The sequence below is a fragment of the Pyrgilauda ruficollis genome, unplaced genomic scaffold, assembly GCF_017590135.1.
Source record: "Pyrgilauda ruficollis isolate IOZ18807 unplaced genomic scaffold, ASM1759013v1 scaffold56, whole genome shotgun sequence".
Taxonomy (NCBI): Eukaryota; Metazoa; Chordata; class Aves; order Passeriformes; family Passeridae; genus Pyrgilauda; species Pyrgilauda ruficollis.
In genome coordinates, this window is record NW_024527266.1 from 1,928,501 (window position 1) to 1,997,422 (window position 68,922).

Below are 68,922 nucleotides of genomic sequence, written 5' to 3' on the forward strand. Positions count from 1 at the left end.
TGACCTATGAGCTGCCTTACCCTGAAATGCCACTCAACCTAAATGATGCTGGGCAGGGAAGGTAAAGCTGGCTTCTGTAAAAAACAAATACATGGAGCATGGTGAATGCTCCAGCAGCAGTGCTATCGTGCTATCAGGTGAGAAAACAAGGGCTGCCCAAACACACTGGAAAACATGAGATTAAATCTTTCATGTGTCAGTTATCCTCTTTGAGTTGACGTAGAAGGACAATCTATCTTTCTTCTCTGAACCCATCCTGAGCTGAGAAACAGAAGGAAAAAGACATCTTCCTTGAATAGAAGGAAGCATTCTTCCATTACAATGTGCACTTGCAGGCCAAGAAAGCCAACCTTATCTTGGGCCACATCAAGAGCTGTGTGGCAGCAGAGCAAGGGAATTCTGCTCCTTGTTCTGCTCTGGTGAGATCCCATCTGGAGTGCTGCATCCAGCTCTGGGGCACCCAGTGTGAGAAGGAACATGTACCTGTTGGAGCAAGTCCAGAGAAGTCCACAGGTGATCAGAGGGATGGAGCACTGTTCCTGTGAAGACAGGCTGAGAGAGTTTGGATTGTCCAGCCTGGAGAAGAAAAGGCTCTGAGAAGACCTTATCACACTTGTAAGTACTTAGAGTGAGCTACAAGACAGCTGAAGAGGGAGGGTCGTGTAGTGGTAGGACAAGGGCTAATGTCTTTAAATTGCAAGGGTACAAATAGATTAGACACTAGGAATAAATTACTGTGAGGGCAGTGAGGCAGTGGAACAGGCTGTCCAGAGAAACAGTGGATGCTTCATCCCTGGAGGTGCTTAAGGCCAGGTTGGATGGGGCTTTAAACAACCTGGCCTAGTGGAAGGTGTCCCTGCCCATGGCAGGGAGGTTGGAATGAATTGAGCTTTAAGGTCCCTTCTAACACAAACCACTACAATTCTATGATCTTCTTTTAAGCACTATGATCTGACAAGGACTAGAACAATTGAATAAACACAGAGCCATAAAATGAGCTTTTTAGAGCCTGCTTTTCAGAGCAGGATGGCACTTGAAGGCAAACCTCATGGAGTTCTGCAGACCTGACAGTGCAGCTATTCGAATGCAACGTGTGATGTTTATAATCTGCAGAGTGGCTGAGTAGTGTGGTATGTGTTGCATTTGAATGCATTACATTGCACTGCTAACTGACTCTTCTTTCTGATGTGTGGTCAGAAAACTATTTGTAAATGTTTACTATCAAAAATGCTGTCACGAGCTATTCTATATGTTAAGTAAGTTGGGCTGAAGTGAGCACAAATGATCCCTATGATCAAAGCTTTTAAAGTTCAAATCTTTAATTAACTAGGAAGCTCTTGCTTTCACGTCAGTAATAAACTGTTATGCCAGACCCTCAAGGAGAAGCAATCAGGCTAGAAATCATAGGCAATGTTTCTTTTTGTGTTGGTACATCCTGTACAGTGAGAAGATTTCAACTTGACACGTGTGTGGCTTCGCACTTCAGCACTCACTACTTCAGTGTCACTCCTCACCCTCTGTCTAGTTCCCTGTTCCAACAACCAACCTGGCATCCTGCTTCATATGGCACCATGTCTTAGACCTGTCACCTTTTTCCACACATTGTGACATTTCCCTTCCTTCCCACAATGCTCTTGCACATGCCAGTGTTGTCTTCTTGGCTGTCTGAATTTGGAGAGACTGTAACAGGTGCTGACGTATGCCAAACTTCAGAAAATTTGTCTGTGCTCTTTCAACCCCATTAGGAAGTTTTCAATGATGTGCAAGATGGCAGATCCTCAAAGCTATTAATCCTCTGACACCTACTGTGGTATTTAAGCAGCTAAAAACCAATAAGGACCAGAAGCATTATCCTTTTGCACTCTTATAAATCTTTTTGTATGCTTACTCATGATGTGGGCTTCCAGACTGTCCTAGACTCTCACCTTTTATAAATCAATTCCCTGCTGGTTTGCAGAACTAAAGACCTGAGTCAATGAATCAACAGCTTGTTTTTCTTAACATAAAATTTCAGTTAGAATGAGGACTCTACACAGACCCCTGCCTGAGTATTTTGTAAAGCTTTGAAACATTAAATCAAAAGCCATTCTAAATTCAGCACTTCCCTTGGCTCCTCTTTTCCCTTTGAGTGGAGCAGGGACATATAATACAGCATAGTCCTGCAGCAGGAAGGGTTTGTGGCTAGCAGCTGGATAAGCCTTCACTAGCCACAAATTAAGAGGTCCAGAGCCTGAAGCAGAGAGAACTATTTTGACTTTTGAACGTAGTCCAGCTTTGTTTTATCAACAACTATTTGTACAAAGCTCACAAATGAATCAGCACAGACATTAACAAAGTAGTTCAACCACTGGTTTGATCGTGAGGCACTGACAGGCAAAGCAGGAGGTCCCAGCCTGGGTGCTCTGTGTATGCCAGGTGAGTTGCCATGCTGGAGGGAGTCCATGCAAAGGCTGTTTGTGAGGGGACTCTGCCAGTCCTCTCCCAAGCTGGTCCTGCACAGCAGCACAAACCCTAGAAATTTCCACAGCTGTGGGAGGTGAGGATGTGCTGACAACGTGCAGCTGCTCAGGGAAAGCACAGTGGAGGCCTCCAGATTATGGAAGACATGGAAAGAGCTGGGCTGAGAAACATAGGCTATCATTGGAGTCCTTGCAGTTCTGAAGTGACAGCCACATAAGGGGAAACACACTTGTTAATCCTGGAAACACTGGCGATGCCACTGGGAATGCCACTGAGACAGTGAGATCACTGTGGTGACAAATGTGATAGGGGCTTCTTTTTTGCTCATGGCAATGTCCTGAGATGTGAGATTCTTCTGGACCAGCACTCTCTGGAGACAGAAGCTGACATTGTGCAAACTCCTCATGCCCCTCTCCACCAAAGTCCTTATCAGATGTACCAGACCTGGCTGTTTCTGTGTGATATTTCTCCTTTTGTGGCTTGGCCCATGCAACTCAGTTCTCAGCTACTTCAACCCCTGTTTTATTCAAACCTGGTAGTATCTGCACAGCAGTGACAGTACTTCTAATTTTGCTCCCATATATTTTAATTCTGAGCACAGATTGCCACAAATTATTGCCAGTCCTATCCTCCCTTTCCTTTTGCCTGTGAAACCAGGTTATGCTGCAACAGAAAAGCATTCCACCTCAGTTTGAAGATCAACTTCTTGCCATAAAGGGAGTAACTGTGGTCGCAAGGCAGCTCCCAAGGCCCCGGTTCAGCAGTTTGTCTCTGATCAGCAAAACATTTAAGCACATGTTTATCTGCAGGCTGATGATTATATCCCTTAGACTTGCCAGAGCCATGCTTTTCTGTCTCTGGTTTATGCATCCCTAGAGACTCATGAACTACTTCTAAGGGGGCCTGAAAGGTACTTAGGAAGAGCAAGCTTCTCACCAAGAGGCTTGTTTGCTACAGAGAAGGCCCAGAGTCCTGCTGAGGGAATGAAGAGCCCAAGGACCTCTGCTTGAGAGCAGGACAGGTCTGCCTTTAACAAAGGGTCAGGCTTTAACAAAGGGCTGAAATCCCACCATCTCTAGTATGTCTTCATGGCATCTGCAAAGCAATGTCAGCTTGCTCTGGAGCCAGTCTGACGGGATGCCATCAGCTCCAGCCCCAACATGGAGCGGTGGTGGTGAGCACAGGGCTAAGTCCGAGCTGAGACACTGAGATGATGTTAACAAAACCTCCAGTCTGGGGCTTGTGTCAGCTGGTTTGGAGCAAAATCAGGGCATACATGTGTCTGCCTGAAAAATATCTTCTAGATACTTCCTTAGATTGAAAGCTGGAGGAAGCTTGGTGTTTCTTATCCTCTCCACCATCTGGACAGAAATGAGACGAACTGCCCAGTTTTTTCTGACACAAGGCTGTGTCAGATTCTTTTCTCACAAGGCTGATCATGAATAGGCCCCTGATTTCAGCCCTGGGGACATTGTGCCCATTCCTGCTCTTGCTTCATCCCCCCATGCAGCCACAGCAAAATAAAGAAGCCTGCAAGTGGTGAATAACCTGGGCCCATCCAATCTTACAAAGTAAATGTCCCATGTCTGCCCTTTATCGATCCATCTGCAAATGTGCATATGAAAGTAGGGAATTCGTGCTGAGATTTACTAAAAATATATCTAACTCACCTTGTGTTTCAACCGGCCATTCAAATTACTTTCAGAAATCTATTATGTGCATTATCATTTTTATTTTCAGCACAAAGAGGATTTTTTTTTCCCAGCCAGCCAAGTTACTGTCTGCTTTTATACAATAAATTGCTATAAATTAAGTTAGCAGCAGTATAAACAGAAGTAATAGATCCCTGTCTCTGTAATGGCAGCTGACAGTATTATGGAAATGTAGAATGTCTATTTCTGAGTTTATTCTAATGCTGATGAGTTTGCACTGATGTTCGTCTCTCTCATTTCTCATTTTATCACCTCTAATGCAGTGATTTCCCCCCTGCAAGCTTCTCTTTCCTGAGGCTTGATTTAGTCAAGTAAATCCTAAAGGCTAATTTAAAAATGAGCTGCAGAAAAATGCTTAGAGTTGGCATAGTAGGTACCACTTAGACTTTTGTTTGAATAACAAAACTTTGCTTCAAAATAATAAAAGTTGCTGCAATTGAATGCATTCAGTCCAATAAAAATACAATCCATTTTCCCCTTGAAATATTCTCATAATAAAACAGAGCAAGTATTTTTGTTTTAAATCCATTTCAAAATTTCAACCCCTGCTGAAGGACAGCATGGAGCAAGTGAAGTAGGAGGAAGAATGAGAAAGTGAAAATTTGTAGCCCAAAATGTGTATTTGGGAGAGTAACACATAAAATGGTCTGCTTTTCTTTTCTACTTACCTTTCCACAACTCAGGCTGTGTAAAGAAGGCCTCAAAAATGTATGGATTAGCACCAGTTTGGAGGATTCCTTCCACCACCAAATTGTAATAGGAACTTGTGGAAATAAGGATTAAGCTTTTAACCTTGTGAGAGTTTCCAGATGCACCAACCCCCAGTAACAATTAAAAAAAAAAAAATCAGTACTTTCATAAATTACAGAGGAAGTGACCTTGGAAGAATCTCTATCCAGAATTATGTTTGATGACCCTCAGTTTTGAAACCCCCATCTGCCTTTTCGCAGAGCACAGCAGGACGTTTTTTTTATTTTGTGAGAATTTGGTGAAGGTGATCCTAAAATCTGTAACAAGAGCCAAGAGCCATGTCCTTCCCAGTACATTTGAACAAAGTTGCCTTGGTTCATATCCAGACCTAAAACTCCATTGAAGAGAGCTTTTTTTATGAGGAATAAAAGTGTGAGTTGGTTTTTGGTTGGGGGAGGGGAGTGGGGGAGGATCTGTTAGAAAACAAAGCAAGCCAGAAGAATCACAATAACCTTTCCTTCTTGCCCCTGCCCTAGAGTTCAGCTTGTCATTGAAGCAGACAGGGAAGGAGCTACTGAACCCACAAAGACCAGATTGTGATCACCAGAGGAAACTTTCTCCTGGTTTTGACACGGACATCTGAAGGGATCCTGGAGACTGCTTAAGTTTGGTGAGATTTCTTTGGAAAGCAAGCAAAACAACACTGACACGACCAGCCAGCCTGTGCACCCATTCATCACACTGCTATGGAGCCTCAGGGTCTAATGGTTGTAGCTGGGGAGCTGACTGGAATTATTACTTTTCCCAGGAAATTCCTGAATTGGGAAACCTGAGGATTGTTCAAGACCAAAATTATTCTGATTTTTAAGTCTCCAGTGTATTTCTCTCCTCTTTGCTTTTAGCATTTTGTTGAGCAAAGCCAACTGCAACAACAATGAACAGTGCCATTAACAAATTCCTGTTATCCAGTTTCATACCTGAGCTATGGAGCGAACCTCTGCTGGTTCCAGGGATATTCTCTGCTCACAGCCAAAGCTAAGTTACTTACCCTGCACTACCTTGGAAGCATATAACATATCATAACAACACAGCCATTAGCATGTGTATATACCAGTGTCTGCTAGCCACAAATTGGGGCCATTTCAGAGGAAAAACAAGGAATCTATAGGAAAAATAGGGAATCACCGATTAAAACCCAGCCTTTGTGAAGGCACCAAATGGAGAAGACAAATCTCTTGCTGAGGAAGAGGCAAGTATTTTCTCGGTAGGTATAGCTGCCCTTGCATAGCCTGCAAAGCTGGGAACGGGCTGCAAGAGCACCCCAGAGCACAAGCTGAGACCAGGAGTTCAGGGCAACAGGAGCCCAGAAATGGCGCTGCTGCCATCTAGTGATTTTTATAACCATTTCGCTTAAGGGAAGACGCTGTGAATCTTGGCAGGCAGCACTAGCTTAGCAGTGCAGAATAATACAGACATAAACTGTGAACTTACCTGCGGTAAAGAGAGGAACACGGTGAAAAATACAGTGCTGGATGTCTTCAGCACATAATGAACATAAGTTTGTGCAGATCCACGTTCAGCCCAAAAGATAGTGCTGAGACATGACTGCTAGCAATGACCAGAGCAGGAACACTTAAAAAATGATGCATTTGACATTTATGTGATCATTTGTCTCCCATAAACATTTCTTGACAGGTTCTCAGAATTCAAATTCGCCTTCTGTTCCGGAATATGGCAGGGCTCTGCTTTCCAGAATGGAAGAGTTTAAATAAAAAGTGTATTTTCAACTACAGTAATTACACTAGAATTAACACAGAAATTTCCAACCTTATTTAAAATTGTGCTCCTGTACTCCAAGAAACCTGAAAGCAAGGATTTCCACTGTCTTCTTTTGCCATAACACAAAGCTTCATATTACCAGTCATTTCCCTCCCCACTAAGCTCTCCTTCCTCCTTGTTTCACAAAAAATCCTCAGTGATTAGTGGTCTGATCTTCTTCTGCACTCTACCTTACATGGTGTACATTTTCCATCCCTTCTCCATCTTTTCACTGATGTTTCAACTTTTATTTATATGGGAGTTTTTTCATGCATAGTCTCATCCCAGTGATCTGACTAAAACACACTCTTCTCCTCCTTTGGAGTAGATCTAAATTGAACTGAAAACTCCTGCTGAAGACATAGCACCAATTTGCATAACAGCACTGCAATATCCCACACACCAGACTTGGTGCATTTTGCTTCTCTTTAGCCACTAATTTTGTCCAAGCACAGAACTATTCATTTGTTGAATGTGCTGAAAATATGCAAACGCACTTAACAGAAATGGGAGAATGTCTGTTACTTTTCTCCTTGTTAGATCTTAGACACTGTCCTCATCCTCCCACCTATCAGAGCTTGTAATTTACCAGTGCTGTTTCCAGGACAAATGTGTCTAAAGAGTCCTAAATTTTAGCTCAGTAATAGGACTGCTAAATCTAAATATAGAATGATCCAAATAAATATATAGAGGTTTTGGCCCAGCCTCACTTATTTTACTAGAACACTGCTGTGGGGGTGTTTTGAGCTGTACTAATTTGCAATTTTCTTCATAATAAGCATCTTTTCTTCAGGTTCTTTCAACTGGAAACTAATGCATTTCAAGGAGGAAAATGTGAAGAAAACAGCAACAACTGAAATAGACTCAGTGGGGAAGGTTTTCAGATTTGGTTTTTATTTGGTCATTTATTCTTTCAGAAAAAGCAAGCAGCTCCACTAAATCAAAAAGAAAGCTCCTTGCTTATGAAATCTAGCAGACAATAGAAGGCTCTCGAGTGATGCGGTAAGTGCTTCTATTACCTGAGACATTTAACCAGGAATTGAATCCAGGACTGTAAAACATCCCATTCTTTCTGTGCTCCAAGTGCAGCACCAATACTCAATAGCCTTCCCTGGCTGGTACTGTTAAGAAAATAAATGAGTTATGACTGGGATATACACTGATATAATCTCTCTACTTCTCTCTATGTAAGTACACTGTTACATCCTGCACAGGAACAAACAGGTTTTATGTTGCTTTTTTTTTTACATTCCCCCATTGTGAAATCATGACTGAAATCCACCAAACTCTTCCCTAGGTCTCTCACCAAAACAAATGAGGGGCACACAGACCCATGTGCCTTATTTAGGACCAGTACCTCTTGGGTACAATTTATCTCCCTTGTGTACAAGTGATCATTACACAGCCCAGGCACATGATAAGGATTTGAGAATCATTGGGAGGCTGGTCAAAACTGCTTCTCAGACTGCCACAGCTTCAGCATCCCCAGACAATACTGAAGATCCTCAACTTCCATCTGGAGAGCAGTTGATGAAAGAAAAGAAGAAATTTCAAAATGTTGCACGCTGCAGTGAGCGACGAGCTGAAGGAGCTTCCACTCTGATTCATCTTGAAGCACCTTAACTTCTTCTGAAAGTTTCTGATGTGCATTACAAAGAAAATGTTCTCATTTCAAGTTTATCCCACGTTTGTACTTACACATCAGTCCAATACTGTCTTCACACAAAAATTTTAAGCCCAACTTTATGACTCTTCTGTCTGCTTGGTGCAAAGCACAGCTAAAATTAATTTTATAGAGGCCTTTCATTCCTCCATCTTTCCCAGCACGAGCTCAGCCACAGCCTAGACTGCAGAATTGCCCATTAGATAGTTGTCTATAGATACCAGGTTGCAAAGCCACAGGTCATTATTTTTACGTTCTCCTATAACACAGAAAAGTGAGCTTCACTTTATTTCAGATGTGGCACAGTGAGAGGTGAGGCTTCTTTAAGCGGTTCTCCTGTAACACAGAAAAGTGAGCTTCACTTAATTTTATTTCAGATGTGGCACAGTGAGAGGTGAGGCTTCTTTAAGCTAGCTTGCAAACAACAGTGCAATCACAAAAAACTGTGATTCACTGTATACAGGATTCACTGAATACAGGATACAGTGAGTCACTGTATCCCTGACCAGCTATATTTACCTCCATACCAAGGGCTAACTGCTTTTACATATTTGGGGAAAGAGGGGTTGATGTCTCCATACAGTACAGTTTTTCTTTCCTTTGAGTGACATATTCTATTTGCAAAATGAGAATGAGTGCAGGTACGACAGCTTTCTATAAATACTTCTGAGCAAAAACAGCCACAAAAAAACAATAATTATATTAGGTAAAATAAGATGTTGGCACAAGAACAAATGAATGCAAGCTAACCATGTATACATTTAAGCTGGTAATTAGGAGATGGTTCCTAACCATCAGACAAAAGAGACTCGGTCTCCCAGTGAGCATTGAGGGGGAATGAGACTTGATTACTTTAAGGATAAAGATTGATCAGTTTACAATAAGGGATTGAATGACAGTGGGCCTACAGTAACAGGGAACAGCACTTGATGACCCAGATCATGTTGTCTTATCCTGTGACCCTGAAAGCATTGAAAATTACCTGTTATGTAAAACACATAAAATGTCCTGCAACACCCCCAACTTCTCCCAACACATACCACTCTGCAATTCATAGCTTTTTATTATTCCTCAGCTCTCATCACATCAGTACGTTTCCTGGCCTTTACTGTGACTCCAGGCCTTGTGAGTCTGGCACTCTTTCCACATGTTGTCTCTTGCCCATATTTTTGCAGCAGCTCCATAGAACATGGCACACTACAATCACAAGTTTGGCATTACCTCGGCTGGCATCTCAAGAATTTTGCAGGCAGCACTGTCCTGTTGCCAGCCTCTGCAAACTCCACTGCCACTTTTGAGCTGTTCAGGTAATGGTGAAATCTCCTGCTTTTCCCAAAAATTCTGATCTCCAGCACTGGCATCTGTAGCCAGAAGCAGAGGCAATATGCAGACTTGGTCCACAGAAACAGCCATGAGCCATCTACATTATGTGGAGGGAAATATTAGTAATGTGGTCATTTCTGCTACCCAGATGTCAACACCCTTGATCTATCATAAACAGAAAGCTGCAGGAATGAAGCACCCCAGAGTTACAGGCTTTTTTTCCTAAAGGTGAAGGATCATGCTACAATGTCTAAGAAGAGAAGAGCAGGTCAGTCTGACCTGTACAGAAGAGGATTATAATGGAATCAAGGTATGAGATGAGGAATTTAAATAAATTAACAGATTCAAGGGAAAAAAGGAAAATGCAAACCAATAATAGAGATGAATGCATGCTGTGAGCAGACACCAGCAAGGTCTCCAGAGAACAGGCATGGAGAAGAACCTCAGTGCTGAAAGCAATGCAATAGGCCTTGCATGGCTCCGTGAAACTCAGATAACACCAATTCTACCTCCCTGGCAGGTGGTGAGAAGGGAGACAGCAAAGTCAGTGAAAAGAGGCAAATTCATTGCTGACAGATTGTCTGCATTTATTTAGCCTTTCCTTTTTGTGTATCAGCCTGGTATAGTCCTTTCCCCTTTGCTTAACCACTTCCAGGAACAGGCTCTTCCTCTCCAGACCCCACAAATCCTACTGTAGTTTACCATACTATTTCCCTTCCAGATGGACTGACCTCCCATCTCACCTTAGCTCTCTCAGCGTGAATGAAGAGGGTGCAGCACGAGGAGCAGGAGGAGAAGGTGTGTCCCCACTGTGACAGATGCTGTGGCTCCAGGGAACACTCAGGCTGCTGTATTGACATTACAAATGAATGCACATACCTTTGTGGTTTCATTAATGACTGTACTGAAAGATGAAGAGGCATGAAAATTAATGCATCCTGCAAAAAAGCAAAGACAAACGAGGAGTAATTTAAATAAAGCCCCAACACTGAAACAATGCACATAAAAAATCTTTTGAAGTTTTGATTCTCTAAGGAAGCAAGTCCTTGTATCCAAAGAGGAGTCACCAGCCTTGCTTATAAATAAGACTAAGGAAATTACATGGGTGAGGCAACTGGCAAGCAAGCAAGCAAAGTTCATTACACCTAAAGTGACTATGACATCGGGGTCACTTCCTTCACTTTCCTGTTTAAGGACAGCTTGGTAGCTGAACACACAAGTGCTATAATGTGCACAGAGAAGAGTAACACTGTCTGTGCAAAACAAGCAACAGGACTAACGAGTGCTACAAGAGTAGCACTGCCTGTGTGCTGCTTTTCTTTCACAGGTGGAGAGAAGAGGTTTTAAACCAGGTCCCACTCCAGTTAATGCCAAATCACCTCAGAATCTAGGGAAAAAATATTTCTAGGGAGAAACTGAAAGGAGTGAAAAGAGATTTATGAGTTGCAAAACTATGACAGGTAAAATTGATAATTGTTCACACAGCTGAGTGCTGAGTTTAATTCAGTACATAACGTGGTTGTAAGCTCATGCTCATTACTCATTCCTCTTACACTCATTGCACTTGACACACCACAAAACTAAGTACTAAAACCCAATGAAACAAAAGAGGGCTACTAAATCTAGCACCTTGGACTGTTGTTCAGTCAGGAGAAAATAAGCAGACAAGGATGCATAGTGGAAATAAAGTGGGGAAAGCAAGGCCGGATTGGGAGGCTTCATGGGCAGTAAGTCCTTAGCACATAGCTAATCTTGCATTAAGCACAGGGAACTATACACACATCCTAAAATGTTCTGCACTGCCGAGAGCATTTATACAATGTGTAACTCACAGCCAAGAGGACACCTGAGGGAACATACCACGTACCCTTTTGCCGTTTCTTTCCCAGGGATGTAGGCAAAAGAATGCAAGCTGCTCTGAGCAAGAGGAATAAGCAATATTCTCATAACAATCTGAAACTGATTGAAGTTGCACTTCAGGTCTTAAAAGCTATAGGGACTGTTTGATTTTCTGATTCCCTTGCTATGACCTCTTATATTCCAGAGTACAAAGAAACATTTCTGTCAAGTGTTAAGAATTTGAAGGGGTTGTGACTCTCTTAAATTTGCTATCAGCATTCTGACATTTTCCCCACCTGACCTGTTTAATCTAGGTGTATACTCTAAAGAGATTCCTGGATTTTCTAGAAAAGCGAAAGGCTAAGCTGTCTGAAAGCACCCAATAAATGCCAATGTTTTGTGCTGGCTGGTTCCCTTTATGAGCTCTGAAGAATGGGAATAATTGAAATTATTTTTTCGCAGCATTTCTTCTCTGATGAAAAGTGCAGTAAAAGGGACTATATGTTATTGTTGCTACTATTACAATTCCTATTATTACTATTGCTATTATGTTTGTTCTGTGGGAGGAAAGAAACTTGGATGGATCTCAGCAAGGGAAGTCGGAATGATTGGTACTTCAGTGGCTTTATGTGCAAGTATCCTAGATATGCTAGATGTTCATTTTTGCAAATTTACCTGCAAATTCATTCTCTCTCATATACACACAGTCCTGACACCTATGAACCATCCAGCACTAAAAACATTAAACTGCAGGGGAGCTCATGTGCTTTCTCTTTCTAGAGTGCAGAATATTAAACATACCATCCCCATGCATTTACTAGCTATCATTACCAAATGCTTGCTATCATCAAATACCAGGATAATTTAAGCTCTCAATTTTCAAAGCAGTCTGTTTCTTTGGGCTGCACGTAGCCTCTCCCAACCATGCTCACAGCTTCTTCTGGCTTGCTCCCATTCTACCTCCACCTGACCCAGGAGCTGACTGATGTTTCTGTTATGTCCATAGATGTTTTTGTACAGCCTGTAGTACGAGCAAGAAAGCTGCAGACTACAAAAACATGGAAACTGTGATTTTGTTGTGCTGTGCACTGTCAAATGAGATATGAATCCACCACTGGAACCCCCAGAAATATCACCAATAAGCAGAAGTAAAGGAGTAGGTCATGTCAGGTTCAGCTCTGGCAAGATCCTGGTCATAAATTTGCAGAGGCACTTGTCCATCTTGGTGATTCCTCCCTCAGTTATGGTCTGGAGGGCACAGAGTGATTTTGGTGCATGAGAACATCAGCGCAGGCTTTGTGCTCAGCCTGGGGGCTGGCCCTGCTGCGTTCCAGCAGCTGCACTTGCAGACACTGAGCTGTGTGTACAGGCTGTACCCCTCACTTTGGATCAAACTACACTTCCACACAGCGTAACAGGCATAGGCCTCTATTCTCTTCAAATTCCTCTAGGCCCTACTGGACTGCAAATAATTACCATCATCATTCTGTACTCGTTAGGACACAAAAGCATCAGCAGGAGCAGAAGGCAGATCTGTAGGGGCTGGGGAATGGCCGCGTGTGACGGGTCAGGTCTAAGCCCAGGCTGGGGACACAGCCTGCAGACAGCGTGACACTGTGAGCAGCTCTGCCACAGTCACGGGGGTAGCTGCCGGCACCTAAATAACACGGCAGCTCTCGCATCTGCGGAGATTATGAGATTTAATGTGACGGTGAAATGAGGTTTGTTGAATCTCCCAACAGGTCAGAGTGAAGAAGGGCTAACCTAGTGGGGAAAAGGATTCTTTTCTAACCAGGCTGTTTCCTGAGGTTTTTTTAAACCTCTGTCTTGAAGCCTTTGCAGTAATGAATGAGCCCTTTGGAAGATGCTGGGGCAGTTTGCCTGTCTGCCGCCTTTGGACGAAGGACAGCAATGGGTGCGCGGGCTGGGGATGGCGGCCGGCATTCCCGAGCGGGCCCGGCCTTGTCTCCCAGCTGTGCAGCGCGCCCGCTCACTTCCTCAGGGAATCAGTCTTCAGGGAGATGTGCCCATTCGTGTGCGTGTGTGGCTAATCTCATGGGAGTGCTGGCTTTTTAACTGTTTAACTACAGCATTTCACCCTTTCCGCCTGACCCACCACGGCAGCAACAAGCAGCCAACACCAGCCCGGGCTGCGAGCCCAGCCAGCTCAGTCTCCTACGGACACGGGCAAGCGAGGGGAAGCTGTGCCGGGTGTGCCCAGCCCCACCGTGGGCACCCCTCCACTGGCGGTGCTGGGGTCGCAGCCGGGCCGGGCCCAGCTGTCCCCGTGTGCCCCGGCGCGTCGCACTGCCCCGCGGGGACACGCCGCTCATCGATGCGCTCGGCAAGCCGGCGCCCCGCCCCGCGTGTGCCGCGTTGGAGGCGCTCGGCGCTCGGCTGGCCGGCGCTGGCGCGGGTCCCTTGTCTCCTTGTCCAAGATGGCGGCCGCGGGCGGCGGCGCGGCGGGAAGCGGCGGGGCCGAGTGAGGCGGCCGCGGCCCGTCCCCACCCTGCGGCCGCGGCTCGGCGCCGGCGGGCCTTGTCGCCGCTGGGCGGCCCCGCAGTCGGGGCACGCCCGGACCTGCTGCGGGGGCGGAGCCTCGGGCTGGCGTGAGGCTGGAGCCCGCTCGGGTGAGGGGACGCGCGGGCGGGCGCGGGGCGGACGAGCCCGCTTTGAACGGAGGCGGCGGCTGCGGGGCCCGGGCTCCGGGGGGTGTCGGGGCGCATGCGCAGGACGGGCCGGCCGCCGGTCCGTGCCCGCGGAGGGTTCGCGCCCGCGGCTGCGCGCGGAATTGCCGGCGGCGCCGTCTGCCCTCACGGCCCCGGTGCCGTGAGCTGGGAGCGCCGGCGGCGAGGGAGCCGCCCCCGCAGCCAGTCGGCAGCGGGACCGAGGGGCGGGGGCCGTGCGGAGCCCCGGGGCCGCAGAGGAGCGAGGCTGGGCCTTGAACCCGCAGGCATGTGCGCTAAGGAGCGGGAGACGTGCAGGGAGAGCTTTCCCACTGAGCCTGTGCCGTCGCTGCTGAAACCCGGGAATTTGAAGCAGGGGAGCCTAATTGAGGTTTACAAGATGAGAGTAGTGAGGGGTATGTTTTGTGTTTGCCGGATTGGAGGTCTGGGCTGTGAGCACCTTTGGGCGGAATTTACCTTTGTCCTTGCCAAGCAGATAAGATTTAAGAAGAGACTGAAAGGTATGCATGTAGGTACAAAGAAATCTTAGGCTCTCCAAGTCACCCATTCATGAAAGACCGTCTTCAGCTTTGTTTTGCAGAGCAGTATCTGTATTAGGTCCTTTCTGTCTTGAACACAGTGCTCTGGTGTTGTGTGCTCTCACTGAAGTCTGTATGACAAACAGCACAAAATGTTGACAGCGTGTCTGGTTTAAGATCACTAGCCCACAAGTGGCAAGATGCTCTTTTTTATTGCTGAGTGCAGTGCTCTCTAAATGCACATATGCAATTGTCTTGTGTATAGGTGGAAACCTTGTGTTTGCTGCCAGCAGTACATGATGGTCAGACCATTGTCTCAACATTCTGCACTGTTTTCCCAAAACCTGAAGAACTAGCATGTATTCCTATGAATTTAAACAGAAACATCTCCTGTGTACCCACAAGCCTGATTTAGTTGTGACTTTGTTGTATCAGTTAAGTAACCACTGTAGGATGAATGAGTTGTACATTGTCAGCCTCAGCCAGTTTATAAAATGGAGTTCCATGGAGGATGTACATCAATATCTGTCTACAGAACAGGTTCCCTGCTCCCAAATATTCCCATGTAGCTTCAGTGAGGTGAGATTGCCCTGACTGCTGGGATGAGCTGGCTGGGTGTTTACACATGTGCACGTACACACAAGCACACAAAGGCAGCTGGCAACGATTGGATTAATCCCGTAGGAGCAAAAGGTTGATCTTGCTGAGCTGGTCACTGGCAGAGGAACAAAAGCTGATTGCTGTGAGAGAACCTGAGTGTGGCTGTTCCACGGCAGCACTGTCCTGCTGTGTGCCCCTCTGGCACAGTGGCTCACTTAGAGGAGGCCTGAAACCTGGGGGGCAGAGCTTGGGTTGCTGCAGGCCTAGCTAAAAGGAGTGCTCTCTTCCATCCCCTCTCCCAGGCTGGCATTCAGAATGGCTGCAGTGGTAGCATTGGGAAACACATCAGAAGGATGCACACCTGTAATACAAAGTGTGTGATCCTCTAGTAAAAAAAAAGAAAAAACAAAAAAAACCTAATAATTCCTTTGTAATTTAATACCTTCTGCCTGGTCTCTTTCCCTTCACTTCATCTGAGACTCAAGGGTTTGAAATCTCTTTAAACATCCCACTCTTTGCTACGGTGGCTCCTGACAAAAAATGGCTTTGACACAGTTAGGGTGTCATGAAAATCAAACTCAGTTGTCTTCTCACCTTTTTTCTATTTTTGTAAATAAATTAGTTCAGTGATTCAGATATTGTATAAGAAAGGGTGGTATTTTCTATCTTTAAAATAATACAATATCAATTTTGATTTAAAAGCCCAAATCTGTCAGGCCTGAAAAGTGACCACTCATTTCCTTTCCCACTGTCTTCCAAAGAATCCTTATTTGGTTCAGAGAAAGTTTCCCCATTTACACAGTGATTCTTCTTTATGGAAGGGTTATTTTCATTCTCTGTTTCTCAGACCTTTTCCTATAGATGGGAACGGGGGAAGGAGCCCAGACGTGGCAGCTCATTCACAGGCTCCTGCAGGACCACCATGGCTTATGATGGCGCCAAGAAGAAAGAAGGTATGACTGCTTCATAATCTCAGAGGGATTTGCAAAAAGAAAAAACAATAAAATTTTTAAAAGGGTGCCCTTTGCAGCCCTTCCCACAGTCAGAGTGGGAAAGAAGTTAGGGTGCTGTGGAGCCCTTAAATTTTACCTGGCCAAGATACTGGAGGATCCCAAGCCCTTCATTTTCAGGTGTAAAGCACTGGGATTAGAACTTGAGAGAAATGTGTGGTATTTCCTACTGCAGACACCCTGATTGGGAACTCTGTCACTGCAGCCTTTCTTCTCCCTGACAAGTCAGTGGGACAGGGGATGAGGGATAATGACACATTTAGTTGTGGTAACATTTCTAGGTCCACTTGTATTTAGGAAGGAGCATACAGGCATTAGAGATTAAATCTGGAATTATTGTGTTAGAGCACCAAGCCCCATCCCTCTGGTCAGACAGTACGGACTGTATGTTACTTTTCAGACCTCTGTGCTTGTTGGGTTCTGTACATCACTCTGTGCCAGTATCCTCTGTTAGCTTATTTTAGGAGTGGTCCACTTGTCTGTCACCCCTTAATGTGGCATTTAATTTCTTCCTTTTTTTCCCATTTCACATAAATAACAGAGTCCCTAGAGAGTCACCGAAATGTTGATGACGGGCTGGCACCTGGCAGGATACAGCGAGAGAAAAAGCGCTCGTACAAGGATCTCCTGCAAGAGGAAGATGAGATAGCAGCTCAGGTAGAAACCCTCAGAGAAAAGGTTCAAGAGATGGAATGGGTTTCTTGTCCTTTTTTCGATTTGTTTTTTGTTTAGAAATGCAGAAATGTGGAAGACAGCAAGAGCTGCTAATCATGTCCTGTATTGTTCAGTAACTTTCCTGTGGAAAAGGGGGGGATCAATCCCTGATTCCAATTTTTCTGGCCTCAGAAAATGAGGTAGTAGGAGTGTTGTCCCTGAGTAGGTGGGATATACTTTGCAAGTAAGAAAATGCTATGAATAACTTCTTAAACACATTTTTTAAAAATAGCACTTATAGTTGTAGAAATAGGCAGCAAAGGATGGATAAAATATTAACTGATGCACTGTTGTCATCCTGATTCTGCAGACAGCCTGAAAGGATGGCTCTTGAGAAGAATGAACTTCCCGTGTTTGCCTCTTTGGGGCCTTAACCCTTGAAATGAGAGTTGCACACATAGTGAGTGCCACATAGTGGCAACTTAAGTTTCTTTAAAGCTTTCCTCTTTGAGCTACAATTTCTGCTGTTAGCTCAGAGGTGGCTATCTAGTGATTTGGGGGTTTTTTTAATCTCAAAAGCCAGTTCTTGTTTAAAATTAAAATCTTCTTCCATGCGGTTAGAATTCTTTAGAGGAGCTTCAATTTCTGTTTCATAAATTGATCAAGCCACAGATAATAATTAGGTGACATGGCATATTAAGACATTTTTTTGTCCCATCATTCTGGTTGTCATCTCTTTGTACCTCCTGTTACTTCTTTTTCAGCACAGTAAGCATGAACTGTTCTCCTTTGTTTTCAAGGCTTGACAGTCTATGTATCTGAAGTTAATTCTTACCTTTATTAAAGGGTAGATGTCTGTCTTTTATCAACTTCTCAGCTGATTTTTAAGTGATGGCTTGCATTGCCCATATCTCAACACTTTGCAAATGTGCTTTTTCTTTGCTGTTGCTCCTCTCACTTGGGGGTCTCCCTGCAGAGATCTGTCTTTCAGTTTCCTTGGAGCCCTGTTGTGCTGCTGTGCCTACAGAAAGCTCGATGTCAATTAGGTGACCTTTGTGCTGAAACCAGTCCTGACTAATGATATGTTTTGTATTCTCCCACCTCCTGTAGCATGTGTTTTGTCTTACTTTAAACCTACACTGTGTGCTCTAGGGGACAGAGTAGGTTCTCTTTAGCACCTAGAAAGATGATCCTGTTTCATACCTACAGATCCTTGATGTTACAGCAGTTACCTCCTGTAAATATTTATCTGTTAATAGTCCATGTGACTCTCATATTATTTTCCTCCTTTTTGACAGCAGTTTTTGTCTTCTTATTCCAGGACAGTGAGTTTTTTCCAGGGACAGAAGCTCACAAAAAGAAGAGAAAGCATTCCTCTGATGAATTCTGCTACAGAGGTAAGGTAGTAATGGAGCAGGAGAAGGGGCTAATAGATCATGACTTTAAGGAAAGGATGCTCTTAAACCAGTGTCATCAAGCTTTGTGGTTAGCATTTTACAGGAGGACAGTACATCAACCTGCCTTAGAACAGCTAATCAGAAACCTGACACTGATCAGCACCAGACAGCAGAAGATTAGGGAATTATATTTTCAGTCTACCTTAACAAATTGCCATTGTAGGGGGTAGAGATCTTCCATCCCCTTTTCATTGACAAGTTGTAGTTTTCTAACTCATGCCTTCACATTTGACATTTGTTTTTCTTGTTTGCCAATTGCATTGAAAACTAATTATACTTACAGGTAGTATAACTTTCTCTGAATTTATAAAAATAGAATGTCTGAGGTTGAAAAATAAATGCTTTTCTGTTCAGTTAGTCTCACAATTAATAAGTTGACCAGAAAATGACAATTTGGTTCATAGAAGCTTAACACATTTAGGATTTATTATTGGCTCAATAGAAGTAGAAAGTCAAGCTGAAATTTAATCTTTCATCAATATCTGTCTACAGACAGACAATTCATTGGTTTCACCTTCACTAAAAATGTCAAAAAAACCTTGCACTTGAGGTGTAATTTCAGTTAGATGTATTTGCATCAAAACATTTTATTTCACAACTCACAAATGGAGTTTCACAAAACTTCAAGAACTTTCCTACTTTCTCTCCCTTCCTTAAATTGTTTGACCAGCTCAGGTGTCACAGCCTCTGAATTGTATCAGTAAGGCTGTGCTGAGCTGGCTGTGGTTCTTTTTAAGCCAGAATGTAAATCTGTCACCTGTAATCAGGAGGCTCACAGGATTCTCACTTCCCTTCTTCGCCATCTTTGAGGGAATCATCTCAATGTACATTTCCTTTGATCTTTTCAGGTGTCTCGCCTTTGGATCTACCATCAAAGAAGAAGAAAAAAGCATCTTCTAGCCCATCCTCAGCTGATACAACCATGGATTTACTTAAGGCTGTCAATTCACCTTTGGCCACAAGCTCAAAGTCTTCAAAGAGGACCTCTGAAAAATCATCTCATTCTTCCTCTGGCCATTCTGAAAGCAGAAGGGAGCATCCCAAGAAGAAGCTGAGTGGGAGTAGTGGGGAGCACTCAGTGGATGACAGCAGCTCCCACAAATCTAAAAAAATGAAACCTCTCTATGTGAACACAGAGACTCTTACTCTCCGTGAACCTGATGGCTTGAAGATGAAGCTCATCCTTTCACCAAAAGAGAAAAGTAGTGCAGCAGATGATGATTCTTTATCCTACTCTTCAGCACCATCAGCTGCAAAGAAATCTTCAAAGAAATCAGCTCGAGATGAGCAAGGCTCATTCCTGATGGGGCATGATCTGCAGAACTTCCTGAAGTCATCCCGGAAAAAGCACAAACCACTTCCGGACTCACATCCACCTTCTGAGAGTTTTGGTGCTGACACCTCCCTTCATTCAGAGGGCCATGGAAGCGAGTACGAGGTTTCAGGTATGGAGGCACCGCCAGAATCTGGTTCTTCCTCTGGTGGAGAGTTGGAGGCTGGAGAGCTGGTGATAGATGACTCCTACCGGGAAATCAAGAAGAAGAAGAAGTCAAAAAAAAGTAAGAAAAAAAAGGACAAGGAGAAACACAGAGAGAAGAAGCACTCCAAGTCTAAAAAGAGTTCTGGGCACTCTCCTGTGGCGGTAGCAGAAGTAAGAGTGTCACCACCACCTGCCAGTACCCCCTATGTTGTCCCTCCACCTCCTCCTGCTGTTTTTCACTCAGATGGTCAAGGTGAGAAGAGGAGGAAAAAGGAAGACAAGGAGAAGGACAAGGCTGAGAAATGGGAAAAGGAAAAGGAAAGAGAAAAGGAAAGAGAGAAGGAGAAGGAAAGAGAAAAAGAAAAGGAAAGAGAGAAGGAGAAGGAAAGAGAAAAGGAAAAGGAAAGAGAAAAAGAAAAGGAAAGAGAAAAGGAAAAAGAAAGAGAAAAAGAAAAGGAGAGAGAAAAGGAAAGAGAAAGAGACAAAGTAAGGAAAATTTGAAGGGAAAATAGAAATTGGGTGGTGGGTAAGGGTGAATTAGGCACTCCATTACAAAGGCAGGTTAAATTGACACAAAGGATAACTGATGCCAATGGTTTAATTGAAGCATGTTTGGAAAAATGTGTCAGCCACTGTGATTTCTGTTTGCAGCAGAAGGAATATATGTTCCTCTGGCTTTGTGGCACAGACAGTCTTTAGCCAGTAGAGGGTCTCTGGGGAAATTATACTTAATTTTGCTTGGTGTGGGTCATGTACCAAGCACATCTGCATCTTTTTGTAATGTGACTGGCTCTAGCTATTCCCAGGCAGACTTTTGGACTAGTGATCAAAATTCCTGTAAAAAGGAATCAAGCCGATACTTGAAAATTGAAAATATTTACCCATTTACTCCTGTATTCAAATGAAATTCTAATACTAACAGGCTTCCATGTTCCCATTTTTGTCCTGTACTTATATATTCAGTTTTCCATGGTTACTGCATAAAGATATGAGTAGCAGAAGTGGTAGCTAGCATATGACCAAGTTTACAAATGAGATAACTGAAGCTGTGTAAGTAAATAGGAAAAAGCAGCTTGTGCACGTTCAGATAGAGAAATAATGCTTTGTGTGAGGAAATGGACAGACAGCACCCAAATCTCTTGAGCCATCATCCTATTCTGTTAGGGATTTTTCCTTGATCATAGCTCAGCAATTGCAATACCTTTGCTGTCAATGTACTGCACAGTCTCTTTTCCTGCCAAATGGAAGTGCTTTGTAACAATGCAAGGAATGGAACAAAACATTATCATGAGGACTTAATTGTTTTGACAGATCTATAATAGGTACTGTGAATAGTATAACAGATACTGGGTTTTATTATAGGTTTTAAAACTGAAATACGTTAACAACGTTGTATGTTGATCCTGAATTTAGAATAGCAGCTTCTTGAGTTTTGCAACATAAGCCTTGTACTAAGACTGTTTCTGGCTGATTCCTATGCTTTCATCAAGACTAAATTCAGCCAGGAGACGTAAAGGACTGATTTTTAAGTTCTCCTGACCTAAGTACCATATCTTTCTTTAAGTCTTTAATAAATGCCAAGTTCTTATTAAATTGGAGGAGGTCTCATCATAATTAAAAATCTTTGTTTCCTTTCTTCTTCTCACTAGCCAAAGAAGAAAAACATGTCTGCTTATCAAGTGTTCTGTAAGGAATATCGTACAACTATTGTGTCTGAGCATCCTGGAATAGGTAAGGGTAATAGGTAATAGGGGAATAGGTAATTCAGCCTTCTCTTCTCTTGATTTTACACCAGTCAGAACATATTGTCTCTGTTTCAGACCAACTTCTTAATTTGACATAATGCAAAGAATCTGCCAACATTATTTAGAATAAGAGATGGCAGAGGCTAGGAGTGGATTTCATGGTTGTATTATAATTTAATTTAAACTAAATTGTGAATGTAGGTAAAGAATTTGCTAGCTTTTTCTTAATGTAAAGAGTTAATTTCTTTGTTGTCACTTTCCTGTAAACGCACTCTGACTTCAGCTTCCTGCTATCAGCTTTTTTTTTTTTTTTAAATTAATTTTAAAGAGTAAAAGGAATGCATATTTTCAGGACAGTGTGGAGAGTTCCAGTTGTAGAATGGCTTGCTTCCTAAATGTGTGTGGAGGGGCCAGTAAATTTCCTATGTTCTCTCAATGATTTTATGATCAAATTTGTTTTAAACATTTTTCCTTCCTTCCTTCCTTCCTTCCTTCCTTCCTTCCTTCCTTCCTTTTTTCTTTCTTTCTTTTTGCCAGATTTTGGAGAGCTAAGTAAAAAACTGGCAGAAGTGTGGAAGCAGTTACCTGAGAAGGATAAACTGGTGAGTGTTTGTGTGAGATGTTTTTGTAAAATTATTTCTGTGAACTAGGTGCTTAGATCAGAATATGATGGCAGTATTGCCACAATGCCTTGAAATATGTTACCTGTATCCTTAAAGCTTGTAATGGTGGAAAGTATGGAAATCTTGCCCTTGCAAACATAAAAGCATTCATTTTGTTCTCACGGGATTGCTTCACCTCCTAGCTATGTAATGCCATTCTGCCTCTGGGTGCTGGCATCAGGTAACAGAATTACCTAATGTTATGAATCTTTCTTTTCTTACCATGGTAACTACAGATCTGGAAACAGAAAGCTCAGTATCTCCAACACAAGCAGAATAAAGCAGAGGCCACCACTGTGAAGAGAAAGGCATCATCTTCAGATGGTGCACCAAAAATTAAAGGTAATTGTTGCACTTTATTTGTCTCATCTCTTTTCTTGGACAGAGAAGGTAGTTTCGCCTGTGGAATAAAAAACAAAGGTCCTTACCTGCTTCACCTCCTTACCTGCTTTCTCACAAAGCATGACATTTAAATCACTATAGTCAAATGAACTTTTCTGTGAGAGTGAGAATGATGTCAGGATTTTTCATAAAGATTTCCTTATCTGATTCATAGAATGGTATTGGTTTTGGCAGTTTAAGGATTGAAATGTAAAAGAAGAAGAGGCAGAAGGGAGGTTCTAGTGGGATTCGTTTGCTGCTAGAGAGAAGATGGTTGTTCTTGGTTTAGCATCTCTGATACCAAATCTTCCCAATTGCATTCAGCTGAGGTAGACATTCTGTACATGTAAGAAAAAAGTTTCAACTCCAAAGACTATGGGACTGGGGCAACAGAAATATTAAAGCATCATGCCTATGAGATTTGAACTTTAGTAACTAAATAGGCTTGTGAATAAAAGAGTGACAGCAAGGAATATGGAATTTTAATTAGTGTGTTTTCCAGCTTCTCCAACAGGAGTGGTTTCTCCTCACAAAAAATCCCCCACCAGCACCGTGGTGGTGCCTTCCTCACCAGCCAAAGCCCCTGAGACAGATCCCATTGACGTAGCTGCACATTTACAGTTACTGGGTGAATCCCTGAGCCTCATTGGACACAGACTGCAGGAAACAGAGGTGAGCTTGTAACAGCAATGTCACAGTGATGTCCTGTAATCTACACAATGCATTCAAGGGGATGATTATTTTATTTTCTTGAAAGTTTAACCAGTGGTTTTCTGTTAGGAAGAGAAACTAGAGGTGGCATGCCTGTTTCTTTGATGCATTGTTCTTTATCTTCAGTGAAATAAAAGGCCTCAGCAAACAGTAGGCATCAAAGAAAGACAGGTGCTTTGCACTTCTAGGACCATGAAACCAATTTGTAGTTCAGCAAACTCTTCAGTCTTTTCTTGCTGTATGTTCACCTTGGATTTAGTACTTCCTTGCTATTTTGTCGGTCTCTGGTCAGTTTCGGTTACTGTTCTACTTTTTAGAAAACTCTCAGCCTTTCCCAAGAAGTTTTTTGCACGTCCTGTAGTTTTCTGGCAGTACCATATTGCCAGCGCTTTGGATAGGTGCTACAATTGTTTCAACTTGCCTGGTAACATAATATCACATTTTAATGGTTTCATGCTCTTAAACGACAGTGACTCTGAATGTACATTCGCATGTATATACTCCCAGAACTCAGCCCAGCTTCTAAGGAGAAAACATATTTTTCTCAAATAGTATCACTGAGTTTTATCAGTAGCATGATAATCTCATCCCACTATGCTTGCTTATTTTATCAACAGTGAAATAAATGTTCTTGCATTTTGGTTTTGGTATGATTGATTTGAGATCATGAGAGGAACAACCAGAGCCCAGAAAAGCACACAGACAAATTCCCTTTCCTGAAAGTATATCAATGACTAAAGTATTTGTTACAGGCTTAGCATTTCTTTAACTTGAAAAATAAAACAACTATTGTCATTAGGACTCCTGTAGTTAACAAAATAGATGGTACAAAATGGCACAGAAAATATATTTCAAAAATTTGTGGAATCAGTATTTTATGCAACCGACAATTTTCTGGCGTTTTCTGTTGATTCCTACCTTTATCTTGTGCAAGTTCATTGCCTACTGATAAGTAAAGTTTTTGAGCCAGCAGTCTCTCTGTGAAGGACAAGGCACAGTTTTGTTACTGTGTAAATAGTGAAAGTGGACTGGAGGAGCTGAAGATACAGTATCTGCATAAGAGTGGATACAATTTCCACTCCTCATCCCTATACAATTTTTTTCTTCTCTCCCTACCAGGGAATGGTGGCTGTTTCAGGAAGTTTGTCAGTACTCCTAGATTCAATCATCTGTGCTTTGGGCCCGTTGGCATGTCTGACCACACAACTGCCTGAGTTGAATGGCTGCCCAAAGCATGTTTTGGTGAGTTCTTTGTGGTTATTTTCTATCTACACTGTTAATTTCAGTAGAGTACAAATAGAGATTTTTTTGATTAATCATTGTAATATAATTACAATTCCAATGCAGTAAGAAAATTTGTCTTGCTCATGGGCTTTTATAGAGGAATATTTATTGAAATTCTTAGAGATACTACCACTGTACAATATTGTGAAACCTTTTTTTCTCCCAGTGGCAACTGACCTAATATTTGTAGCATTGACTGCAGTGTGGGTAGGTCCTGTTTTAGTCATGATGGAGTCAATCAGTCTAAATCAAATAAAAGTAAACCAGCATTTTCAAAAGTTCTAATTTTCCATAAAAATAAAATCCACCTTCTAGCTGCTCTTTATCCCACAATCTGGTTTTCCTTCAGTAGCATAAAAAACAATTTGTGGTCTCAGGATTCCTGATGTGATAGTGTAGGACCTTTTACTGGTGGCTGAAATCTCTGAGAAAAGAAAAATAGTCTCTCTTCAGGAGCTGCATAACTACAGTTTCTTTTCTGCTTTAAGCAACTCTTAATATTGAGCCCTGATTTAGCAACAGCTCATGGCATCTGTGTAGCCTCATGTGGACATAGATTAAGATGGCAGCAGCCATCAGGAGTCGTACTTCCTACAAGAGACATGAATAAAGCAGCAAAGGAGAGGAGCAAAAATAAATACAGTCTGCAAAAGTTAAGAGACTAAAAAATCTGGAAGAGGGGGCAATGAAAATGGGATATGAATTGACGTGTCATAATAGTGCAGCCCCAGCGTTTATTCATTGGATTGTCAACAACAGGAACAAAGTTGACAGTTTAGTCTGTGAACACCCACAAACTGGCTCTATGTACAAAAGCTGAGTCAGTGGGGTGTTCCCATCTTAACCATGGAAAAACTGATGCTTTCTTTCCTTCCTGCTTGCCAAGTTTATTCAGAGCAGTAACGCCACATGACCAGTGGCGTGTTTATTAGAAATTCGATCAACTTATTGTTACAAGGAGCAATGAGGCTTTAAGTGAATTATGGCAGCTGTGCTTCACTTCTGGAAACCCGTGTTCAGGAGCTGATAATTAATCTGATTTTCACAGTCAGGTACATAACGACGATGGTGTTCTGAGACAGGGATAAACTCCAGCGGTTGTGTTGCAATCTATATTTGAGACAGTAGGTGGCATTGCTAAATTCTAGAATCATAACTGGTGCAGCTCCAGCTCCTCCATCTCTCAGTAGAAGGTGCTGCTGCAAAGGTCTCCTTCAGCTATCCAGGCACAGGCTTGAGCCTACTGAAACACTGCATCTGAAAAACATACAGCTGGGTCTTTTTTTCTGATGGGCCTGAGAAGGATTCCTACTCTCAGAATTCTGTTACACTTTCCAAGAAAAATTGACAGGCACTTCTTTTTGCCATCTGACACCCTATTAGAGGTGATCAATAGACAGCTTTGGTTGTCTCATCCTATGATAACTTGTAACCCAAGTAACTGTGCTTAGCATCCTCACCTGTGCCAGTTTTTAAGGATTTCAGGTTATTAACTGACACTAAAAACCACGGAATTTCTTTTCCCAGTCAAACACACTAGACAACATTGCCTACATCATGCCTGGACTTTGATGGGAAAGGATCCTGGGATGTACTCAACCTCTGTGTGACTGACTTGTGTACGTGCACTACACCGGCGCTCCCGAGGGGCTCCATGTGGAGGCTTTTAAAGTTTTATATGTGTATAGTATATACATAGGATTGTAACTATTTGACTTGTATTTTATGAAAAGTTGTGAAGGTAAGCTGAGAAAACCCTTTTGTGTTGGTGGGTGAAATGTCCTCCAGTCTGAAAGTATTTTGTATGAAGAATTCAGAAAGCTTTTGAAATATTTGCCTTAAATTCAGATTTAGTGGGGGAAGCAAACAGAGAACGGACTTCTCAATATAAACAAGTAAGCTGTCACCATGAGAGGAGTCATTGAAACAGGTGGCCCAGAGAGGTTGCTGACTCTCCTTCCTTGATGATATTCAAAACTGAATGAGCAGCCTGCTCTAGCTGGACTTGCTTTAAGCAGGGAGATGGACCAGATATCCCTGTCCAAACTAAAGTATTCTGATATTCTGTGGGCAGGTAGAGATTATACATTTTGGACCAGGGAATAGAACTGAATTCTTCACCAGCCCTATTTGTAACTCTTTCTGTTTAAAACACACTTCTTGAGGGGAAGCTGGATAGCTTTTTGCCTCTTGGTCACTTTCTCCAACCCCCACGCCTCAGTCAGTAATAACTGAAAGTTGTCAGTGTCAGCTGGCTGATCTGGTAGCTGGCATTTGAAGTCAAGTAGATGACAAGAAGTTTAATTTTTCCTTGTGGACTCAAATCATCATTAGCACAATGTATCAACCCATTGCACTGGCTTGAGAAAATGAACCTCCTGCTGATTTTTCCATGGCATGGTCAGGCTGCTTTGATGGAAAGGAGTAGAGAAGCAGATGGGAAAAATTTGTATTGCTTCTGCCCGTCTCGCCCCTGGTTTGTGAAATGGCTCATCCCCCATCTCTCTCACCAGCACTATTGCAGGAGCTGTGGTGCTGCTGCAAGGCAGCCACCAGTGGCCAATTTGAAGCAGTTACGGCCAAGTAAGGCACATGTGGGTTGATTGGACCGGTTTCTCTTCCTTCCAGCCACATACTTGGAGTTTGGTTTTCTGCTCCTCTGGAAGAGGAGCGGCAGGAGAACACTTGATTCCTTTTTAGGCTTTTGTCTGTGTGTATGTATGTGTATGTGGTGTTCATATCACATGTATTTAACTTTTACCAATATCTGTAACAGATTTTAATTTATCCTGTATATTTCTCTGTGTGTGTGTGTATATATTTATATATATATATACATAATTTAAAAGCAAAAATTCCTCCCTCAGCCAACAGTGTGTGAAAAATGTGAATCAAGTTTGTCTCAGTTCACTTCCTGCAGGAATCAACTCTATGTATAGCAGTAAACATGGGCATTGTGTAAAGAAACACCAGGAAGATTCTAAGAGTTTGTAGAAGCAGGCTATCTTGTGAAGATGGGTAGAACAACTGAAATATCATTTGACTCAGGCCTTATCAGCTCTGTAACAGGAAAGTTTTTAAATTAGAGAAGGGGCATTTTTTACTTCCAAGTAAGTCTAGCTTCTGTTTTTTAGGACAGCTGAAAGTGACCTGTCCCTAATTGTAGCTGAGCCCCAAATCAGAAGTAAATTAAATCCTGGGGTGCGGAGGGTTTTTCTCCCCATGCCTCTTTGCCACGTATTCCCCAGATGTGCCTGTACAAGGTAGTCTGTCTCTTACAGATCTTTTCTCAGTGCAGTGAGGGGTTTTGTCAGCAGAGGAGGCACAGGAGGTTCTCAGACCACCAGGCCAGAACACATGTTTTAACAGCTTAGGACAAATCCCAGTGGGCCTGGAAATAGGAAGGGCCCAGGAGGGAGGCAGTCCAATCCTGCTTCAGATCCTGGCCGATACTAAAGCGTCTGCTGTTGTGAGCAGCACAAAATAACCGGCTCATTCCAGCCCTTCACAGCTGAGAGCATTGTGCTGAAGGGGTAGATCTGCTTTTGAAGAAACAGAAGGGGATCAACTTCAGCTTTGTCCTCTGTACAACTGAAAACTCTTGAAGAGTGAACAACACACACGACCCTGGTGTATTGTATTTTTATTAAAATTTGTACACTTTGTATAATCTGTATCTTGTGGTATTTGGTACTATAGGGAAACTTTGTCAAGACTTAGCAGTTTTTATATTTTTGTTATTTCTTTGCTGTTTGGTCCAGATTACATTACAATTATACACAAACTTTTTTGTACTGTACTTACAATATATTTTTTTTTTAACTTCTGGAGTATTGTCGTTCATTTCTGGTATGTGCTGTTTTCTGCAGCTGTTGTTACTACTTGTATTTAGTGTTTCTCAGCAAACCACATCCAATCCTTACCCTCCTAAACTCACTCACTTGGCAGGCAAGCTGTACTGTTTCCAGCAGTACCAGTCACCCAAATTATTGCTCAGGTTCCTGACTGCTTGGGACCCCCCCAGAAGGGAGATGTGGCATGGAGCACCGCAAGTAACACCAGGGCATTTATCTTCCGTGCTGCCTCACCTCAGTTCAGCTTCGTGGCGTTCAGGTGACGCCAGTACAGGAGACTCAGGTGTGTGATGCAGGAAGTCAGGCGTGGCAGCGTCAGAGCGGGATTTGTGCTGGTTATTAACGCGTCCCCATTCTCCAGGTATGGGTGTTGGTTGATTGCAGCCTCAGCTTGGGCAGGGCAGTTGCTTAGGCCAGGAGCACATCCCAGAACGTGCCAACCACCCTGTGTAGAGTCACAGGATGGTTTGGGTTGGAAGGGACCTTAGATCATTTCCAACACCCCTGCCACAGAGACACCTTCTACAAAAAATTTGCTCAGAGCCCCATCCAACCTGACCTGGGAGACTTCCAAGTCCACAGCTCTCGGCAACCTGCCCCAGTGCCTCACCACCCTCACAGTAAAGAGTGTCTTCCTAACTCCTACCGGGAGTATCGGGAGTCCTCCCTACTCACACCGGGCTATGGAAAACTAAAACCATGGCCACAGGCTTTCCGGGGTTTGGGCATCGCTCAGGCTCGCCGGTGTTCTGCACGAGCTCGGCGTGGCGGCAGAAAGCGGCGGAGGCTCTCGGCGGCGGGGGCCCCTCGGTTCCCGCGGCCGGGGGCTAAGGGCCAGCAGGACCGGGGACCCGTCGGCTTGCACACCGCCCTACCCCGGCAGCCGCGGCCGCTCTGCGCCTCCCTCAGCCCGTGGCACGGCGGGGCCGGTCCGGGCGGCGGCCGCTGGCGTCACGGCGGGGCTCGGCGGGGCCCGCCCCGGCCGGCGCGCGGGTCACGTGAACAGCGGCGGCGGCAGCGTCAGCTGATCGCGGCGCGGCGGCGGCGGCGATGGACTTTCTGCTGGGGAACCCCTTCAGCTCCCCCGTGGGGCAGCGCATCGGTGAGAGCCGCACCCGCGCCCCCCGACCCTCCCCGTACCCCAGCTCGCCCGTCCGGCCCCGCGCCCCCGGGGGCGTCCGCCGGACCCTTCCTCGGGGAAACGCAGGCCCCGCCTCCGCGGCGGGACCAGCAGCGCGCTGACCAATCAGGAGAGAGTTCTGCTCTGACTGACGGGTGCTGCTGACCAATAGCGGGCGCGCAGCCCGAGGCGGCTCCTTCGGGGGCCCCGCCAGCCAATCCGGGCGCGAGGGGGTCTCGGGGTGGCGAGGTGAAGTTTGCTCACTTAAAGGGGCCGCAGGCCGGTGGTCCGCGCCACGCCCCCCGGCACCGCCGAGCCCCGTGATTGGCTTGGGGCCATTCCCGCCCGCGCCTCTTCGGGGGCTTAGGGGAGCTGCTGATTGGCTGGGCTCCAGCCAGGGTCAGCCTATCGCGTCCGGGCGGGAATGGGGCGCGTGACCCGCGGCGGCACGAGGGGCGGCCGCGAGGCCCCGGGGCTGTGGGACGGGGTCAGCCGGGGCTGCGGGGACAGCGGGGCTGTGGGATGGGATCAGCCGGGGCTGCGGGGACAGCGGGGCTGTGGGACGGGGTCAGCCGGGGCTGCGGGGACAGCGAGGCTGTGGGATGGGATCACTCGGGTGTGGGATGGGGTCAGCCGGGGCTGCGGGGACAGCGGGGCTGTGGGATGGGATCAGCCGGGGCTGCGGGGACAGCGGGGCTGTGGGACGGGGTCAGCCGGGGCTGCGGGGACAGCGGGGCTGTGGGATGGGGTCAGCCGGGGCTGCGGGGACAGCGGGGCTGTGGGATGGGATCAGCCGGGGCTGCGGGGACAGCGGGGCTGTGGGATGGGATCAGCCAGAGCTATGGGAACAGCGAGGCTGTGGGGACAGCAGCCTCAGGCTGGGCTGGCCCTGGGGCACGCGGCTCGCCCAGTGGGACCAGTGTCCCCTACCCGAAGGACACAGGCGCTGGGCAGCTGGGGGTGTTTGCCCGCCCTGAGCCTCCCCACTCTGAGCTGTGGGACAGGCGGTGCCTGGCAGGGCCATGCCCTGGCTCCTGCAGCACGAGCTCTTCCATGTGGCTGTAGCTCAGCATGGAGCAGCGGCTCCAGCAGTGAACACAGCACCCACCCTGTCCCCTGGCAGGCCCACGGGCACATGGTGTCCTGCAGTCCCTGTGCTCAGGGCAGCTTGGGGAGCACGGGAGAAGGATGAGGCCTGAGAAAGCGGAGCAGAGATGCCGCAGTTAGAGAGAAGAAGACTGTCAACAGCCACACTGGTGTCAGAACAGGGATGCAGTTCTTAAAATGCTTAGAATGAAGATTCTGTTCCCATGTTGTATTGCCTAAGGGCCTTGAAGTTGTGCTTGAAGGCTGATGCCTATTTAAACTCTCCATTTGTAAGTTTATGCACTTGCTCATTCTTGCTGTTCACTGCTTGTCAGACCTTTGCTGTTTGCTGTGAACATCCAGTCGCACGTTCAGTCTTTTTGGTGTCCTTGCATGGCTGAATAGGAGGCTGTGCCTGGAGGGGAAACAGAGCAAGCAGCTGCTTTAAGTAATGCTTTTATTATAATGAATTTAGAGGCTACCCTAACACTGTCCCAAAGTGTGTCAGGGGCATTGTGATGTGCCACTCTGGTGTTCAGGCAGATAGGTGAGATCCATTGCAGCCAGCTGGTGGAAGGATCATCAGGGAAGACTTTGTGTTACCAAAATCCTCCAGATGATCTTCAACACACCCCCAGAAGGACATCACATGTTTCATCACACGTTCCAGGAGAAGTCGTCTCCTGCCTCTTCCTGAATGAATGCTCTTTGTTCCCTCAGTGAGTGTATCAGATATGTCCTTGTGTTTGGGTAGAGGCAATCTGAAGGTTGCCTCACAGATCTTCTGGTCAGTTTAGTAACTAGATTGTAAGTGGGTTATACCTCTAGGCTTTGTTTCAATTAAATAAGGGATTCCCAAGCAACAAACCAATAGCAAAGAAGAGGAAAAAAGAAAAGATATTTCAAAAGTGTTGTCCGAGAGGAGTTGAGAAGCAGAGGTGTGATGCTAGGGAGATCTTACTGACTGGGGGTTGATTGGGGTTATGGGAGTCCAAAGAGGTGGAGGAATTACAGCGTGTGAGAAAGGAACTCTCTGGAGGACTTGAAAGGGGTGGTGATTGAAAATATGAATATTTTCTCCTTTTGAACATTGCCTATCAGCATCCTGGGGACGTGGATAAATGCTATCTACCCTGCTTAATTTGGGACGCAAACATGACTTCCCCAAACTCGTTTGGTAGGTCTGTGGCAGCTGCGTGTCCAGCCCGTGAGCCTGATCACCAAACCTGCACAGTGCTGCTGCCCTGGGCTGTCTGCAGAAAGATACTGCTGCGTCCTTGTCAATTATTTGGGCAAAGTCATGTATGCTTGATATAGCTTATGAAGTCTAAAATAGCTTTAGATGAAGGCTAAGGAAAAAAAAAAAAGTCCTCTGTGGCCGCTGCAGCAACGTTCTCAAATTCCTTCATTAATGTTAATCTAGTAAGACCCATTTATTTTGCTGACTAGGAAAGCAATGCTCAGATAATCTCAGTGATCTGTCACAGCATGAGTCAGTTGCAGAGGAGTAGGTTTTCTAGTTTCTTACTCACAGTTCTGAGATTTAGTCACAAAAGTTGCCTCTCCTGTTTTTGCACCGTGATGTCTCTACCAAAGTAAGAGGAATACAGACTTGCTTGTTTGGGGTTTTTTGTATTTGTTTCTGTTTTGTGGTGGGTTTTTTTAAGCACCAGTGGTGAGTGATAAAGCATCACTCAAAGAGTGGTAAAGCATCATAGTTCAGATTCCCCCCTGGAAAGGGAAATCCACTATGCCTCCATCTAGGAGCTAAGGGAAGCTTTTTTTTTCTGATTTCAAAATAGAAAATCTAATTTCAAGAAGGTGAATTTTCTCTGAGGAAGAGAATGGAGAAGAAACGACCAATGCTGTCTCCTCACCCTGGAAGTCTAAAATAACTAGTAATTATAGCAATACCAAAAGGAGCAGAGGCAGGTTATTTCAGTGAGTGAGGGCAGGAAAGGGATAGAAGTAACAGTGTAGCACAGAGGTGACACAGATGTTTTTTATAGAGGGGGGTTATTTTAAGCATGGGGACCAGGAAAAGTTGAGACTGTGAAGAGGGAGCAAGTAAGGCTCCTGGGTGAGGAAGAGAGGCAGATGCAAAACAATATAGCAGAAAAATCCCCACAACCTTTTGGATCCCACCTTGCAGGTGTTCTGCACCCCTCTGTGGGCTCTGTGGGTCCCTGCAAGGTTGTGCTTCTCAAAAAGGCATTGCCTTGTCTTCTGTGCCTGCTCTGTCTGGAGGGAAAGGGGCAAAGGCATCAGCTGAAGAGTCACTTGATCCCTGAGAATTTGAGCTGATTCACAGGAAAGGAGCAGGAGTTCAGAGACACACATACCCACACCACTATGTCAACACAGTCTGTCCATCACCATGCTTGAATTAGGTTTGGAGCTGTATCTCTGGTCTCTCTAGAATGCATGCTGTCCTCTCAGGCTTTGGGGGAAGGATACAGCTAAATGGTGCAGTCCTGACAGAGCTGGTGCTGAAGTTCCCTCAAGGGAAGTAAAAGCAGGAGGCTTGTACAGGATGCTGATTTGGGCCTGCGAGTTTGTGAACTTGAAGGGAAGTTGGAAGAAGACATCTTGCATTGCTTTCTGCTGAACCTAAGCTGTCTCATGTGATGAACTGCTGGTGTCCTCAAACATCTGTTGAAAGGGGTGAGAAGGTGCTTTGCTGAGGAACTTAGAGCCAGCAGGGAGCTGGCTGCACTGCAGGGAGCACTGTTTGAAGGCTTCATTTGGAGGAGCTGAGCATATCACAGGCAAAGGATTTCTGAGCAGCATCTGACTGGTTATGGGTGCTTCAGGCCTGGGGTTGGGAGCAAAGGGGACAGGAGCCTGCAGAGTACCTTCTGTCCCTGGCTCCTGTACTTCTGACTGCAGTGCTGGTGTGCTGCTGCAGGGACAGCTGAGTGGGATCCCCAGCCCCACAGTGCGCTCTCCCCTGCCACCAGGGCAGACACAATAACCTTGAAAAGAAGCAAACTTGTGGAATGTATTCGTAGCACAAAGCAGTGTACAGCTCCTTTGCGCCAGTTATGCCAAGTGTTTGGAGTTCTTCGTTATCTGCTGGTTCCAAATAACTTTTATCACCTAGCTGCAGTCAGCGGGAGCACATCCAGTGCCACGCAGGAAAAGAGCCAATGCTCTGCTTCAACCCGTACCACAGTCCTGCGTGGTTCTGGGTCGATCTGAGCAATTTGTGAGGCAGCAGACTGGAATCAACAAACCCCAATGCTGTCACACCCGGGGATCTGGACTGGCTGCCAAAACAATGTGGCTTTGGAGCAGCCCCATGAAGGGCCTCCTGTATATTCAGCAGCCGGTTGGTTTGGGGCTTGGAGGGGGATGGCATTCGCAGGCGCACCATAACCTCTGCCAGGGGAATTCTCTGCTGCAGGTCAGGCTCAGCTGGTAACACACACAAGTAGATGCTGCCTGATGACACCAGGCAGAGTGCTGGGCGTGTGGCAGTGCCCTGCCTCCTGTGCTCACTCTTTTTAGGGACTTGTTGCTGTCCCCAGCCATCCCGGGCTCAGATTTCCTGCAGAACAGACAGCTCATGTGCTAATTACAGCTCATGAAATGGGGCCAGCCACCCTGATCCTTCATGTGACTAATTAGACTTTGTTTCCTTCCCTTCTGCAGGCTTTACAGAAGGGCAAAGTTCAGGATTTTGGAGAAAATTCCATATCTTACTAGGCTTGGACAGTCCCTTACAGCTTGGAAGAGAGCAAGAAGGATTAGAAGGGCATTAGCTCCAGCTTTCCCAGTGCCAGCTAGACCAGATCTTAATTTTTACTGGGTAAATTCAAGCCTTTTGTCCTTGGAATTGCCTCAGGGTCACATTCCTGTTTTTCATATGCTCTAATACTGCTCTTCCAGCTTTGCATTTTGTGACCCTCTGTTGTGTTTATGGCAGGTTTGCTGCTTTCCTGCAGCTCTCCCTTGATGAGTGTATGAACTGGGGTGATGGTAGCAGGATAGCCACAGTATTGTGGGGTAACAGGGGCAGGGTGTGTCACTTCTGAGGAAGCCCAGTTTTCCCCTAAATGGCCAGGCAGGTGAAGGAGCAGGCATGGTTTATTTACATTCCTTTCTGAAAAGCAAACCTGCTGCTCGACCTTGGCAGGATTGGTGCATTTGGCAGTAAAGGGTGGTGGGGAGCAGGTTACAGCGTGCCACCAATCATTGGGAAGCGAGGAAAAGGTGTTTGCAGATTCAATTCATGTTTGTGTACAATGCAAAGGAAGGTTGGGGAGATTTGAACAGCAAGGATTGATGGTTAATGCAGGTTTTGTTTTGTCCTTTGTTTCTTCTGTAGCTCAGAGCTTCCAAGCAGGCTCAGCCCTATTCCCAAGTTGTGGGTTTTTCCTTCTATGTGCAGTGAGAAGAGTGGATGTAGACTTCACCTCCCTGTGTAGTGGATTTCTGTGATTCACTGCCAGTGGCAGCAAACAGTGCAGGGAAACTTCTGGCTCGTTTAAACCATGATGTGTCATGAGCAGGGGATCCTGGAGGAGAGCGCAAGTGAGGGGGGGCTTTGTGACCACGTGAGCCAAACCCATCAGACTGAGCTGAGCTGCAGCCTGCCTGCCAGCAAGGCTGGTGTCCCAGGGCAGGAGGAAGCCTGGAGCTCTGACATTGTACTGAGTCCTGATCCCAAAGGAGCCCCAATGGAAAACATTTCCTGTCATGTGTTACGACAGTTTCCCCATTGATGGGTACATGCCCTGGTGCACCAAACATGCCTATTGCCCTGGATATATTCTCCACCACATCACCAATGCAATCAGTGCAATCCTTCCTCCTGTGCCTCACTGAGGAAGCTTGGATCTGCCAGAGATCAGGATCCTGAATCAAGGAGCCTTAAGCTTACTCCAGTAACAGCCAGACCTTTAGAAAGGTGGAAGAGCATCAAGAACAGTCTGCCACTCTCCTTCACTGTCTGCCCTCTTCCATCTGGCTGTGGCCACAATGTCATCAGCATAATCACTGTGTAATCAATGCATTCTGTAGCCAACAGAAAAGGTGGTGGCTGGATTGTGATAAGATGCCCATAGTTTCGAACTGTGGTGTGCAATCTGTGGGAGGGACACGTGTATAAGAGGCTGCATTGCGCAGTGGTGTGAATAGCTCTGTGCCTGACCCTAAACAGGACATGATGGATGTGCTTACCCAGGCAGGAGTTAAAAAATCTTCTTCTTCCTCTGTTACAGCCTTATCTCATTACTCTGTGAATGGGCATTTAATTTCATTCCTACACAGGGATCATTAGCTGCTGGGTCAAAAGCAGAAAAAGGCAGCTCTGCAGAGGAAGGACCTTTCAAAAGGGGTAGAGGACTCACAGCAGCAAGGGAGAGCCGCAGATTTTGCAGGGACAGCAGTTATGAAAATGCAGGCATTTCTGTAAGTATTTTGCTGGGACTGAGCTCTCCTGAAGAGCACCTGGTAAGTGCTGAACAGGTCTGGCCAGTTTTAATTCTCTTGCCCCAGTGCTAAGTCAAGTGTTTTGTAGGATGAGAGAGCTGGAAAGGATGGTTCTTGTCCTCTGCTTGCCATTTGCTGTGTCTGTGTTTCCCTGTGGTCTTGGGAGTGCGTGGGTCCCTCTGGCCCCGCTGGCCATTCTCTACTGGTGGTGTCCCTGAAGGCATCAGTCAATGGCATGGCTAGGACTGAGACATGGATGATTACAGGGTGGAGACACTGGTGCTCCCAGTAATAGCTGCTCATTTCCCAAATCTCTGCCTTGAATAAATAACATCAAGGCTGACTGAGGAATTCCTAATTAAAGGGGAGACAATCAAAGCTGGAACAATATTGCTTCGGCTTCAGCCTGCAGTTTGCTTCTGCCCACACTCCCTAGAGGCCAGAATTTCAGGGGAGAGGTATAAATGTTAAACAAGAGAATCCCTGCTTTAGTTTTCTATGTTTGCTTCTTTGTTTTTATAGAGCCGGTATACAAAAAAAAAAAAAAAAAAGGGGCACTGATTCTTTTGTCTCCTTATGTGGTACAAACCAAGAATGGGAGCTATTGGCATTAGATCTGTATCAGTGTGAGCAGGCCAAACTCACGGTTTCTGGCCTTGCATAACAAAGCAAATAAGCCCCCTTTTCCTAAGCTGAGGAGCTGAAGTCATGCTGAGCCCCTTCCCTTCATGTGCAGGACACCAGAGATCACAGAGTGTGTTTGTGTGTCAGTAGCATTGGTGGCACGGGTGAAGTTGGGCACCCTCCATCCCAGCAGTGTGCTCGGCCATGGTGACACCTAGTGGGGAGCACTTGGTGACCCGGAATTTGCATATGGATTTGCCTCCTTACATGTTGTAGTGGCAGCCAGGGAGAAGCAGGCTGGGGTCTGGGGTCTTGTGAGAATTTGACTTAAGAGTGCCGGGGCTGCTCTTAACCTTGGTTTCTGTTTTCCAGAGAGAGCTACTGATGGGTCTCTGCGGAGTGAGGACTGGGCTCTCAACATGGAGATCTGTGACATCATTAATGAGACTGAAGAAGGGTAAGAGAGCTGGCAAGGGCCCATATCCAGCGGCAGGTCCCTGCATTCCCTGTAACACCACATCCCTAGGCTGCAGTGCTAGCATGCACTGGTGGTGGTAATAAGCTAGGCTTCCCAGCAATCCCTGAGACAAGACTCTGCTAGGAGACCTAGAGATATAGCAAAGCTGTCAGAGCACTTATTAGATGCTTCTCTATAATCTTGGTGAGCGCTAGGAGCCATTCAAACAGGCCTTCAGGGTCCCCAGATAACCCTCTGTTCAAGCTAGGCTGCCTCTCATCTCCAGAAGGCATATTTGCATTTCTTCCACTTTGATTTTTTTCCCCCTTTATACCCTTCTCTTTCTCTCCTCTGGGAATGTAAAAATCTAAAGGCTGCTGACTGAGAAGAGGGGAAAATCTCAGGCTGCTATTCAGTCCTCTCACTGTGCCAGTATTTCTTGGGTTTCTTCTCAGGTATTTTCATGTACAGTCACTCAAAAACACTCAAAGTGGATGGGGGAGCTCTTGTCTCCCTCTCCCTACAGGGACATGTTCATCAACCTGCCAGACTTGTTAACTCAGGAGCTGGGGATTTGCCAGTGAATTCAAGGGAGAATGCTCCTTCTCACAGTGGAGATGTCAAGAGCAGCATGTAAAAAAGAAAGTGCTACATGGAATAAAACATGCAGGTTTCACTCCTGCTGTCCTACCCCACAGTGATGTTGACAGAGGATTAGCAAGCCCAGTTTTCAGGTTCACAGTTGTATGGAAACAAAGTCAAACACCTCTACTTACAGACCTGTCACCACTCCTTTTCCACTACCCCACGGTGCAAATGCACCTGTCTCTTTCCACAGTTCTCAGGCCTGGGCTGTGGCCACTCCTTTCAGGTCTGGGCACCTGATAACACAGCTGGACAGACTCTCCCATTGCCCTGCAATGCCCATCCATTGACACAATGCTGCCCCACAGGCCAGTCTGCTTCTGCCCTCCTTACTGCCTCAGTGTTTCCACCCCACTTTTCTCTTCCAGCTCAGCTTCTCTTCCTGTGCTCTGCATCTGCATCATTTGTGCCCTCTGAAGACCACAGTGGTCTGAGACCATGGTGTTTCTCCCCTCTGAGAACAGTTAATGAGGCCCTGCTATGCTGTTGCTCTCTTACCCACCTGCCCCATACAAGCAAGATTTTGCCAGTGTGTCTCCCCTGCAGCTTTTGAGCCTCCTTCTCTCCAGGGAAATGTTAAATAGCTCCTCTTTGAGTAACACAGTAATTGCTGCAGCTTGGTCTCTCCTTCCTGTTTCTAACCCATGCCAAGCTTTTCTGTGATCTCCTCCACTTCAGTCTCTCTGCTATGGGATTTTGCTCTACCCCCCAGGAGTGTGTTTCTAGCATTGTTTTTACTCTGTTCTCTGTTGTGTCCTGAACACCTTGAGCTGTTGCAGACATCAGCACAGAGGCCTCTAATTTCATTAACAGCGCTCAGGGACATGGCTTAATGGTGGACTTTGCAGTGTTAGGTTTATGGTTGGACTCCATGACCCTAAAAGGTCTTTTCCAACCTAAATGGTTCTATGATCAGCCAACCCCACTCCTCTTGCAGAACCACAAGCAAAAACTGCTTAACCAGTCACTGCTTCAAGCCATCCTGAAAACATGGTGAGGAGGGACACCTGCTGACTCTGAGGCATCCAGAACCTGTGGCTGTTTTGCTTTGCCTCAACCTTCTGATGACCTTTCTTCATCTCATCTCTCCTTCAGGCCCAAAGATGCATTCCGAGCCATTAAGAAGAGAATTGTAGGGAATAAGAACTTCCATGAAGTTATGCTGGCTTTGACGGTGAGCAGTCAGGACTCTTTCTCTGCTCTGTGAAACCCTGCTGTAAAGCTGAGTGCTGAACACAAAACACATGCCGAACAGACACATGTACCTAAAGCCAACAAGGGTAACACATGAGGGCAGAGAAGGCTACAGCTAATGCTTTATTGCCTTTGAAGGTTCTGGAGACCTGCGTCAAGAACTGCGGCCATCGCTTCCACGTCCTTGTGTCCAGCCAGGACTTTGTAGAAGGTGTCCTGGTGAGAACAATCCTGCCAAAGAACAATCCACCTGCCATAGTGCATGACAAGGTGCTGACCCTCATCCAGGTGAGCCATGAAGTGTGAGCATCTGCACCAGTGCAGAGAGTGTGTGTCTTTAGGTGTTTGTAAAGAAGGCTGTTGTATGTGGTGACGGGCTGTACTGTCTCCTTCTCCCCAGTCCTGGGCAGACGCCTTCCGCAGCTCTCCAGACTTGACTGGTGTTGTTGCTGTCTATGAAGACCTGAGACGGAAGGGTTTGGAGTTCCCCATGACTGATCTGGACATGCTGTCACCTATCCACACACCACAGAGGGTATGGGAGCATTGCTGAAGAGAAGAATGTTGGGCAGCTGCCATTCTGGAATAATGAGGGGATTTCCAGAATCTATCTTGAATTTAGAGGGTTTTTGGGTGGTGAGAAGCTCCAGGACAGCCAAGAGCTGTTGGAACAAGATGGGGAGCTGCCATCAATATTTCTCCTCTAGTTGCACTGCCCTGACAAGTGTGTGTGTCTAACATCTCCTCTCTGTCACTTTCCCCACCTTTGTAGACTGTGTATAGCTCCAACTCTCAATCTGGACAGAACTCACCTGCAGTCAACTCCCCTCAGCAGATGGACTCCATCCTCCACCCTGTCACCCTGCCCCCCGGGAGAGGCACATCCAGCGACGCGCCCATCACACCCACACCAGAGCAGGTGAGTTGGACACAAGTCCCAGGATGTTGCTTACTCTTCCTCTGTTTGAAGCTGTTTCACAAACACTGCTCTGGGACTGCAGTACTGGTCCTGCCCCAGCCTCTGTCTTCTAGGAGCTGTTCCTCTAAAGCACAGTCCTTCAAGAGCTCCCCAGAGCTCCATTGTGCTCACAGTGATGAACTGGGATACTGTAACCATGGAGTGGTTATGTTTCCCTAAAACAGGGCTGCTTGCAGGTAGAGGGAAGTGGGGTGCTGAGACATGATACCTCCTTATCATCTTTGTTTATCTTGCCTTACTGCTTACTTTATATGAATCAACCCTGTCTGGCCATGTGGTTTCCAAAGGCTAGGGCTTCGTTACTTGTTTCCCTATCCCTTTTTCTCCTTTCTCACCCTGACTTCATATGACACCATGTTCAGCACCAAACCCCTAGCTGTCAGTATTTTGCATTCCCTTGCAGAACAGAGGGTGTAAATTGTTATAAAGAGGCTCATTAACAGCTTGTAAACCAGAGGACTAAAGCTTCAACTGCACACTTAGTTGAGGCTCTCCTGTTGAATGGGAATTAATTGTTTTCCCCTCTCTTACACCACTTTGGAAATTAAACAATTTAAATGGCTACCACATGGGAGCTGTTAGCTGAGGAGAGATTTGAATCATACCAGCATCCTGTGCTGGCTATTAAAAATCAAGCCTAGACTAGCAGCCGAGATGCCAAGTGAGGGCCTGGCATCTGCTACCAGCAAATGAATTTGATGGTAAGTCATGGAGGGGTTTCCTGCTGGGAGCTCCTGAGAGCTAAAATGAGTGGTGACCAATGAACTCCCTGGTGGCTGTGAACAGGCAGGCACACATGGTGCCATTCCCTGCCATTCAGAGCTACCTCAGCTATGTCCCCAGCCTCCCCTGGCAGAGCTGTCCCTTCTCTTCGCTCTTGCAGATCGGGAAGCTGCGCAGTGAGCTGGAAGTGGTGAATGGGAACACAAAGGTGATGTCGGAAATGTTGACGGAGCTGGTGCCATCCCAGGCCGAGCCTTCTGACCTGGAGCTGCTGCAAGTAAGGAACACTGGGCAGGGTGGAGGGCTGGCACATGCAGCACAATTTAGCGATGACTTGATGGACTGAGGCCCAATGCATGCCAGGTGTGGGGAACAACTGGACAGTTTAGTGTGGGGCTTATCAGGGAGTGAGGGGATAAGGGAGACACAAGGAAGGTAGAGTTTCAATGGTGGATGAAAATCGCATTCCTGAAGCTGGAATTATCTCACAAGGGAGCTTGTAGTCCCCAAGGGCCTTTCTTTCTGGGTGATGTGTAACACAAAAAGCATACAATTATTCCATGTAAAGCTCAGACTCAATTTACCTCTCACACCAATATTTGTTGCCCATCAATAGTTCCTGATAGATCCCAGGAACTCCAGTAGCCTCTGGAGTCTGTGTTCCAGTCAGTATTCCAAATTTGTGAGTGCTCAGCCGTAGTGTGACCTTAGTGGGTGGTGACTTGCCCTGCTTTGAACAGGAGCTGAATCGGACATGCAGAGCCATGCAGCAGAGAGTCCTGGAACTGATTCCCCGTGTCCTCCATGAGCAACTCACCGAGGAGCTGCTCCTCATCAATGACAACCTCAATAATGTGTTTCTGCGCCATGAAAGGTACCTGTCTCCTCCTTTCTCTTCCCTGCTCTCCCACAAGACTTTACTGCCCTTGAAGGCTGCCTGCCTATCCCACCCTTTTGATCTGCCCAAGAGTACAGTACTCAAGATGTATCAGTCTGTGTCATCCATCTTTGAGAACGAAGGCAAATGTTCTCATTTTTTCCTGACTTGTTCCTGTCCCTTCAAAGCTGCTGTGTAAGTTCCTGATGGGGTATAAAGATGTCCCTGTGGCATAACCCAAAAGGAGGCACCTGCATGGAAAGAGCTGGTTTTCTAGCTCTGAGATAGATGGGGACAGAAAGAAATTGCCCAGATGGGATCGGCACTGCTTTTTTTTTCTTCCATTTCAACAAACACATCTTTGCTGGTTCATCCCCAGATGAACTGTAAGGAGAGCTGTTGGTTATGAGTAACCGTGGAAGATCCTAAGAAGCTTGCTCACACCACCTCTCAGGAGACATCAATTCTATGGGTCTTACTGGGGTATCTTGAGGGGAAATTGGGCCCTGAGCCATAGTAGGTAGAGTTTCCTACCTGGTGGGTAGGAAAGGGCAGACTGCGCCTAGTCTTATAAAAAAATCTCTTGGGCTGTGGGTGAATGAGCCCACACTACTGAAATGCATCCTGTCACCTTTCTTGCAGGTTCGAGCGACTTCGGACAGGGCAGCCTGTTAAGGTAACTCAGAGCAACTGCCCCTCTGTGCAGCTTGGTTTGCATCCTGCAGGTCCAGCAGTGCCCTGCTGACTTGCAGGGAGGTTCAGTCTGCCCCACATAGAAATGATAGGCTTTGCTATCCCAGCCAAGCTGCACCAGAGCACCTGGTATGTGGGACACCCCATTTCCCACTGCAAACCTCTCCTGCCCTGCCCAAAGAGCAAGAGCAGAGCAGCAGCAGTTATGGTTATTGAATAGTGAGATTCCAATTCCCATATGAGCCTACTTTGAGCAGTACCCTGTCCTCTGAACCAGTATTCACCCTACTTACTGACATCCAGCAGAGCTGGGACGCTGGCTACCCAGGTATATGCTGCCCTGGGACACCATTTCCAGCCAGTTCTGTGATCACTGTCCCTCCTCTCCCTCTTCACGGCTGATATCTTTCAATGGGTGCAGAAGGGCTTTCCTCTCCAGTATCAATGAGCTAGGATTGTAGGGTCAGGGTATCTAAGCTTCAGAAACTCCCCACCATCTTCTTTTTTCTTCTTCCAAAGGCACCAAATGAGGCAGAGAACAGCTTGATTGACCTGGGACCCAATACTTCTTCAGCACTGAAACAGCCTGAAGTCACCAGCAACCTTTCCTCTCAGCTGGCTGGAATGAGTGTGTTGCTATGTGGTTTTCCCTTCAGTCTTTCTCCTGGGCTGCTTTGAAAATCCTTTCCCACCCTTGAATCATCTCCCAAAATTATTTAGTCAGATTCCTAGAGTAACCTAGAGAAATGCCATGTGTTTTCAACTAAAAAACTAATGAAGAAACTTGTATATGCCCTAAGGCACTCGAGCATATGTCTTGGCATCCTCACCTCACATGGTGCAGGAGATGGCTATAACTTAAGAAGGACCTCAGCATTAGTCTGTGGTTAAGGATCTGGCTTTCCAGCAGGATTGGGGATAAAGTTGCTCCCTCTGCAATACCTGGCAGCATTGCCTGCTTGCCTTTCTTGCTGTGTGGTGTCAGGCTCACCACTGAGGTCTGGGAGAAGCAGAGCAGCTGAAGCTATGCTGCAAAGGCAGCCATGAGCATCTTGGGCCCAGGACCCAGGATTTGACAGTTTGTTTACTCAAAAAACCTGAGGGGTCCTGGGAGTTCTTCAAGACATACCAACAGCCTACATAGCACTGCCTGGATGCAGCTGCAGAAAACTGGCACCAGACTGTTTTTACAGACAAGACAGTTGAGATATTTTTCAAGTCAAGTGTTTTTTGGATGATGCCTGAGTCATGAAAATCCACTCATCTGTCTCACAGGCACTTGCCCAGAAGCACAGGTTACTTTCTTCTAGAGGTTATGGAGCAATTCCCTCCAGAGTTGTCTAAGATGGTCAGGAACATCTAGCCTTCAGCATCAGTAAATTGATGCTGCTGCTTCTGTCTGAAACTGAGCCAAAAATATCTACTGAGTGGGCAAAGAAACAGCTTCTGTTACTTCACCCACGACTGCATACATGCATACACTGTGCTGCAGCTGAGGAGCAGGATGGAGGAGTGGGCCTAGAGTAGTTTAGCCTGTTCCGATGACAATTTTCCATCCAGCACTCTCCAAGCCCACAGTCCTCCAATTACTGTTCTTTGCTGCCTGCTCACCCTGCTCTCTCTCCCATAGACCTGGGCTCAAGCAGTGTAAGTGCAGGGCTGCACTCCCTCGACACTTCTGGCAAGCTGGAAGAAGACTTTGACATGTTTGCCCTGACCCGTGGCAGCTCGCTGGCTGAGCAGCGCAAAGGGTGAGTGGAGCAGCTCACTCTGTCCTGTCCTGCCTTCTTGCAAAGGAAGAGGGCTCAGGGAAATTGGGGCCACACCCCGACCAGCAGCAGTTCCTGGGAGACAGCAGGATGAAACAGAAATGCACTCTTCCACGCACACTGTTTGTAGGATGAGCTCTGTGCTCCCAGTCCATTTTCCTGCTGCCATCATCTCCCCTTCAGGACATCCACTGGGTATGGGGAGAAGGAATTGGTCTCCCACATATTCTGGGAGATTCACTGTCTGGGGATGAAGGTGTGAAGTAGGACTGCCTCTGTTTTCCTGTCTGCCTCTGAACTCGTGTGTCCTGACTGGGGTGATGTTGAATTTGGGAAGTGCTGAGTACTGATTCAGCCTGACAGACAGAGTATTGAGCTAGAGTGCAGGAAGAGTGCAGTCAGTTGTGGCTTGCAAGAGGGCACTGTTCTGTGCCTCAGCTTCCCTGTTGGCAAGTGGGACGGATGTTTCTTCCTCCATTGTGTGTTTGAGACCTCCTGATGTAAAGGACTAAGAGCTGGGTCTCCACAGTACTGGCTGAACTGAAGAGGCCTTCTCCACTGCAGAGTGGATTCCTGAATCCTTGTTCTGGAGGAGCTGGCAAGACCTGTGCTGATCAGATCCCCTGGGTTTAGAGACTGTGGCTGATCTCACGCTGCTTTGCCTGGCAGAGCCATTCACTGCTCTCCACAGAGTACCAAGCAGTAGAGCCCACGGGCCCATCACAGTCTCCAGCCCTCCAAGGCCTGTGCTCCTGCACTCCTGCAGCCACTGGAATGCCTTGTTCTGCAGCTGGCAAGTAGCAAGTTAAGGTCTCTTATACATGTCAAGTTAAGATCTCCTAATGATGTCTCCTTTCATTCCTCTGCCTCACACTGCTTCTGGTAAATGTGGTGGGGAAACCCATGACCTACACGACTTCATGTGTTTTGTCCCTGGATTTCCCCACTGCTTTTACTGTGGGTTGTGTTGCCTGAGGACAGAGGCAGTCCAGCATAAAAACAGTTGTATCAACAGCACACAATCTGGGGCTGAAACCAGAGCCACTGCTATGTGCTCAGTGCTGGAGTTGTGGACAGAGGTGGAATTGTATCCTCTCTGCTGTAGCAGTCCTTAACAGGCTGAGGCTTATGATCTCTGTACAAGTAACAAGACATCTTCTATTTATTCCTCACTGCCCTTCATCTGCCTGCACTTGCACTCTTGCCAGGTAACCTTTAGTGGCTCAGGCTTCACATTTCACTGAGAGCCTCTGCTCTCAGTATCTCACTCCACTTGAACAGACCCATTGCTCTACAGCTCCCGAACAGGACGTGCTGGCAGAGCCTCGGGGGTTTGTTTTTGACCCCCCATGCTTCATGTGTGTCTCGGTGAGGCAGTGCTTAAGGCACTTCAAGCCTTTCCTGCCATTCTTCCTCATCAGTGGCATGATAGCAGCGCTGTACTTCATCCTGGATGCCATTGTCCACAGCGGCCCCTTCACTGATGAGCACTTCTTTGAGAAGTTTGAGCGGCGGTGGCCCAAGCCCCTGGCCCCCAACAAAAGCAGCTCCTCTTGATGGTCTGCTGGATCTGTGGGATTGGGCCTGGGAGCAGCTGGAGAGGAAACTTGTGGAGAGTTTCTGTGAAAGGCTTCATTTTCCTAGCATGGAGAGTTTTCCCCACTTGGCATGGATCAAACGGTGACGTGTGGCATTGTCACGTGCAGTAGCAGCCTAGAGGGGACACGGGGTTGGGATGAGGGAAATTATGGGTGAGACATGTCTGTGTGTGGAAAAAGATTGCTGTAATGGTGCATTTGGAGACTTGGAAGGAGCACTAGGCTCTTCTGATCATCCAGTCTCACCTATGACCAGCATAGGCCAGTGAGCCTCTACCACCATCACTTCTCACGTGGTATTTAGTTATGAGCTGTCTGTGTCTGTGAAGATAGGTGAGAGCCTGTTTCTCAAATCCTTCCTAAAATATCTGTAATATTCTGGTAAGCCTATGTTAGTTTTTTCTCTTTATAGTCCGCCCCAAAGAAGGTGAGTGTTGTGGTTAATGCACCTAGCTCTGTAAGTCTGTGTCTTGGTTTTCACGTAATTCCTTGTTATCCTTCTGTCACTGTGCCAGGGCCATCCTGTTGTATCCCACAATGTTCCAGTGAGTAGATTAGTCTGTTTTGTGGTGGGCTACACCTTTAATAAGGGCTCTGCACACCTTTCTAGAAGATTTTGGTAGCAGAATGACAAGGCATGAAAAGTTGTGCAGTCAGAAGAACTGAACATGTGTTTAAGAGTTCCTGCTCTTCACTCTCAGGCATCTCATCAGCCTGTTGTCTCTCTTTCTGCTTACAGGGTTAAGTACGAAGACCCCCAAGCCACCAAAGGCCTTGCTGGTGCCCTGGATGCCCGGCAGCAGAACACAGGAGCGGTAAGTGGCCACAGCTTTCCCTGCATCACTAGGAATGGGAGTAACCTCCTGGCTCACCAAGGAAGTAAGAGTGCTGTCTCTTGGGAAAAAGTCAAGTGATGATAACTCCCAGTTTCCACCAACATGCATTTCCTAGCTGGGCTGCATACCTCATTCTTAAAGCCCTGAGGAGAGGAGCTGTGAAAATTCTGGGGTTGCCAGTTGAAGGATGTCCCTCCCCAGGGAAATTTCCACCTGGAAATGTATGTTTTATTTCTCTTCAGCAAATTTCCAAGTCCAGTTGCCTTCTCTCTGCAATCAGAGAAGTAGGCCACCAGTATTAGTATATTCTTTCCTTCACCTTAACCCCGCTGCCTCCCCTCTCCCTCACACTGCAATGCAGACTCTCTGTCATCCAGGGGGAGTCTGGTGCCTCTAGTGATGGAGCCCAGCTGACAAAGTGGATGATGCGTCAAGGAATGGTGAGATCTGAGGTCTTGGAGGGCCAGCAGGGAGGGAGGAGGCTGGGGCTGCTGAAACAGAAGTGTCACTGGCACAGCACATGAGGATGCACAGCAGACATCAGCAGATACTGCTAACTGAAATGGAGCAACCCTGGGCTGGGCCATTAGTGAAGACTAGGCTTGGGAAGGAAGCAGGCAGTGTGCCAGTCCTTCTTCAAGTAAACATATGTGTAGGAAAAAATCCTAGGAGCTCTGAGGCAAAGAGAGCATGTGCCACTCTGAGCTAGAGGATGGCCTGTTTTGGGGTGGGTGTCTGAGGCAGAGGCAATAGCTGGTGGCATCATGAGGGAGGCTGCTACCATTCATTCTCCTTGCAGTCTCTCCTCCTTAACACGAGGTGCCTTGCTTGAAGGAAAACCCATTCTGACTTTAACCCTGTTGAGGGCCTACTCCTGTAGCTAGTGATTGAGCTTTGAATTTGGCCTTTTGGCAGCAGGAATTCCTGCAATTACATTCCCTCAGGCACACAGAGGCTTTGACAGCTCCTGGGTCTGAAGCTTGTTAGCCTGTCTTCCTGTAATGGGCACAGCCCAGCCTGATGTCTGCTCTAGGAAGTTTCCCCACATGCTGTACAGTTGGCTTGAATGCACTTCTACCCCAAAGAGATCCTCTCTGGGCAGGCAGAGCCAGTTTGCTTTGAAACTTTCCTAATCTCACACATCGTCTTCTGCTCCCATTCATCCATCTGCCAGCTGTGATAGCTATCTGTGCTTGCTCCCTGGTTTGAGGAAATCTGCCTGTCTTTGGTTGCCAGGTGTTGCTCTTTTCTTTGGTCTTGGTGTTTTCCTGAGGGCAAGGGAACTATATATATTAGAAAACTAATAAATAAGTTCCCACAAATACTCTCTCATTCTTCTGCTTGGAGAGCCTCTAACAAGGGCTGCTTCTTGCTCAGCTTTGTTCAGGAGCTCATGACTGGAGAAAAGGATCTGGGGTTTTGAATCAGACTTTGTTTCTTTCAGGGTTACCTCTGTCCACTAGGAATATGTCCCTTTGCTGTTTAAATTGACCAGGGCCATGAATTCTTCTGAGGTAGCCTCATCCCTACTGGAAGTAAAATTTAACTGTAGATGACTTCCTCTTTGATGGGTCTGTTTCAGTAGTTTGTTGTGATATCAAATCCTGCTGTGCTCCATGATCATATCAGGGAATCAGTTCTTGGCAGGTGTCTTTCCCCCTTTCTGTGCTGTCAGACCTGGCACCTCCAATGTCTTCAGCACTGCAGACTTTGACATCAGACTGCCACTGGTTTGTAGAGGGAGAAGGTGTAGAGAAATGCATGTCTCTTGTTCTCTGGCTGCCTACACAAGCAGACAATTTCCACCTAGTGGGTCCTCACCAAAAAGCAAAGTCTGGTCCAGTCCTAATATCCCAAAGCCAACCACCAAACCACAGATGCTTTTAATGGCATGTATCCTGGAAACTGCGTGTCTGGGCATGGATGGGGCAGAGGAAACAGGTAAGCAATGGCACTGATAGCTGGGGGAGCTTTGCAGTGGCACCGGCTGGATCCGGATGGGCCTGAGCTGACTGAACAGAGTGAGAGGAGGAGCTTCTGGGTTTGGCTTTCTTTTTGCATAGTGGATTTACTGGAACATCCTCTGTTTTTTTGGCCTCATTGCCCTTTTTCTTCTGTCCCAGGTACCAGTTCCTCAAGCCAATTTCATGGAAGACATAGAAAAGTGGCTCTCCACTGATGTGGTAAGTGAGGAGCTGCCTTCTTGGAGCCAGCAGTCCTGCTGGAGTTGTCTGTGGGGCTGGACTTCAGGCAGTGTATAACAGCACTGGCATTGCTGAATGTGTGGCACAGACTGCCAGGAGGGACCAGGGAAGGAAAAGCCAGGGACACAGGCTTTGGGATACCACAACAGTATCATCAGCCTTCTGGGAGCCATAGACTGAGGCTCAGGGCCCCTCCAACATGTCTGTACTGTGGAAGGGAGGGGAACACTGTCCTGTATCTCCATGTGCAAAAAATCTCATCTGTGTGATACCTACCTTCCTTCTAACCATGTCCTTCTCTTTCTTTGCTAGGGAGAATCAGAGGATCCAAAAGGTGTCACCAGTGAAGGTGAGATGTGCCAGCCAGCTCTTGTCTTTAACTGTTCCTGGCAGCACCTTGGCTCTTCCACAAACCTCCCTCTTTGCTAATGCTCTGCTCTTCTCTTGCCCTCAGAGTTTGACAGATTTCTGGAAGAGCGAGCGAAAGTTGCGGACCGCCTCCCCACTTTGTCCAGCTCCTCAGCAGGGACGTCTCTGTCCCCTCCTGCTGCCAGCCATCATCGGAAGCAAGCAAAGGAAGATGATGCTATGTTTGCCTTGTGAATGCTATGGACCAGTGTGCTGTGGAGCAAGAGGCTGTGTGTGCTGTTTTGCTTGCCTCCAACCAGGGGCCAGCAGAGGAAGGACTCTGTCCCCTTCCTCCATTCTCTTCCTCTTTTACCTTTGAGTTGTTTTTATTTTTAAGCTGCTTTCAGACTTCAGATAATCTTTGTTGTGTTTAGGGATATCATATAATAGACTTGTAAAGGGGGTTTCAAAGCTGCTAAAGAATGTGGGAGTTCAGTGGGCTTTTCTTTTTATGGTACAGTGTGGGCAAAGCAGAAGAAGCTCCGGAAGAAGCTCCCCCATCCTACTCTCCAGTGAGGTAGTTAGAGATCTTGCCCAAGAAGCAGGAGAGGCTGCAGTCTGCTGCTGAAATCATTCCTGCCTGCCTCTTTCCTCACCCCTCCCCTAGAATGTATCTCGAGCCCTCTGCCTGCCAGTGTTAGACTGGAAAGCACGGGGATGTGAAGCATTGCTGGTGGCTGAGGAGGAACACTAATGGTAGAGGGACCCTGTTGCTCTAACCTCTCTTGCACAAGTGTTTGTGGTATGCAACACCTTCCCACTCACAACCCCTTCTCTTCCTCTTCCTCACCTCCTTTTCCCCATCAGTTTATCCAGAATCCTACCCACAGCCCAGATGTTTCCATTGCATGACAGCCAGTCGTCCAAGCCCTTGGCAGCACACAGGACTGCGAGCGGTACCCCAGGCTGAAGGGGCTGTCTCCCGCGGGGTAGGATGTGCCTTCAGCAAACTATTTGCAGTTAATTTAATTCTCCATTACCCTACTTCTCTCCCAGTGTGATCCTACCTCCCTCTCTCACTTCCACTGATGCCTTCCACCACATTGTGCCGTGGTGTGGGGAGTCTCTCCGAGCCAGGTCAATGCTACCGACTCCCTCGGGATGGCTGTGTGTGCCGGGTCACAGAGCTGCGTCCCCTGAGGCAGGAGGCCCTTCCATCAGCACTGTTACACCAGTGGGAATGCGCTTTGCTGCAGAAGCTCCTTCAGCTGGTGAGCACAGAGGGGAAGTGAGACATCAGTCATCTCATGCCAGTAGAACAGCCCTGCAGCAGAAGCTCCTCTGCACACGGGGAGAAAAACCCTTCAGAGCAAACCGCACACGCTGCCCACTTGTAAATGAAAGCCAGGGAGGAGGGTGCCAAGCTCAGGGCTCCTGCTCGTGGGATTTCTTGTTGAGCATGGGAGAGTTGTCTTTTTTTACTGCACATTAAAGGAGCAATGGCTTGAGCCTCCCTTGAAAATACAGTGTGTACTGTCAATGCTGGTGTGGGGAGGGGAGGATGCTGTGGGGAGAAGAGGGATGAAACCATGCAGCTACATTTGCTCTCCATGAAAAGGCAAGGGCACTGGTGCTGAGAGAACAGCATGGGGGCTGAGGGTGCAGGGAGCCAAGGCAGGTGCTCTCTGCTTTTTACTACAGTCTTGTGGGGAGGAGATTACAGGCCATCTCAAAATAGCAAGAGGGTGAGCTACCTCCTCTCCCTCTGTGTCTTGTGACCAGATCTGAATACCCACCTTGTAGCCCATAAGCCACCATAAGGCATGCAAGAAATACAGTTGCTACTAAAGGGCCCTCTGGTATCCACAGGACATCCTCAGTTATCCCTACACCATCTCTCCAGTGTCCAGCTGAGTGGGAGCGGTGGGAGTGATTCCTAAAAGGAAGCTGAGTAGACTTGAAAATGTCATCTGAAGAAAGGCAAAAGGGCCGAGCTTCCCCTGCTGGAGCATGTGCAGGAGAGGAAGGAAGAGCAGGGTCATGATGGAACACAGGCTGGTTTTGTAACTGTGGGGCCAGAGGGGCCTCCAGAACAAGCAAGGCCAAGCCCTCTGGCGAGTTCCTGGCCTCGGGCTGCCTGCCTCAGCTGGGAAGGAAGGGCTCCTGGTGCCCCGTCAGCATTTGTGGATGGTACCAGCCTGTTCACACTGGTGATGCTTTAACACTGCTTCATGCCTCAGCTGGCACTTAAAGTTCTCAGTGCCTCCAGCTCTCTCAGAGCACTGCCTGCAAATTCCCTGAAAGGAGAAACAAAGACATCCTGCCTGAGTGAATTAATATCCTGAGTATGGGGAGCTCAAACTCCTCCTTACTGCCTCTGGGATGCCCTGAGCCCACCTCAGGACAAAGACCCCATCTTCACCTTCCACCTTGTTTTTAATTCCCCAAGCAGCCAGCATGGGACCTGGCAAAGGCAAGAGGGAGCTGTCCCCAAGGAAGGTTTGAGTGCAGCAGAAATGGGTTGCTGCTATTTTCGTCAAGGGACAAACAGATGGAAAGCATTTTTGGTGTCTGCCAAGTGAGGTCAGTTTGAATCGATGGCCAACAGGTGAAAATTCAGAGTGCTGCTTGTGGCCCCCGGGGTGAGACTGTCCCCTCTTGACCATGCAGCCAGCCATGGTCTCAGCTTTTCACTGAGATTTATCCAACAGTGACAAGGTAGCCCTTTTTCAAGTAACTGAAAGCATGAAGTATGGGGATGGAGGCATGGAAAGATTCCAAATTAGTACTACCATACTTGTTATAGATTATACCAGTAATAGCTTGAATAATTTTGCAAGGTTTCTTTTGAGAAGGAACTTGGAAAAAAACAAAACAAAAAAAAAAAAAAAAAAAAAACCTGCTAGTTCTGCAAGGAATCATTTTAATTAGAGGTTGGGCACTTCGCATTGGCAAAAACTGCTTCATGATTGCAAAAAAGAAAAAAATTACAGAACCGTAAGAAATTCTTTCAAACGCCTTTCCCTTTTTAAGTTTTCTGATGTTTAGAAAGAACAGCGCTGCTCGCTCTGGCCACCAGATGGCTGTGGTCCCTCGCACACCCAGCCCGGGCTTCCCGATTGCAGAGGACAACCCTTCCCCTTTGCAGTGACCTGCTTAGAAGGCTCTGCCACATCCGGGGACAGAAGCAAAACAAAGTTTTCCCGTAGTCTCGTATTATGCTGAACCATCAGCCCTGTGCAGCCCCGCACACGCATTCATCCACACGTGGTGACCGCACAGAGGACGGGAAGGGAAGGGGGGCTTGTGCTCTGCCTAGGCATCCATTAATAACCACACTAGGAACAGGATCCTGACCTGGACAGATATTTTGCATGACCCAGAACAGCTGTTGCTATGCCAGATGAAGAAAGACATAACTTCCTTGTACTGGGTCAGAGTTGCTCAACATCTCTAAAAACTAAATATACACTAAAAGTTAATGAGAATTTCCATGATGTTTGGGTAGCATGATACTGGGCATGCCAGCATCACATGCATACAGGCAAAAACTTACATGTTGCTCTTTTACCAACCACTAACCTCCAAATAGTACATTAATTTTTTTTAAAGGGTGGCAACAAAAATATGTCCTGATTTCCCACAGCAGTCTCACGAAGTCAGTACAGAAGTGTCCCAAGCCAGTACACTGGGAAGGCTGTTCTCCATTCCACAGGACTTTCATGTTGCTTTGTCATGTTAAAACTTCCTCAAAGCTTATTTTGAATAACAAAATTCTCCCTCCCTTCACAAAATGAGAACAAAGCCACTTCCCCTTTCCTTTAGATTTTACTGTGGGTGCTGCTAAGGGTAGATGAAGACAATATAAACAAATGAGAGGAAAAGTAGGTGCTCCAGTGCTCAGGAGCAAGGGAATAGAGATGGCCATTGACAGGATCACTCCCCATGAGTACGAGCTTGCTGCAGTGGTGTCTCCAGCAGCCTTCCTGCCAGGCTGGACATTGGCCCTTGCCAGGTCTTGGATGGGGGGTGCAGGCATTGCTACACTGTGCAACAGAGACACTGGGGGCTCAGCACCACCAAGGAGACTCCTGGGGGCTCTGAGCAGGGATTTTCTTGGGGGGGATCAGCAGTTCCCTCACAGCACAGAAAAGCTGCATGTGCCTGTATCCAGGTGCTTGTTTTCCTGGCCAACCTCGGCAGAAAAGCGTGGATCAGGCACGAAGAAAACTTGACAGCAGGGTGAGGCAAGGACACTGCTTTCCTGCGGCTTATGGGGAGTCTCTCTCACCAGCACAGAGTGGTGGGAAAATCTGTGTTTAGAAAGATTGCTGTGAGGCACTTCACTGGTATTTTTAGCTGCTTGACCAAAAAAAAAAAAAAAAAAAAAAAAAAAAAAAAAAAAAAAATTAAATCAAAAAGCTTTAATGCCAGATCGGTCTCAGTGAGGAAGAAGCAATTTGGCAATTTCTCTGAGCTCTTTAGCAGTCTTAGTCCAAAAAGAAGAAAAAGAAAAAAAAAAAAAAAAAGAAAATTTAAAAAGGTGTGGGTGATCTGCCAGCAGTGCCCCGCTGCCCCTGGGCAGGGACATATTTTGTGCTGGCATGCACACCCTGAACCAGCAGCTCCAGCTGCACACAGGCACCACACCAGGCACCTTCAGTCTCACCACTTGCCCAGTACCTTTGGTCACTCTCGGCCTCTGCCAGACCACACCCGGCAATCGAACACTTCAATTCAAATCCCACGTCGCCTTGTTAATGATTATTTAGCTAAAGAGCTGCCGCCGGCGCCCCCGAGGTCCTGGTGTGCCCAGCACTGCTCAGAGGAAGGGCTGAGCCCAAAGCACTGATTCCTCGGTGCCTGGGATGCTAGGGAAGGCATGCCCCCAAAAAGGGGGGGGGGGGGGGGGGGGGGGGGTGGCCCCCCATGTTCTGGCCCTTTTGCTGTGCCGGTTGCAGTCCGTAAGCGCCATAGTGCACAGGGCTCTCCAATGCTGAGCCCACTCTGCCCTAAACTAAGGTCTTTGAAGTAATATCTGCCCTTTCTAACCCTTCTTTGGCTTATTTCTCTTCATCAGCATGTATCTGTCACCCTCCCAAGACAGAGAGCAGCTCGGTGCAGTAAATAAGGTCCTGCCTGCCTGGTAATGCCCTGGAGGGAGCACAGTCTATGCCATAGATACCCTGTGTGTGTCTTGAGTAAGTCACTTAAATTTGGCACATCCTGAATGCCAGTCTCTAAAACGCATTCATTCCCATACATTGTACCTGGGTTTGCTGTTTTCCACCAGCACAGGTGAAAGGCAGGCACCCACCTGGCACCCCGGTGTCCTATGCCTTGATTCCCCCATATGGAGCAGAGACTGTCCTGGTCCCACAGCAGATGGACATGGCAATCCTCCGCATCCCCAGCTCAGAGAGGGGTGCAGCTGTCCCAGCTTGGGACACCAGCTTTTTCAACCCTTCCTGCCTCACCCGGCGTGGCTCTGGGAAGGACAGGACTGTGAAAAATGCCAATCACTTGTTTTTAAGATTTTAAAAGTTTAATAGTAATACAATGGTTATAAAAATACTAATATAATTAGAGTAATAAAAATTTGAACAACTGAGATTAGGACATTATGAGACAATAAGAAACAAAGAGTTACGGATGTCTGGACACCCGTTAACAGAGGACTAACCCTTAAAAAAGATAGCCTGTTGCATAGTCATACAATTCATACATGATGCATAGATTCCATTCAAACAAAGGATTCTGTCTGGTCATCATCAACTTCTTCCTCTTAATCCTGACAGCATCTTCATGGCTGAGGAGGTGGGAAGAAGCTCGTTTCTTCCGATAAAAGAACAATAAATTCTTTTTCTCTGAAAGATTTAGGTGTCCTGTGGCTGCTACCTCGGTGCGAGTCCTTTCTTTAAAAAAAAAGTATCTTACACAGCATAGTTTCTCTTTTAACATTATCTTATAACCCAAAGCTATATTTAACACACTACTTAAGAAAATTAATACAGCACAACTTGCTAACATAACACATACAATATTCATTTTCATACTTGCGAAAAGCCAATCATAAAATACACATTTTTTTCGCACAGTTGAAAGGGGAACACTTCATTGTTGAGGCGAATGCCCCATGTGTGGAGACACAAGGCTTGACTCCATTTCAGAAGGTTGATTTATTATGTTATATATTATACTAAAATACATTAAAACTATACTAAAAGAACAGAGAGAAAAGAAAGATCAGAAGGCTACAAAGAACAAGAATAGGAATAGAATGCATAACAAAATCCTGTGACTGCTCACAGCCTCGACACAGGTGGCTGTGATTGGTCATCAATGGAAAACAATCCACATGGACCAATGGCAGATGCACCTGTTGCATTCCACAGCAGCAGATAGTTATTGTTTACATTTCTTTCCTGAGGCTCCTCAGCTTCTCAGGAGGGGAAAAATCCTAGGAAAGAATTTTTAATAAAATATCATAGCTACACTTTGTGGCTGCCAGCGATGCCGCCAAGGCAGGAGCCCCAGCACCGCTGCCGCCTGCCGCGGGTGCTGAGTCACCTTTCCCGGCGCGGGCGCTACTGAGTCAGGCTCAGGCCGGGGCTCTTTGCTGAGTCAGGCTCAGGCCGGGGCTCTTTGCTGAGTCACGGTCCGCGCCCGGCCGCTCCCGGCGGGCGGTGCCTCCGCCGCGCTCGGATTGCGGCTGCTCTCCCGACCCTGGGCTCCGGACAGCCGGAGAAATCTCCAGAAACAGCCCCTCCCGCGGCCCAGCCTTTCTCCTGGAGCCTGAACCAGGGAACCACGCAGAGGGGATCTGGAAACCTTGCGCGGAGGGGGGACTTGGGTCTCACTTTCTGTGCAAAATTTAGCTTCCCGTTCCTCCTTCTCCTGAGAAAAGGAACAAAGGAACTCCTGAGCAGTGCGGAACAAAGTCCTCTTTGTTGCGTACGTGTGATTTTTCAAATCCAAAGTTTCACGGTTTGTTCTGTCTCGCAGTCAGGGCACACTTTGTTTTCCACCGTTGTGGCACTGAAACAAAGGAGGCAGCAGCACTGACTGAAACATTTTCACAAATGGGATTTTTATTTGCTAACTGCCCCATTCCCTTCCACACCTCCCTTTGGATGCCAAAGCAGCTGTGTCCTAGCTGGACACAGGATTGATTCCCATGACCACCAAGACTCTAGGAAGCATGGTGGGCTCTATGCACCCTCTCCCAAAATTTCAGCCCAGTGTGCCCATAACCTGCTGTGTGATTAAAGTCACTGCCTGACTTTGGTGAGGCACATGCCTTACAGGGCACTTGCTCTGTTCTCCCTCCTTCTCCCTGCTCTGTTTCCAGACAGCCCAGGCTCTCTCTTTGCTCATAGCTATGTGCTGGAGACACCCATGTGCTGCAGCACACATATACCCATACATCTATGAAAATATTTATTGTAATCTGCATTTCCTATTTTTGTCATGCTGGTTCATTTATCCTGGTAAATTTGCCTGTGCCTCCATCTCCCCCCACACTGTTTTCTGGGGTTCCTGTGTGGGGGCTGCCTAGCACAGCCATGCCTGTCTATACAACCCTCCAGAGGTGCCAGCAGTGCCAGCCCCATTGACAGCTGCAGCGCCTGAGCTCTCCATAGGGACTTCCAGTCCAGTGCATTGGACTCTGGACCTCCTTTTTCTCCATCTTTATCTTTGATCTCGACTGGGATTTTTAGATGCTGAGAGAGCAGTGAGCACAGTCAGTTCTGCCAAGGCGGGGTTGGCAGAGGTAATCTCCCTTTGGTAAACACAAATTAACAGACGGGATATCCCTGTACACACCAGCACAGACTCCTTTCCCCAGCAAGTCACTTTAAGCAGTTACTGTAACTCCTTTTTCCCCTACCATTACACAGCAAATCCCGGTCACTGAGTGATGATGCAGCTGCCTGGTTTGCACTCAGCATTCCGAGTGCAGCTGCATTTTGCTGTGTCACGGTTGGAGAGAGCCCATCTGCCCCTCTGAGCTGGCTAAGGCCGGTTTTCCCTACGGAAGCGGAGCTGAGCTGCTGGGAGCTGCCTGCCAGAGCCCGGCGTGGAACAGCGCTACCCACAAGGGACTCGGGAGAGCTGACTCTGCATCCCGTGACTGCCTGTGTAACTAGACATTTCTGGCCACAAACCTACTGGCAAAATAGGCTGTTAATGTACAAAGAGGAGAAAATTCCCCACTTCCCTGTTCCACATGGAAACATGACCCCTCAATAACTTTCTGTTGTTTTTAACCATTCATCTCCCGTCTCGTGACTAAGCATTTTCTCAGGGGCTGGGATGTGCGGACACGCTTTTAAACTTTTACAAGTATCTTGCCTGAGGCTACTTTATTCATCTTTGCTAGAAATCCCCTGGGCAGTTTTGCTGGCGTCCTCACACTGAGCAGCTCAGGCAGCACCCAGCCACAGCTCACTGGAAGGGCAGGAGACAGCACGGCTTCTGGCAGGCTCAGTGGAGACCACAGCTCTGAGACTTTAGTGATATTCAAGCAGAATTTCCTACTGACCTGGATGTGGGCTGGCCTCTCATTTCCCAGGGCCCACTATGCTCTGGGAGCCAGTTTGCTCCTTCCACTAAAAGCACTCACCTCCCTCCCTGTTCACTGCTCTCAAGTGCCAGCTTCCAGAGTTCTCTTTGAGGAAGAGATGGTCCCTCGCAAATCCCTGATGGCACATTGGCTCGCTCGGTGGCACTGACCTCCCACCCATCATAAAGCAACAGCACAGCAGAAGCAATGCAAGCCCTTGCTGCAAGAACACTGGAGAGGCCAGAAATGCTCCAGGCCAGCAACTGCAAAGATGATGACACCCCGCTTTCAGTTCTCCTTCCATCTTGCTGCAGGGCATTTGGGCCTTTCCAGACAGCTAGGCTGAGTCTCACAGCTGCTCCATCCCAGAGAGAAATCAGACAGCATAAATCACTTATGGGGCACGGCTTGCTTGTCTGCACCTTTGCAAACCTCCTGGCAGAGGTAAGCTGCATCTCTTGTGACCTGCCCAGGGTAAAGCCCCAAGAGCCAGAAGAGGTACTGCTCCATGTCCTGGGACAGTATGCTTACAAGCCAGAAAACCTACCTGGCATGGTAGCAACATGACTAGAGACCCTCTCTTTCTTTCCCCCAGTCTCTGTCAGACCTACCACAATCCTTGATTAAAGGGAAAAGGACTTTTGGATATATCTTTTATAGGGCCTCCAAGCATGCAGCTTCTTGGAAGAAGGTAGGTGGGCAGGCTGGGGACAAAATCATTGGCTTGAAAGCACCCATAAAGTCCTTGGGAAGAACTGGGTGCATTGCCAGGGCTGCAGGTGAAAGGAGGAGCAGGGCTTGAGGACTGGATTTTTTTCATAGTATTTCACCAAGTGAATAATACACTCTCATAATATAATTCTTATTCTCATATAATTTCCACATATTCCCTACTTCCCTCCACTAGAATTAGAGGTTCAGTTTGTGCTCCAGTTTCCCCTGTCAGAATAGGACTCACTGAAAACGACAGAAAATGAGATCTTTAAGGAGTTATGCCAGAGGGAAGCATTCATTTTGGGGCTGTTCCTGTGGCAAACTGTGGTTTCAATGTTTTCAGGAGGGACTGGCCACAGGGCTGTCTGCTCTACTCATGGACTCTGCACTCTCAGGAGATATCTGGGGCTTTGTCACACTTGCTTTGAAGATTCATATATCCTGATAAATTTATTTTACCTTCCAGAAAAGCAAGCAAGTTGTCTGCAGTGGCATGGGGAGAACGGAATGTGTCAGCTTTTGCCAGGCGTGCACTGTTGCTTTAAAGGACAAAAGCAAGACAGGAAAAGTCTGGCTGAGTCAGGATGGAAATGCTGAGTAATCCTTCCTGAACGCTGCATGCCAGATGTCTGCTGGAGTCAAAAAAAGAAGCGTGGAAGGATACTTTTTTCAGAACAGCTTTTTAACCTACAGCCCCCAGCCCTGCTGGGGCTGGTGTGGGTGCAGTGACAGGGAGACAGGCGAGGTGCTGGCTTGGATGGCAGCAGGCACAGAGAGAGCTGGCTGCAGAGGGACAGCAGATGCCACAGTCCTTCTCCTGCCACCCAGGCTCTGCCTCCCCACCACCCCCTGCACTACTGTACCAGGGAGTTTCTCACACCCACAGAAGTTGGGAAATGGTGGCTCTAAGTGCCCTGCTTTTTTGGGCTGAGCACAAATGTGTGCATTTCCAAGTACAACAAGCCAGTGCATCACCTGTCCCTGCTAGCCTAGCTTCCAGCATAGCTACAGGTGGGAAAGAAGGGCCCAGCTTCATCTGTTGGCTGCTTCACTGACCCCTTTATTAAAAAAAAAAAAAAAAACAAAAACAAAAAAAAAAAAAAAAAAGAAAAAAAAAAAAAAAAAAAAAAAAAACCAAAAACAACAACAACAGAAAAAATACCCACAGAGCAACAGCTACTGGCAGAAGCACCATGTCCAAATCAGAAGCACCATTTCCCAAATCAGAGGAATTATTTGCCTTTGAAATTCTCTGCAGACTTCCTCAGTTTCTCCCCAGTCAAGTATGATATCTTTTCAGCTACCCCAACCTTCTGGGAATCTAGGAGATGGTGTGCTATTTTCCTAAATTGCCCTGCACACTGCTGTGGTGACAACAGCCAGCTGTCAAACAAATCAGATGCCATTGTTTCCATGAGCAGGAGAGCATGGGATGGGTATGCTGTGCATCGGTGCTGGCACACCTGTGCTGGCTCTGTGCAAAGTGACAGGGTTTACTGCCAAGGGCAGGGGGGAACTGCACAAGGGCAGGTGTGGCACTGCAGGCCAGAGCTGGTGCGTGCCTGAGCACAGCCAGGGGAGATGGGATGGTTCCACCTGAGCTGTGCTCCAGCAGGTCAGGGTGAGGGCTGGATTAGCTCTCCAGGCAGGGTGCAAGGCACACAGACTGAGCAGGCTGCCCTCTGTGCCCCAGACATCAGCTCTGTACATCCACCTTCCTTGCCTCCTCTAACCCGCTGTCCCAGGACAACGAGCACCCCTGGCAGTAGCCGGGCTCTGCCTGCCACAGGCAAGGCACTGAAAGGGTTACGGAGCCAGGCCCCTCAAAAGAGAAGTTTCTGGACATCCTCTTGTTTTTGCTAAGTTATCAAGATGCATCTGGTGACTTCCTTCTGGTTCTCGGGGGCTGCGGGCCAGGAGAGGATGACAGCCAGGCTGGGAGGGAAGTGCTGCTGTGTTGCAAGAAGTTCGCACTCGCACTGAGGTCAGCGGCTCGCCGCTCACGTGGCCCGGCAGTATAAAGCTGGATGCGGGAGTCAGGCTGGCCAGCTCACAGCTTCGCTGTCCCGGGGGCTGAGGGGAGCCGGAAAGCACGAGCAACAGCAGGGAAGCAGAGGAGTGAAACGACGTGGAGAAACATGGAAACTTCCCAGGCACACAGCTCCGAAAGGTGAGAGCGGGACGGGAGTGAGAGGGAAGCCTTTTGGCAGAGGAGTGTTGTGTTTCTCCCCTTGCTTTTAGGAATGCTGCTCCTGTTCCTGCTCTGCAGGGAAAGGCGTGCTGCTGCCTCCACCTCTGCATGGAGTCTGTCAGTCTTCCTTGCTCGGGACACTGTTTGGAAAGCTGGCGCTCTCTGGGTCCCATCCACATTCCTGGGGAATGCTCTGCTCCTTCTTCTGCCATCCCAGACTCCCCCTTTTGTCTTAGAGAGCTAAGATCTGTTTTGTCAGAGGAGACAGCACTAATGCCTGCTTCACTGTTCTTCCCCAGGATGTCCACAGACCTGTCAGAACTGTTGAAGGAAGCTACCAAGGAGGTGCACGAGCAGGCAGAGAACACACCGTTCATGAGGAACTTCCAGAAGGGGCAGGTGTCACTCCAGGAGTTCAAGGTACTTCCCAGCAGCATTGCTTGGCGATGGGATTTCCTCAGCAGTCACATCAGATGGCCTGAGAGGGGACTAAAGAGGGGAGGATGGGGCCAGTACAAGTAAGGAGGATGGAGACGTGATGTATCAGCATCTCCTATGAAAAACATCAAATTTCTGCACCCTGAGGTCTTACCGGCTCCTCTTGCAGAAGGTGGGGAAGGACTGTGCGTATCACAATGGGCAGCCAAGCTGAAACAGGAGAAAAAGGACAAAGAGGTTGATGGGACTAATGCTATTGCTTTTCTCTTTCTTCATAAATGCCTGCATGTTATTATTGCCAGTCATAGTTAATGCAGATAGAACTGTGTTCAGATACTTGAGCAGCTGAAATGCCCAAAAGAGGGAGAATTCTCGATTTACAACTGCAGCTAGAAATAATGATGGGATGGTGAGAAAGTGAGGATGTGGGATCATTGCTGGCACTGAACTTTGTATTGTCACTTGAGTTATACCACAGCTGAGATCATGAACAATAACTCAAAACCAGACTGAGTTTGAGCAATCTGTGTCTGCTGCTAACAAGCAGGAGCCTGTTGCTTTTTTTCAAGATAAAAGAGAAACATTTCCATATATTAGCCTAACCTGGCTAGATACAATTCCTGGGATCTGAGCCACATAACAAAGCCAAGAGCAAAACCAAAGCAAACACCTGGGACAGAAATTCCTGAGAGGCTATAGGAAGTGACACATGGACTTGCAAATAACAGCTACTCATTCAACCTGTGGCTTAATTACTTTGTTGTCAGATTGTTCCTTGGCAAATAAATCCATACAAGTAGGAAGGAGACTGCTTATTTCTGACAGGTGACATTCAGAATACTTAGCCAAGCATAAATTCAATCTCAGGCGCTGACTTCCTGCTGTAAGAAACATGGCATTGGTTAGGCAGTGATCTTTGAGACAGGCAAGCTGTAAAAAGACCTTCAGGAATAAAACTTTGTTTCTTAGATGATTTTTACGTGCTGTCAGGCGAGACATGGATTTTAAAAATTAACAAGTGTTTAAAAGCCATGTTTCTTATTAAATCACTGCCTGCCTCTGAAAACAATCAGTTGAGCTACACTTTTGCTTAATTTGGAAGGCAATGTTCCCATGTTTTGTTTCTTTTCCGGTAAGGTGGGTAACAGGTTACTGTTTAAAAAAGTGTTTTTGTTTACTCTCTTGGCAGACCTATATATCTGGCCTGCTACGTGACTCCCCAGATGGTGGATATTTGTTTCCACAACCAGTCACTGCCCATGTGCTTATCAAAGTCCTGTTTTCTGGCACAGTGGGGCAAGGTTGAAACAGGAACTCTCTCACTGCAGAGCTCGCTGCTTTGTGAGAAAACAAACAGCTTTCTCTCCTGTGAGCAGCATAATCCCCCCTACCCAAACCTGACTCACCTCTACTGCAACACCTTCATCTTTTCCCATTTGCTGCCCACAAAGGGTCACAGGGTAAGAAAGAGGTGGTGTAGGTGTAACAGCCTCTGAAAACAGAATGCCTGGGGAAGGGAGGAACACAGCTATATTGTCTCAGATCACGTGGAAAAGCTGGCAGATAGAAGAAAGTATCGCATAAGCTGGGAAAAACAACAATAACAATGGTTTCAAAATAGAGGGGAGAACACAGCGTCACAGCACTCCTTCACAAAGGCATCTTTCAGAGGCAGGCTGTGCTTCCAATCCCTTTTATCTTGTCTCCCTGGGGCAACCGAGGAAGCAACCCCACTTGCGTGCCTGAGTGAGCAGAGTGGTGGTGCCTCAGTTCCCAGGATGGTGGGATGCTGACAGGATGAATATGTTGAAAAATAACCAGGGTGTGTCATCATCTCACAAGGCCCCATAGAGGGAAGCCACATTTTGGAGCATTCAAATTTGAACAATGTACCAGAAAGGATACCTTTGGGAATACCCTCTCTATTGACTGAGGGAATGGGAAGAGACCAGGAATGCTTAAACAGGGCTCCAGTTTACATCACATGAAACTGCCAGACTTTAACTTGAAGGCAAGGCAGTGACTTTAAGAGCAAGCAAGACCAATACCTGCTGGAAAGGGCTCACCTGATTGCTATCTCAAGCAGAAGGGAAGGGCTAAACAGTGTCTCCCTGTACCTTGCACTGTTTTCCACATGGGAAATCTGCAACATCACAGATGTTTGTGACTCATAGTGGGTGTGCCCACGAGTACCTTTATTGTTAGTACAATTTGTCCCACAGACTTGAAAATGACAAGCAGATGCACCTATAGCTCATCCTCTTTCTTCTCTTCCAGCTGGTTACAGCATCCCTGTACTTTGTCTACTCTGCTCTGGAGGAAGAGATCGAACGGAACAAGAACAATCCAGTTTATGCCCCTGTGTATTTCCCGGCGGAGCTGCACCGCAAAGCTGCCCTGGAGGAAGACTTGAAGTATTTCTATGGCAGAAACTGGAGGGAAGAGATCCCATGTCCTGAGGCTACTCAGAAATATGTCGAGAGGCTCCACTACATAGGCAAGAACGAGCCAGAGCTCCTGGTGGCCCATGCCTACACTCGCTATTTGGGAGACCTGTCTGGGGGGCAGGTGCTGAAGAAAATTGCCCAGAAGGCCCTTCAGCTGCCCAGCACTGGGGAAGGGCTGGCTTTCTTCACCTTTGATGGGGTCTCCAATGCCACCAAGTTCAAGCAGCTCTATCGCTCCCGCATGAATGCTCTCGAGATGGACCTTGCCACTAAGAAAAGAGTCATGGAGGAGGCCAAGAAAGCATTCCTGTTAAATATACGGGTGAGTAACAACCAGCCAGCCCTGCCAGCCCACATCCTCTCTCAAATAAGAAAATAGCTACAGGGGAAATACAAGGCCAGTGTTTCCACTGGGCAGCTTATGAGAAGTTGTGGATCAGGGTGAGCTGGTCAGGGTTGGATGGCTGTGCTTCTCCAACCTGGGAGCCAAATAAAACAATGGTCTCTGAAAAGCTCTTCTCCCTCCCTTAGTGTTTGAATCCAGTCTCTTTCATGTGCCACTATTCAGATATGAATGAGGGTTAATATTGGAGTGGGGATTACCACATAGTATCTGTCCTGCCTCTGTGGTGAAGTTACACAGGTCTGCTGTGCACTCTGACTAGGTGACAGGTTTCCTTGCTTTCATTCCCATCAGAAGGTGGGCAATAGCCTTCTCCTTAGCTGAAAGCTTCAGGGAGAACCTGTAAACAAGGAGTTTGGAAGACATCCTTTTGACCTCACAGGCAACTTTTGTTCCATGCAAAATGTGCCAGGAGACTTAGACTAAAGTCTTGTGTCTTCCTCTGGTTCCTGAAGTGCCTGGGGAAGGGGCAGGTGGTCCAGTGAAAGAACAAGAGGAGGCCACATAATGAGACAGTGTTCCTTCTCCTCAGGTGTTCAAGGCGCTGCAGGAGCTGGTGTCCAAGGGCCAGGAGAATGGTCACCCTGTGCAGCCAAAGGCAGAGCTGCTTCGCATGAGGAACGTCAACAAATCACATGAGCACGGTAAGACACTTCTGAGGGCAGGTGCCTCACAGTGCTCCTTCCTTCCCTTCTCCTCCCTTCTTCTGTCCTTGTTTGTAAAAGCCATTGGGAAACAAGCATGAGGTGCTTGCCCCATCTCTTCTCCAGCCATGAGCAGGTAGTGCAAGGAGAGGCACTGCTGTGTGCAAAGCTTCCTCTAGACATGACAGAGCAAGGATAACACATGTGGGCTCTTCAGAAAGTGTGTCAGGGAGGAAGCTTTACAAAAAGAGACTTCTCTCTCCACCTCTAGGGCTTTAACAAATGTAAGGTTCATTCACCACAGGCAAAACTGACCTTGAGTTCACAGAAGCAAAGGCATCAATTTTGGGTGCTGCAGATCGGCCGTGGTGCTGTGATGCTGACAGAAGGTTCTTCTGGACACAGTCCTATCCAGCAGCCTGTCCTTTTGGACTGTATCTCCCTCTGATCATTTCCTGTCTCCCAGAAGTATTTGCTGAAAACACTCCAGAGCGTGTGCTGGGTTTACAGTGAGCACTGCTCTGGATGGTGAAATATCGTCAGGCTTGTACCTGAGTGAGCTCAGATTGTTTACAGAGCAGAATGGTTTCCATGAGGACACACAATTCAAATAAAAAACCCTTTATGGCCTACCCATTCTGAAACTAAAATGGAGATTTGTTTTCAGAGCATCCTGGATTGGACCACAGTTTTTCCATGGCAAAGATGAAAAGCAAACCTTGCCTTAAGCATCTCTGGATAGTGAAGCTTAAAGCAGCTTCTGTGGGAAAGGCATTAAAAGTTCCCTGTGAAACGTTGCCATTCCTTTCCCAATACATGCTTACAAGTAAGATTTTCAGACAAATTTAGTGTTGGATGAGGAATCCCATCCTGAAGTTGTACTGCAGAAATTGCTTGGAGTGCTGAAGACTGTTCAAGGTCTTTAGATGTTTAACGAATTAAATCAGTGAGAAGTAGGACACAAAATGCCCTTTAAAATTCTAGCTTCAGTACTTGTCTGTCTTCTGCACACATCAGGGGTTTGGAGCTGGGCAGTGCACGTGTAAGCCTGTAAAGAGACAAGGGAAGAGCTGGTAGTCAGCTACAGGCAGAGGGGCTGTGGGCCTTTGTGATTCCCAGACCAAGTCTGCTGCTTCCCCTCTCCACTGGGAGAGCAGAACCTGCTGCCACTGTTTCTCCCAGCTGAGCTCTGGGCTTTCTTCTTCTTCCCTGGGCGACTCCAGCAGGGTGTGCTCTGGCACTGGGGAGAAAGAGCAGCTAGCAGCTGCTCTTGCACAACTTCTTGCCACAACCTCTTCTCACTTGTCTTTATTTGCTTTTTTTCCCTATTTGATCTAGGTCCAGCAGCTGGGAAGGAAAGTGAGAGGACAAAGATGAGGAAGACAGACACGCCACCCACCACGTCCCTGGTGCGGTGGATCGTGGCGCTCAGCTTCCTCGCCATGACAGTCGCCGTGGGCTTGTTTGCCATGTGAAAATGCAGGACCTTCACCTTCTCTTTGTGACTCCCCTCACCCTGAACTAATCCACCTTCCCAGTCCTTGTGAGAGAAATTACCCCTGACTGGGTACTGTGATCTTGGTTCCGCCACTAATACAAGGAGACTTTTCTCCCCAGAAATCAAAGAGTGCTGTAAGGGGGTTCAGGCAGTTTCTCCTGTGCTTGGCGTGAGCTCTTCTCAGAGATTAACTTTATCATCAAAAAACAAGGGTGCAAAAGGCTAAAAACAATGGCCAAGAATTGCCATTGCTTTACAGAGTGCCTACAAAAACCCTACAGGATCAGAAACACAGCTTTGGCATCTGTCTTTCCTCAGAAAGACGGAGCTCCTTGGAGCTCTGTTTGCTCAGTTTTTTTATACTGTTAGATAATACTGTGATCACTTTCTCTGCAGAGCCACGTGGCTCCCACGGGTTACAGACAGTTTTACATGACACTAGTAGGTCTTTGTTATTTCTTTTTCCCGTTATTTTTGTCTTTGAAAAACAAAAGACAGTTGTTGGACATACAGTGTCATTCTTGTCTGGTTGTATAATTTATACACATAATAAATTTCAATGTAAAGTCTTCAGGCCTGGTGTTTCCTATTATTAAAGCCTTACCCAGGGAAAAAGGAGGTGTCTTTCTTCCTCCTGGTCTTTATGTCTTTTGGAGCTGCTGCCTGCACAGACATGACAATAGACAGAAGTGGGAGCTATCATCAGAGGCAGACTCTGCTCCCACTCAGCGCTAACAATAACCTGTTATAAGCTGGGGCAGGTTCCTTCGGCTCCTACATAGAGCTCTCTATTTCTAGAAACAGCATGAAATTCAGTGAGTGTGCAAAGTATTTTTAAGGGGTGGAAGTGGTACACAAGAGCTGGTTGCTATTCTATTGCAAGCAAAAGGGGATGGGACCCTCAGCTGGCCAAAACCAGGAAGCTCTCCCTGAACTGCCAGCAAAGGGCTGCGTTACCAGGCTGCCTTTGCAAGAGCTTCAGCGTGAGCCAGAACTGCCAAGTGTGTTTTCACTACCCAAAAGTTAAAGGCACCCTAGGTTTTGGTGGAGGCAGTCATGAAGCACACAGCCACAGCCCTTGCCCGAGTGGCAAACCAACCCGCTCACTCCCAGGGCCCGGCACGCACGTGGCCTTGCTACAGGCACCGCAAGCACATGGCTCTGCCGGAGCAGCCCGCGCACACAGCTCGCTGTCCTTGCCTTCTGCCGAGGCACATCTGCAGGGCTGGGTTTGTGTCCAGCCACGGGCCCTGCCTGCTCCAGGAGCTCTCCCAACACAGGAGAGGCTGCGGTTCCGGTATGGCACTGCAGGTACTGACAAAACTGCCGTGTTATCGCCTCAGAGTCCTCTCTTTACTCCAGAAAGCCTCTGTGATCAACCTGTCTCCATGATCTGCCTGTTCTGGCTGTGACCTTAATCCCAAAGACACATGTTCCTACTGATCTGTTTTGATGGCCAGCACCGAACCTGCTCAAAGAACAAGAATCGGAAGGCAGGTCCTGCTGAGAAATGAGCAGTGGGAAAACCGGACTGTCATCATTCTCAGGCTCTTTTCTACTCTGCATCCCTTCCCCAACCCCCTTCAACAGTTCTCTCTTCGGATCCACCTGCCAGAAAAAATAGTTAATTCTCGAAAAAGATAGGTGTTCGAAGAGCAGGAATATGAGGCTTGATAGCTATTTAAATACAAGAACTTGTTAATTCAGATTTGAATTAAGTTCTACCTATTGAGTCACTCTAAACCACCCCAACTAAACCATTTTGTTCATTCAAACATGCTCAGGAAGCTAAGATCCCTAAGAGACAAACAAATGCCATGAGCACAGAAACACTGCACCACACTCAGCCCTTCACTCCTCAGAGAGCCCGACTGCAACCTCAAAGTTGGAAATTGTGGGTTCTGACTGGTATCACACCGTCCCTGCTCATGGCAGGAGCGAGATGGTGCTGTGGGTGTCCCACAGCCATTGCTGTCACACATAGAAGATTCCAGACTGAGCCTCAAGTGCGCAGAGATGGAGACCAAGGCTTTGCTTGTACCTGTCTATGATCTTTATGAGCACATCTGGTTTCTCTGCAGCAACGACACCCTCTTTATTTCCCAGGGGCTGCAGCTGAGGCCTCCCCTGCCACCCGCACTGCGCCTCCCAGCTCACTCTGCACTGAGGGCGCGCATTACCGCGCTTTGCAAGGGCCAAAATGCGCACCCAGCCACCTGCCAGCCTTCCCCCTAAATTCACTAACAGCCAGGAGGAAGGCATGCGGGAGGACTCGTGTCCTGAGGGCCTGGAGCAATGACGGGCCCCAGCTGTCCCAGGAGCCTACAGCAGTAATTAACTCACGTTATTCCGCCCGCAATGGTATCACCCGCTCCCCCTCCGCGCCCCGCCGCAATGGTGCGGCCCGCCCGCCATTTCGCCTGCCCCCGCCCTTCGCTCCCAGATTTCGCGCCACACCGCTGGGGGGGGCAGGGGGCGGAGCGCCCCGGCCAATCAGAGGCGGCAGCGGCGCCGCGCGCTCCCTCTCGGGGCGGGGCGGGAGGGCGGCTGCGGCCCAATCGGCGGCGGCGCGCGGCGGGCGGGCCAATCGGAGCGCGCGCCCTGAGCCGGTTTGGTTTCCGCCGCGCGCCGCTTTTGCCGCGAAAAAGTTGGGAGCGGGTTCCGGCCGCGAGCGAGGTGCGGAGCGGCAGGGGGTGGGGATGGGGATGGGGATGGGGATGGGGATGGGGATGGGGATGGGGATCGGGTTGTCCCTGGGGCACTGCGGGGAAATAGCGCGGCCCGTGCGTGGGGCGCGGTGCGGGGCACTCGGCGGGGGCGATCCCGCGGGCGATGGGTGCGGGCGGGCAGGAGGCGGCCGGGGCTGACGCAGCGCTCTCGCCCC

At 47.3% G+C, this 68,922-nt stretch overlaps 4 protein-coding genes across 10 annotated transcripts in view; all 4 read left to right on the forward strand.

Moving 5' to 3' along the window:
• The first annotated feature begins 13,935 nt into the window (after window positions 1–13,935).
• HMGXB4 (HMG-box containing 4) lies at window positions 13,936–28,516 on the forward strand. Of its 2 annotated transcripts, none has more exons than XM_041481440.1 (11): window positions 13,936–14,135; window positions 16,158–16,263; window positions 16,862–16,977; window positions 18,296–18,371; window positions 19,280–20,397; window positions 21,561–21,642; window positions 22,194–22,258; window positions 22,555–22,660; window positions 23,202–23,371; window positions 24,530–24,652; window positions 26,222–28,516. In XM_041481440.1, exons 2-11 carry the CDS (start codon window positions 16,233–16,235, stop codon window positions 26,264–26,266), a joined length of 1,932 nt encoding a protein of 643 aa, XP_041337374.1. In that variant the 5' UTR covers window positions 13,936–14,135; window positions 16,158–16,232; the 3' UTR covers window positions 26,267–28,516. The 2 variants fall into 2 exon arrangements, with proteins under 2 accessions (XP_041337374.1, XP_041337375.1); XM_041481441.1 differs by lacking the exon at window positions 13,936–14,135 and adding an exon at window positions 14,148–14,587.
• Window positions 28,517–29,475: 959 nt separating this feature from the next.
• TOM1 (target of myb1 membrane trafficking protein) lies at window positions 29,476–52,012 on the forward strand. 5 transcript variants are annotated; one of them, XM_041481442.1, is made up of 16 exons: window positions 29,476–29,650; window positions 37,187–37,271; window positions 39,012–39,090; window positions 39,249–39,398; window positions 39,511–39,645; window positions 39,883–40,029; window positions 40,973–41,089; window positions 41,553–41,686; window positions 42,332–42,365; window positions 42,902–43,010; window positions 44,013–44,133; window positions 46,489–46,564; window positions 46,963–47,025; window positions 48,709–48,768; window positions 49,102–49,138; window positions 49,244–52,012. In XM_041481442.1, exons 1-16 carry the CDS (start codon window positions 29,599–29,601, stop codon window positions 49,390–49,392), a joined length of 1,548 nt encoding a protein of 515 aa, XP_041337376.1. In that variant the 5' UTR covers window positions 29,476–29,598; the 3' UTR covers window positions 49,393–52,012. The 5 variants fall into 5 exon arrangements, with proteins under 5 accessions (XP_041337376.1, XP_041337377.1, XP_041337380.1 ...); XM_041481446.1 differs by lacking the exon at window positions 29,476–29,650 and adding an exon at window positions 30,132–30,155; XM_041481445.1 differs by lacking the exon at window positions 29,476–29,650 and adding an exon at window positions 30,453–31,044.
• An 8,416-nt stretch (window positions 52,013–60,428) lies between these two features.
• On the forward strand, window positions 60,429–66,607 carry HMOX1 (heme oxygenase 1). 2 transcript variants are annotated; one of them, XM_041481448.1, is made up of 5 exons: window positions 60,429–60,587; window positions 60,908–61,028; window positions 63,324–63,815; window positions 64,429–64,540; window positions 65,879–66,607. In XM_041481448.1, exons 1-5 carry the CDS (start codon window positions 60,445–60,447, stop codon window positions 66,013–66,015), a joined length of 1,005 nt encoding a protein of 334 aa, XP_041337382.1. In that variant the 5' UTR covers window positions 60,429–60,444; the 3' UTR covers window positions 66,016–66,607. The 2 variants fall into 2 exon arrangements, with proteins under 2 accessions (XP_041337382.1, XP_041337381.1); XM_041481447.1 differs by lacking the exon at window positions 60,429–60,587 and having other exon boundaries at window positions 60,702–61,028.
• A 2,026-nt stretch (window positions 66,608–68,633) lies between these two features.
• MCM5 (minichromosome maintenance complex component 5) overlaps window positions 68,634–68,922 on the forward strand; it is a 9,182-nt gene continuing 8,893 nt past the window's right edge. The window contains exon 1 of the mRNA XM_041481501.1: window positions 68,634–68,714. The gene's annotated coding sequence lies outside the window, so the exon portion shown is untranslated. The remainder of the gene's footprint in view (window positions 68,715–68,922) is intronic.

Excerpts from the sequence above, each read along its gene's own strand:
- TOM1 (XM_041481442.1), top strand. The coding sequence starts at position 29,599 with ATGGACTTTCTGCTGGGGAACCCCTTCAGCTCCCCCGTGGGGCAGCGC. Across the intron at positions 29,651-37,186 it reads CCCCGTGGGGCAGCGCATCG|AGAGAGCTACTGATGGGTCT; the intron begins GTGAGAGCCGCA and ends TCTGTTTTCCAG. Across the intron at positions 40,030-40,972 it reads TCACACCCACACCAGAGCAG|ATCGGGAAGCTGCGCAGTGA; the intron begins GTGAGTTGGACA and ends TCGCTCTTGCAG.
- HMOX1 (XM_041481447.1), top strand. The coding sequence starts at position 60,717 with ATGGAGTCTGTCAGTCTTCCTTGCTCGGGACACTGTTTGGAAAGCTGG. Across the intron at positions 61,029-63,323 it reads TGTCACTCCAGGAGTTCAAG|CTGGTTACAGCATCCCTGTA; the intron begins GTACTTCCCAGC and ends CTTCTCTTCCAG. Across the intron at positions 63,816-64,428 it reads CATTCCTGTTAAATATACGG|GTGTTCAAGGCGCTGCAGGA; the intron begins GTGAGTAACAAC and ends CCTTCTCCTCAG.
- HMGXB4 (XM_041481440.1), top strand. The coding sequence starts at position 16,233 with ATGGCTTATGATGGCGCCAAGAAGAAAGAAG. Across the intron at positions 22,661-23,201 it reads TGGTGCACCAAAAATTAAAG|CTTCTCCAACAGGAGTGGTT; the intron begins GTAATTGTTGCA and ends TGTGTTTTCCAG. Across the intron at positions 24,653-26,221 it reads GCTGCCCAAAGCATGTTTTG|TCAAACACACTAGACAACAT; the intron begins GTGAGTTCTTTG and ends TTCTTTTCCCAG.